At 34.7% G+C, this 72,089-nt stretch overlaps 4 protein-coding genes, 1 long non-coding RNA gene and 1 pseudogene across 7 annotated transcripts; 2 read left to right on the plus strand and 4 right to left on the minus strand.

Moving 5' to 3' along the window:
• Positions 1-7,000: 7,000 nt before the first annotated feature.
• Positions 7,001-7,550, plus strand: LOC106431355 (50S ribosomal protein L17-like). The gene is made up of 2 exons (XM_013872155.1): positions 7,001-7,392; positions 7,505-7,550. The coding sequence occupies exons 1-2, from the start codon at positions 7,001-7,003 to the stop codon at positions 7,548-7,550; spliced, it is 438 nt and encodes a 145-aa protein (XP_013727609.1).
• A 19-nt stretch (positions 7,551-7,569) lies between these two features.
• Positions 7,570-8,373, minus strand: LOC106431368. Its single transcript, XR_001286177.3, has 2 exons — positions 7,973-8,373; positions 7,570-7,900 (listed from the first exon to the last, which is right to left on the minus strand). It is a non-coding gene; the product is annotated as an uncharacterized LOC106431368 (long non-coding RNA).
• Positions 8,374-29,233: 20,860 nt separating this feature from the next.
• Positions 29,234-31,288, minus strand: LOC111204788. Its single transcript, XM_022700237.2, has 4 exons — positions 30,923-31,288; positions 30,300-30,822; positions 30,114-30,213; positions 29,234-30,032 (listed from the first exon to the last, which is right to left on the minus strand). Exons 1-4 carry the CDS (start codon positions 30,978-30,980, stop codon positions 29,349-29,351), a joined length of 1,365 nt encoding a protein of 454 aa, XP_022555958.1. The 5' UTR covers positions 30,981-31,288; the 3' UTR covers positions 29,234-29,348.
• A 5,036-nt stretch (positions 31,289-36,324) lies between these two features.
• On the minus strand, positions 36,325-38,595 carry LOC111203894 (annotated as a pseudogene).
• A 2,317-nt stretch (positions 38,596-40,912) lies between these two features.
• On the plus strand, positions 40,913-53,415 carry LOC125586044 (glutathione S-transferase T3-like). Its single transcript, XM_048755831.1, has 3 exons — positions 40,913-40,938; positions 41,368-42,164; positions 53,201-53,415. Exons 1-3 carry the CDS (start codon positions 40,913-40,915, stop codon positions 53,413-53,415), a joined length of 1,038 nt encoding a protein of 345 aa, XP_048611788.1.
• A 5,747-nt stretch (positions 53,416-59,162) lies between these two features.
• Positions 59,163-62,488, minus strand: LOC111213212. Of its 3 annotated transcripts, XM_022714899.2 has the most exons (4): positions 62,213-62,488; positions 61,896-62,013; positions 61,705-61,820; positions 59,163-61,462 (listed from the first exon to the last, which is right to left on the minus strand). In XM_022714899.2, the coding sequence occupies exon 4, from the start codon at positions 60,843-60,845 to the stop codon at positions 59,814-59,816; it is 1,032 nt and encodes a 343-aa protein (XP_022570620.1). In that variant the 5' UTR covers positions 60,846-61,462; positions 61,705-61,820; positions 61,896-62,013; positions 62,213-62,488; the 3' UTR covers positions 59,163-59,813. The 3 variants fall into 3 exon arrangements, with proteins under 3 accessions (XP_022570620.1, XP_048610853.1, XP_048610852.1); XM_048754896.1 differs by having other exon boundaries at positions 61,705-62,013; positions 62,229-62,488; XM_048754895.1 differs by having other exon boundaries at positions 61,705-62,013.
• Positions 62,489-72,089: the final 9,601 nt, after the last annotated feature.

Below are 72,089 nucleotides of genomic sequence, written 5' to 3' on the forward strand. Positions count from 1 at the left end.
GTCTGATCATCATGAGACCTGTAAATTAAAAAAATATATTTAATAAATACAGAAATATATAAATTAATTTTTTTTTTTAAAAATCCCAAATAATTTAATCACAAAAAAGATTTATAGATATTAAAAATATTTAATAAATATATAAAAATAGTTCTAATAAACAAAAAATAGTTTTAATAAATAAAAAATAGTTTAATAATTACAAAAAATAGTTTTAATAATATATATATATTAAAAATATTTTTAAATCCCAAATAATAGTTTTTAATCACAAAAAAAGTTTTATAGATATTAAAAATGTTTTGTTAAATCCAAAAAATCGAATTTATATACAAAAAAGATTTTGTAAAATCCAAAAAATCGAATTTATATAGAAAAATCGTTTTGTAAAATACAAAAATCTATTTTATATACAAAAATCGATCTTATAAATACAAAAAAATAAAAAAATTATAAAAAAATTCTAAATCAATTCAACAAAACAAATTATTCAACCAAATCACAATTCTAAACCTATTATACAGCCAAATCACAATCCTAACCAATCACCCTAACAAAAATCTATCAAAACTACACAAAAACCTAACAAATAGAACCTAAGAGAGTGGGATAGGGTCCTTACATGATTTGTGTAAGAGAAGGGGGAGATCGCCGGAGATATCGTCGGATTTCAGGGGGAAATCGCCGGAGAGAAAAGAGGAGTCGCGCAGAGGAAGAAGAGAGAAATGGGGAAGAAGAAGGGGCTCGTGGTTATAAAACCTAGGGTCCGACGGACATTATCCGTCGGAATTCCGTCGGAATTCTAATTTCAATTTTCGCGAAATATTTGCCCGGTAAAATGAAAATATTCCGAGGAAATTCCGACGGATAGTAAAATAGGAAATACCGAGGAACTAGTGTTTGGGGTTACAAAACATCAATTTTTTTGCCGTATTTCATTTCTTATACAATTGTAATGCATACCATTGAGGATTATTTGTATAGATGAGCATAAACTATGAAATAACAAATTTCAAAACTAATTGAAAGTATTCCCTTTTCCGTTCATTAAAAGGTATAAGTGTTTCTCTTATGTTGTGGGATTTCGTTCATACAATCGGAAAAGTGTTAATTATACGGTAAGGAACAAATTTATGACTTCATAATGAATGTAAGACACTTAATAAGGGTTATATAGGTGTTATTCAAACCGCAAAACGTTGTTTTCGGTTTAAAAACCCTATTTCCTCGGAATTTCCTCGGATTATTCCGAGGGAATTCCGAGAAAACCCCCTTCTTCCTCGGAATTCCGTCGGAATATTCCGAGGAAATTCCGAGAAACTAGTGTTTGGGGTTTCAATACCTCAATTTTTTTATAAACGGATCGATCGATGTATATATATCCAAAAACGCATCAATCGATCACTAAGATGGACCAAAGCGTAACAATGTGATCGATCGATTAGATTATCCCATCGATCGATCGAGAATCTCAAGCGTTCCTCGGAATGTCCTCAGAAAATCTCGTACGTTTTTTATAAACGGATCGATCGATGTATATATATCCAAAAATGCATCGATCGATCACTAAGATGGACCAAAGCGTAACAATGTGATCGATCGATTAGATTATCCCATCGATCGATCGAGAATCTCAAGCGTTCCTCGGAATGTCCTCGGAAAACCTCGTACGTTTTTTTATAAACGGATCGATCGATGTATATATATCCAAAAACGCATCGATCGATCACTAAGATGGAATGAAATGATCATAATATTGCAGCTTTCGCCTCGAATTTACTGATGTAACACCAAATGCATATGTTCTCACACCTCGATCTGAAGTGTTGTCGTGCCAATCACAATAGAAAACAGTACAGCGCAATCCAGCCATGCCCAAATACTTGATTTCCAAAATCTCATGTATGTGTCCGTAGTATACATCATCTCCTGATGCAGAACAAACGCCAGCATCATAAGTCGTACTCGAACGTCTCCTCTTCTGAGTTGTGAATGTATATCCTCGAGTACAAAATCTCGGATATGACTTCACAACAAAGTTTGGTCCAACGACCATCTCACGTATCCAATCGTCAAATGTTTCGCCTCTGGCCAAACCAGCAGACATCTATTAATAGCACATATATATATATGTTATATCAATAAATGTGAATTAGTATAAATATGTGATAAAATATATTTTAATTTGTTTAAAGCACTCACATAAGTAAACATCCATCTAGTAAATTCTCTCTGCTTCATTTCTTTTAGTTCGTCCTCTGTGGCGTATCTATACTCGAACCGCTTTTCTGCCATGAAAATCCTGTATATGATGACAATAATGTAATTAATTAAGATTTAAATTCAACTTGTTAAAATAAAAATTTGTAAGCTCATTTATTTACCTCTCATATTGAAGAACGTCTTCGCAGTTGGTGAGCAAATATGTTTGCAAATGACTGCGCTCCTGCTCAGTATGTCGACGGTCCTTTGGTTTTCCGCTAAGTCATCCAACGTCTATGAAAATGTCTGGAACCGTAACATGATATGTTGCCCGTTCGCCTCTATCATCATGCCGAGCAGGTCTTCTGTTTTTGGTCTGAACTTCTGCTAGAAAGTAGTATTCGGCAAAGTTTGAAGTTTCTTCATTGATCATCTGTGCGACTATAGAACCTTCCACCCTACTTAAAATTTTCACAATCTTCTTCAAATGGAACATATACCGCTCATACAGATACATCCATCTATACTGCACAGGACCACCAAGTTCCAATTCTCTTGCCAGGTGAATAAAAGATGCTCCATAACATCAAAAAATGAGGGAGGAAGTATCTTCTCAAGGTTGCACTGAATCACGGCTATGTTAGTCTTCAAATTTTCAATACTTCCAAGAGTCACTGATCTCGTGCATAAATCGCGGAAGAAACCACTTATCCCTGCAATTGCTTCATGAACATTTCGTGCTAATAGTTCCTTGAAGGCGAATGGAAGGAGGCGCTGCATCATTACATGGCAATCGTGGCTTTTCAAGCCAGTAAACTTTCCTTCCTTTCTGTCGATACAGTTACGCAAATTTGATGCGTAACCGTCTGGAAATTCCACATCGTTTGAAATCCAATCAAAGAACGCATCTTTTCCCTCTGCATCAAGTCGGTATATGGGAAAAGGAGCCCTACCATTCTCATCAACATGAAGTTCTGAACGAGCACATATATCGACTAAATCCAGTCTTGACTTCAAATTATCCTTTGTTTTACCTTGAACATTAAGGATCGTGTTCATGAGATTGTCAAAAAAGTTCTTCTCAATATGCATGACATCTAAATTATGCCTTAGCAGATGATCCTCCCAGTATGGCAGATCCCAGAAAATACTTTTCTTTGTGCCAGTTATGTAGTTCTCCAACAACATCTACCAGAAAACACTCATGTCCACCGACGTCTGACGTCCTTTCTGCACCAAAATCTCTTAGTTGTATCTTAAAATCTTTCCCACAAATTTTCGGAGGTGGACTGTCAAACACCCTCTTGTTCTTCGTAAACAAATTCCTACTCCTACGATATGGATGATCAGGTGGTAGGAATCTTCTGTGACAGTCAAACCAACACGTTTTCCTTCCGTGTTTTAGTTGGAAAGCATCAGTGTTATCTTGACAATATGGACATGATAGCCTTCCATGCGTTGTCCATCCAGACAACATACCATATGCTGGAAAATCACTTATTGTCCACATTAGTACTGCCCGCATTTGAAAGTTTTCTTTACACGAAACATCGTATGTTTCAGCACCTTGAGCCCATAGTTGTTGCAACTCATATATTAGCGGCTGAAGAAACACATCAAGTGATCTTTTAGGATGCTCTGGTCGTGGAATGAGAATCGAGAGAAACAAAAACTCTCGTCGCAAGCACAAGTTTGGGGGTAGGTTGTATTGTGTAAGAATGACGGGCCATAGAGAATACTGTCTTCCACTCTTGCCAAACGGACTGAAACCATCAGTACATAATCCAAGGTAGACATTTCTTCTCTCATACGCAAACTCGAGATACTTTGATTGGAAATGCTTCCACGCTTATGCATCTGAAGGATGTCTGATCTCACCATCTGTTGGGTGCTCCGCATGCCATCTCATTGGTTGCGCTGTGCGTTCAGACAGATACAACCTCTGCAACCTTTCCGTCAAAGGTAAATACCACATCCTTTTATATGGCACTGGAACTCTTCCACTCGTATCTTTATAACGAGGCTTTCCACAAAATTTGCATGTAACCCGCTGTTCATCCGCCCTCCAATAAATCATGCAGTTGTCGCTGCATACATCTATTACCTGATACGATAAACCAAGACCAGCTACGAGTTTCTGAACCTCGTAGTATGAACCAGGAGCTACATTATCCTCGGGTAGAATACCTTTTACAAAATCAGCAATCGCATCCACACAGTCTTCAGCCAAATTATAATCTGTTTTAATTTCCATCAATCTTGTAGCAGATGATAAAGCTGAATGACCATCTCTGCAACCTTCGTACAATGGTTGCTTTCCAGCATCCAACATATCATAAAATCTCCTAGCTTGTGCATTGGGTAAATCTTCCCCTCTAAAATGATCATTTACCATCTGCTCAATACCTACACCATAATCTACATCCGTTCTAATTGGTTCTTCTAATCTAACCGCTGGCCGAGGTTCGCTAGTACTACCATGTTCATAATCAGTTTCCCCATGATGATACCAAATTTTGTGACTTCGTGTAAACCCACTCAAATATAAATGAGTCCAAACATCCCACTCTTTAATAACCTTTCTATTTTTACAATTAGAGCAAGGACATCTTAACATACCTTTTTTTTTGTTTCCGGTTGTCGGTGAACTAACCCCATGAATTTGGTTATACCTCGTTGGTATTCTTCCGTAAGCAATCTCGTGTTCGGATCCAAATGAGGTCGATCGATCCAAGAATGAAAATAATTTGAAGAAGACATATTTTTTATGAATCAAATTCGTGTGTAAATAGAGTAAGAGGGAGGATGAAGATATGGAGTGAATGAAGAGGAAGAGGAGTGCTTGTATTTATAGTTTAAATCCTGCCGACAGACCGAGGAAATTCCGACGGAATTCCGACGGAAAAGGATAGTTCGTCGGAATTTCCTCGGAATTTTGTAAAATCCCTCAACGGCTCTCCAACGGCTCTCCAACGGCTATAATATTTCCTCGGAATTCATCGGTTTTTTCCGAGGAACACATTTTTCCTCGGAATTTCCTCGGAATATTCCGACGGATTGATATTTCCTCGGAATTCCGTCGGTATATTCCGAGGAAATTCCGAGGAAACGCAAAATTTCCGAGGAAACCCAATTTTGTGTTTCCTCGGAATTTCCTCGGAAATTCCTCGGGATATTTCGAGGATTTCATTTTTCGTCGGAATGTCCGTCAGAATACCGTTGTTTTCTTGTAGTGATTCATTAATTATTTTTATTTTTACTTTTTGGTCTTACCATTAATTATTCTAACTATATACAATTAATTACTACCATTATAACAAGAAACGTGTGTTCCTTTTTCTTCTCTGATATAAAATCATATTCATTAACATATTAAAATATATTAAACAGTTAACATTTTATAAACATTCGTCGACGATAACTAATATATTGATAGGTACTACATTAATATTATTTCGATATAAAATGATGAACCAGAAACGTATAACCAGAAAAGTTGACATAATTTGGACATTCTACTTTTACTCTCGTATAAAATGTTCAACCGGAAATTTACGAGAACTTTGACATTCTACTATTGTCATTTTTTTTTCTTTTTTTTCTGATCAAGTTCTATTGTCATTTTAAACCCATTATAGCAGTTACTTTATTATTTAAACATATTTTGAATTATGCTATATCACTTTTATATTTCATCTGATAGTAAATGTGTAATCCTTATAGTATAAATAATGAAACTGTAACTAAAATCATACTCCCTCGTTTCGAATTAGATGTCGTTTTAGAACAAAATTTTTGATTCAAAATTAGTGTCGTTTATGATTTCAATGCAAAATTTATTGAATTTTTATTCTAATCTATTTTTCTATTAGTTGAAATTTGGTTAGGTGTATTGGTAATGATGTTTTTATCTAGTAAATAGATAAACTTAAATGTTTTATTAATCTATGTGTCGAAATTTAGAACGACAAGTAAAATGAAATAGAGGGAGTATAGTAAATATATATTATTTCTGTAAATATTTAAATATCAGTTTAAATATATTAAATATAGTTATAATAGTATATTACCCATATATGAAATACAAATTTATAAGTTTCATTTTATATAATAAAATAAAAATATAAAATAAAATACTTATAGCGGACATAATAAAATTGAAATATTTTTTTTCTTATAGTATATAATGAGCGAGAAAGTTCATGCGTAACATTTATGATATGAATTTGTGTATAGCCATAATTTCAATCCATTAAAAATGAACCAAAACTACTTGTGGAAAGATCTTTACACAATCAACACCAATATTAGCTTATATTTTCAATAACTAATAACTAACATGCCAAATTTCAAATTAAGACAACCAACTAAATCTTCTGAAACTTTTTGGTTCATGTGTGGGTTGGTTTGAATCTGGGTGGATTAGGTTTATAATTCAAATACCTGTGATTTTTGGATAGCAGGGCCCGGTCAGTTAGATCGGTTAAGATATTTAGGATTTTGAAAAATTTCGAAAATTTCGAAAATCCAAACAAATACCTGAAAATATTCAAATCCAAACAATTTTCAGTTATAGTTTCCTATATATATAATTTATATATACAAAATGTATTAAAAATATTCCACCATAATTTTGTTTACTAGGAAAATATAATATGATGTGCATATACCCTAATTTTATTTGCGTTTCCATTAACCGAAAAACATTTTATATCAGCACACAATGTTATGTAGGTCAAGTTAAACGATCCGTATACAAACGTAAGTTTGATTAATTTAATAATAACCCAAACACACAATGTTAATATACGTTTCGGCCGATAATTCCTACGTTACATTTAGCCCAAAGCAGCTACAACAATCTGGAGTTGCAGCATGGCGAGAGGGTTATCGTTCTTCTACGTGGACTCACGACGCAGCTGTTGAAGCACGGGAGGATCAAGACAATTGTGCTAGAGCGAGTGCGATGAGGAAGTTTGTTGATAAGATGATTACTCTCGGGAAAGACGGTTCGTTGCACAAGAGAAGGCAAGCGTTAGGGATTATCTACGAAAAGCAGATCGTTCATACGTTGTTCGCTGAGGTTCCGGATAGGTATGGAGAGAGGAATGGAGGGTACACGAGGATCATTAGAACTCTTCCTAGGCGTGGTGATAATGCTCCTATATTGAGCTTGTCTAAGATGATATTGTTAGCCTTTTGTTACACAACTGGTAGACTCTTGTTTTGTAATCTCGAACCAATTGTGTGTATATTGAGCTTCAAATTGGTAAATGTGATTTCTTTCTTGTGTGTGATTCAGAATAGAAAGTGAGGATCGAGATGGTTCGTTAAGCTTCTGTGGTTAAGAGTTTGTAGGAGATGCTCTAGAATTCAATTCCTGGTCTGTTCTTTACTACTTTGTTACAAATATTCTAAGCATGAACATAAAGCAGTTCTAAATCTAACATATGTACTTAAAAAAAAAATTAAAACAAGATACAAAAAATTCAAGTGGAGTGGAAAGAATGAAAGCTAAGGAAGACAATGAAGAATACAATCACATTCTTGACTCTGCACTTTCATGGAAGGGAAGTCAACACTGATCTTTCAATAATATAGCAACTAAGTGTGTTTCTTGAAGATGTCCCAACAACTTGATTTTCTCTGGGATCTGTCTTTGTTTCCAACACAATCTTTCCACCTATGCCACTTCAGACTGCAACAAACTTATGGATCTGGAGAGTAAGAGGACAAGGGATAATCGATGAAACTTTTGCCGGGAAATTACCTGAGGGAAGATCAATATTACTCACTTGCTTCTCCTTGTATACAAACTACTGTCTTCCCTGTCTCATGTTGGAAACTCACACAATTCTTCATAAGAATATGGACACTACTATATGCGAGGAGATGCCTTGTACAGCTGTAGTCTGGATCCGAATCATTGGTTTTTGGTTTTGGCTTTGTAAGTGGCAAATGCAAAGATCAAGGCACTGATAAAGACAAGGAAGACAACGAAGACAATACCAGAGACTATGCAGCAAACGCACCGTCTTGGTTTACGCTTAACCTTGGTCATGACCAAACAATAATGTTATTTTCTGTGTGGATGAATTTCTGTATATTTTGCAGAGCTTGAAAACCACATATATAATATATTTTTGTGGATGAGTTTCTATATATTTGCCCAAAAAATGAAAACCACATATATATATATATATATATATATATATAAGCGCATTGAATGTATTTTGTGTCCTAACTACTTTCTTTACAATCTGCCTCTCTCCATTAAATATTATACGAGTAATAATTAAAATCGGTTCTATTTTTTTTTTTTTTTTTTTTTGTTATGAACCAGATTGTGGATGGCTAATAACCAAGATATTATGATTTGCAATCTTTCCATTTATCTATGATGGTGTAATCTCTTATATAAGGAACCTCTATGTTATGAATAAACACTACAAGAAAACAGCGGTATTCTGACGGACATTCCGACGGAAAATGAAATCCTCGGAATATACCGAGGAATTTCCGAGGAAATTCCGAGGAAACAAAATATTGGGGTTCCTCGGAATTTCCTCGAAATATACCGACGGAATTCCGAGGAAACCTCAGTCCGTCGGAATATTCCGAGGAAATTCCGAGGAACAATGTGTTCCTCGGAAAAAACCGATGAATTCCGAGGAAATATTATAGCCGTTGGAGAGCCGTTGGGGGATTTTACAAAATTCCGAGGAAATTCCGACGAACTAGCCTTTTCCGTCGGAATTCCGTCGGAATTTCCTCGGTATGTCGGCAGGATTTAATCTATATAAACAAGCACTCCTCTTCCTCTTCATTCACTCCATATCTTCATCCTCCCTCTTACTCTATTTACACACGAATTTGATTCATAAAAAATATGTCTTCTTCAAATTATTTCCGTTCTTGGATCGATCGACCTCATTTGGATCCGAACACGAGATTGCTTACGGAAGAATACCAACGAGGTATAACCGAATTCATGGGGTTAGTTCACCGACAACCGGAAGCAAAAACAGGTAAGTTAAGATGTCCTTGCTCTAATTGTAAAAATAGAAAGGTTATTAAAGAGTGGGATGTTTGGACTCATCTATATTTGAGTGGGTTTACACGAAGTTACAAAATTTGGTATCATCATGGGGAAACTGATTATGAACATGGTAGTACTAGCGAACCTCAGCCAGCGGTTAGATTAGAAGAACCAATTAGAACGGATGTAGATTATGGTGTAGGTACTGAGCAGATGGTAAATGATCATTTTAGAGGGGAAGATTTACCCAATGCAGAAGCTAGGAGATTTTATGATATGTTGGATGCTGGAAAGCAACCATTGTACGAAGGTTGCAGAGATGGTCATTCAGCTTTATCATCTGCTACAAGATTGATGGGCATTAAAACAGATTATAATTTGGCTGAAGACTGTGTGGATGCGATTGCTGATTTTGTAAAAGGTATTCTACCCGAGGATAATGTAGCTCCTGGTTCATACTACGAGGTTCAGAAACTCGTAGCTGGTCTTGGTTTATCGTATCAGGTAATAGATGTATGCAGCGACAACTGCATGATTTATTGGAGGGCGGATGAACAGCGGGTTACATGCAAATTTTGTGGAAAGCCTCGTTATAAAGATACGAGTGGAAGAGTTCCAGTGCCATATAAAAGGATGTGGTATTTACCTTTGACGGAAAGGTTGCAGAGGTTGTATCTGTCTGAACGCACAGCGCAACCAATGAGATGGCATGCGGAGCACTCAACAGATGGTGAGATCAGACATCCTTCAGATGCAAAAGCGTGGAAGCATTTCCAATCAAAGTATCCCGACTTTGCGTATGAGAGAAGAAATGTCTACCTTGGATTATGTACTGATGGTTTTAGTCCGTTTGGCAAGAGTGGAAGACAATATTCTCTATGGCCCGTCATTCTTACACCATACAACCTCCCCCCAAACTTGTGCTTGCGACGAGAGTTTTTGTTCCTCTCGATTCTCGTTCCCGGACCAGAGCATCCTAAGAGATCACTTGATGTGTTTCTTCAGCCACTAATATATGAGTTGCAACAACTATGGGCTCAAGGTGCTGAAACATACGATGTTTCGTGTAAAGAAAACTTTCAAATGCGGGCAGTACTAATGTGGACAATAAGTGATTTTCCAGCATATGGTATGTTGTCTGGATGGACAACGCATGGAAGGCTATCATGTCCATATTGTCAAGATAACACTGATGCTTTCCAACTAAAACACGGAAGGAAAACGTGTTGGTTTGACTGTCACAGGAGATTCCTACCACCTGATCATCCATATCGTAGGAGTAGGAATTTGTTTACGAAGAACAAGAGGGTGTTTGACAGTCCACCTCCGGAAATTTGTGGGAAAGATTTGAAGATACAACTAAGAGATTTTGGTGCAGAAAGGACGCCAGAAGTCGGTGGACATGAGCGTTTTCCGGTAGATGCTGTTGGAGAACTACATAACTGGCACAAAAAAAGTATTTTCTGGGATCTGCCATACTGGGAGGATCATCTGCTAAGGCATAATTTAGATGTCATGCATATTGAGAAGAACTTTTTTGACAATCTCATGAACACGATCCTTAATGTTCAAGGTAAAACAAAGGATAATTTGAAGTCAAGACTGGATTTAGTCGATATATGTGCTCGTTCAGAACTTCATGTTGATGAAAATGGTAGGGCTCCTTTTCCCATATACCGACTTGATGCAGCGGGAAAAGATGCGTTATTTGATTGGATTTCAAACGATGTGGAATTTCCAGACGGTTACGCATCAAATTTGCGTAACTGTATCGACAGAAAGGAAGGAAAGTTTACTGGCTTGAAAAGCCACGATTGCCATGTAATGATGCAGCGCCTCCTTCCGTTCGCCTTCAAGGAACTATTACCACGAAATGTTCATGAAGCAATTGCAGGGATAAGTGGTTTCTTCCGCGATTTATGCACGAGATCAGTGACTCTTGAAGGTATTGAAAATTTGAAGACTAACATAGCCGTGATTCAGTGCAACCTTGAGAAGATATTTCCTCCCTCATTTTTTGATGTTATGGAGCATCTTGTTATTCACCTGGCAAGAGAATTGGAACTTGGTGGTCCTGTGCAGTATAGATGGATGTATCTGTATGAGCGGTATATGTTCCATTTGAAGAAGATGGTGAAAAATTTAAGTAGGGTGGAAGGTTCTATAGTCGCACAGATGATCAATGAAGAAACTTCAAACTTTGCCGAGTACTACTTTCCAGCAGAAGTTCAGACCAAAAACAGAAGACCTGCTCGGCATGATGATAGAGGCGAACGGGCAGCATATCATGTTACGGTTCCAGACATTTTCACAGATGTTGGACGACTTAGCGGAAAACCAAAGGACCGTCGACTTACTGAGCAGGAGCGCAGTCATTTGCAAACATATTTGCTCACCAACTGCGAAGACGTTCTTCAATATGAGAGGTAAATAAATGAGCTTACAAATTTTTATTTTAACAAGTTGAAATTTAAATCTTAATTAATTACATTATTGTCATCATATACAGGATTTTCATGGCAGAAAAGCGGTTCGAGTATAGATACGCCACAGAGGACGAACTAGAAGAAATGAAGCAGAGAGAATTTAGTGGATGGATGTTTACTTATGTGAGTGCTTTAAACAAATTAAAATATATTTTATCACATATTTATACTAATTCACATTTATTGATATAATATATATATATGTGCTATTAATAGGTGTCTGCTGGTTTGGCCAGAGGTGAAACATTTGACGATTGGATACGTGAGATGGTCGTTGGACCAAACTTTGTTGTGAAGTCATATCCGAGATTTTGTACTCGAGGATATGCATTCACAACTCAGAAGAGGAGACGTTCGAGTACGACTTATGATGCTGGCGTTTGTTCTGCATCAGGAGATGATGTATACTACGGACACATACATGAGATTTTGGAAATTAAGTATTTGGGCATGGTTGGATTGCGCTGTACTGTTTTCTATTGTGATTGGCACGACAACACCCCAGATCGAGGTGTGAGAACAGATGCATTTGGTGTTACATCAGTAAATTCGAGGCGAAAGCTGCAATATTATGATCCTTTCATTCTTGCTTCTCAGGCCGATCAGGTAATTAAATGTTAATTATTCAGAATGATTCATCATCATGTGTATTAATTTATAATTTTTCTAAATGTTACAGGTTTGTTATATCAAGTACCCCCGGGTAAGAAACAGAGATGATCCATGGGTTACTGTTACAAGACTCAACCCGAGAGGCCGAGTTCAGGGAAGTTCTGAGCTGGAAGACCCACTACAACCAAGCACATCCGGCAACTTAAGTGCAGCAGAAGATTTAGCTGGAGTTGGCCTTGTAGTCGATTTAACCGACTTTGGAGAGGAAGCCGTCGTTCACGTAGAGGATGAACCAGTGATTGGAGAGTTTCACGAAGATCCAGATTCAGATTCATCTGGTGATGATGACTCGGAAACAGACTACCATTGAACTTATTTGTTTTTATTTTAAAAGAAATACCGAGGAAATTCCGAGGAACACTTGATATAACCTCTTTCCTCGAATAATAGTTATTTGGTTTATCTAGCAAGGCAAAGCTGAATACGAATTAAAAACTACTCAGAACACAACCAAATAAAACGAAGAAACCATGTAAAAGAAATACGAACTCATAATTAAGAAACCCAAAAAAAACTCAGTTCAAAATTAACAGAAAATAAGACCATAAAACGTTAGAATAGAAAAGAAAATAAAATAGATGGTGATAGCTCCTACTCCTCGTCTCCTGCTCCAGATGTTCCTGCATCGTTGGGTCTCTTGGACCTCTTTCTTACCCTGTGTGTACCACTCGAACCCGAACCAGAGGTGGATGGAGAGTTGTCCCGATGAACTACATCATCCTTTTGGCAACGACACGGCCTGATACGTGAAATGGCAGCCCAGATCTTGTGTAGCATGTCGTTGTTTGTCTTTATGCTCTGATCTCTCCAATGTTGTTGCTGGCGCGAAGTGGCGTTCGGTGGAAGCTCTTGCAGCTTGTACTGGCTGGAGTCTGATGGGAGTAGCTGATGGGGTTGTGAATCATCTGGAATGGCTTGTGCAGCCTCATCTTCTCCTTCTTCATCAACCACGCCCTTGCCTTTGGTCTGATATTTTGGCGTGAAGAAGGATGGCTTGTCTACTAGTGCGGTAGCAGGGGGTAGGAACTCAACTGCAGCCTCTGAAAGTAGAGAAGTGAGACCGATCTGAGGTAGGTGGCAGTAGAGTGTTTTCTTCGCTCGGTCCTGGAATACGTAGACGTAAGGACCATCCCGATGGATCCTCGAGTGGGGACCAGCTATGAACTCCTTACTTACTAGAGAAATGACATCCAGGTAGTTCCAAGCAATGTTGTTCGATCTGTCCAGTGCTACCTCCTGGTTCTTGCAGTCTACACCCACATGTCTAAGGATCCGAGTAATCACTGCACCAAATCCACATGCATTGCTCTTTTTTTTGGTTACTTTCCCCTTGTATCCTGCTAAGTTTGCGGCCAGCACCGCTCCCATGTTGAAGGCAGTAGCAGGTGGGAATGTAGAGTTTCCAAATGCCGGTAGCAAATGCCTCACACCTTGGTACAGGAGGCACAACTCCCATTGCGTGACTGATGCGGCTGTGGTTGTCCCGTATAGCAATGAGCCAATGAGGCGTGTGGCATATCTCAGTACTGGGCTCCGGATAAGTGACTCCTTTGCCTGAGAAGATCTATAAACCCCTGTGCCAATCGTTTCCCAGAAGTTCAACAGCTCTGAAGTCCAATAAAGACCAGATGTCCTCTCCCCTGCACTCAATCCAAATAGTCCGCAGAGGTCTGTGAAAGTTACCTCATAGTATACTTTCTGCACTACGAATGCCAGAAAACCTTCCTGATGCCTATCATCGGGACGGGTGACGTATGCGGATGCTATGAACTGGCGTACCAACTCCGGATAAGTGGGTTCGTTGAGGTTGCATAGTTGGCCTAGACCCATGTTCTGGAACAGTCCTTCAATGTCTGCTTGGATTCCCAATATTGTCATCGTCTCAGGACATGCTAGTTGTGTAGCCGGAACGGCTACCTTCTTCATGTTGTTGTAGTGGGTGGTATCAGACTTATCCCACTTCTTTGGCCTTTGCTTCTCCAGATGAGACGAACCCTCTTCTTGTGGGTTCTTCTTTGCTGACATTTTTGTGCGCTTCATTCTCTACAAAATAGAATCATTGCTCTCAACATGGTTATAATCAATTAAGAACTCAAAGCAACATGAAAATGAAAAGCGAAATCGAGTTGTGATAAAAAAAAAACCAAATTCAAAAAAATTGTCAATCCGTAAATCATCTCAAATCCTGTTACAAACTCGTTGATCACAGACAATTGTGTTCTATTCCATGTTTAAACATCTGTTTCATGCATATTTGATCAAGGAATCAACACGGAAATAAGAAATACACAAAACCCAAAAAATTGCTCAAGAACACGATTTCAGAATGTGGAGATTCGCGGAGTATACCTGTCTTAGGGTGAAAACGAGTGTAGGAATCAGGTAGAGCTCAAAAAATCAAGGGGAATAGAGCCCAAAATTGTTCAAATCGGATGATTATAGAGAGAGAAAAAGGGGGGGGGGGGGCGAATTATAGGGGAAATCGGAGGGGATGAGAGTTCTGAGGTTTAGATCCAAAAAGATCGGGTTTTGCCTTATAATTCTGTTCGCACACCCATCGATCGATGCGTTTTTTAACATAAACGCATCGATCGATGCGTTTATAAAAAAACATACAAGATTTTCCGAGGATATTCCGAGGAAGGCTTCAGATATTGTTCCATCGATCGATTGTTCATTCCAATCGATCGATCACATTCTTATGGCTTTCGTCCATCTGGTGATCGATCGATGCGTTTTTTAACATAAACGCATCGATCGATGCGTTTATAAAAAAACATACAAGATTTTCCGAGGATATTCCGAGGAAGGCTTCAGATTTGTTCCATCGATCGATTGTTCAATCCAATCGATCGATCACATTCTTACGGCTTTCGTCCATCTGGTGATCGATCGATGGGTTTTTCTAACAAAACGCATCGATCGATGCGTTTATAAAAAAACATACAAGATTTTCCGAGGATATTCCGAGGAAGGCTTCAGATTTGTTCCATCGATCGATTGTTCAATCCAATCGATCGATCACATTCTTACGGCTTTCGTCCATCTGGTGATCGATCGATGGGTTTTTCTAAACAAACGCATCGATCGATGCGTTTATAAAAAAACATACAAGATTGAAACCCCAAACACTAGTTCCTCGGAATTTCCTCGGAATATTCCGACGGAATTACGAGGAAGACAAGGGTTTCCTCGGAATATTCTGAGGAAATTCCGAGGAAATAGGGGTTGTAAACCGAAAAAAACGTTTTGCGGTTTGAATAACACCTAGATAACCCTTATAAAGTGTCTTACGTTACTTATGAAGTCTAAAATTTGTTCCTTACCCCTTAATTAACACTTTTCCGATTGTATGAACGAAATCCCACAACATAAGAGAAACACTTATACGTTTTAATGAATGGTATAGGGAATACTTTCAATTAGTTTTGAAATTTGTTATTTCATGGTTTATGCTAATCTATACAAAGAATCCTCAATGGTATACATTACAATTGTATAACAAATGAAAAACCCCAAAAAATTGATGTTTTGAAACCCCAAACAATTGTTCCTCGGTATTTCCTCGGAATATTCCGAGGAAATTCCGACGGATACTTTACTATCCGTCGGAATTTCCTCGGCATATATTTTCATTTTACCGGGCAAATATTTCGCGAAAATTGAAATTAAAATTCCGACGGAATTCCGACGGAAAATGTCCGTCGGACCCTAGGTTTTATAACCACGAGCCACTTCTTCTTCCCCATTTCTCTCTTCTTCCTCTGCGCGATTCCTCTCTTTTTTTCCGGCGATTTCCCCCTGAAATCCGACGATATCTCCGGCGATCTCCCCCTTTTCTTACACAAATCATGTAAGGACCCTATCCCACTCTCTTAGATTCTATTTGTTAGGTTTTTGTGGAGTTTTGATAGATTTTTGTTAAGGTGATTGGTTAGGATTGTGATTTTTGGTTGTATAATAGGTTTAGAATTGTGATTTAGTTGAATAATTTGTTTTGTTGAATTGATTTATAATTTTTTTATTATTTTTTTATTTTTTTGTATTTAGAAAATCGATTTTAGTATATAAAATCGATTTTTGTATTTTACAAAACGATTTTTCTATATAAATTCGATTTTTTGGATTTTACAAAAAAAAATTTGTATATAAATTCGATTTTTTGGATTTTACAAAACATTTTTTAATATCTATACAACTTTTTTTTTGATTAAAAACTATTATTTGGGATTTAAAAATATTTTTAATATATATATATATATTATTAAAACTATTTTTTGTAATTATTGAACTATTTTTTATTTATTAAAACTATTTTTTTTATTAGAACTATTTTTATATATTTATTAAATATTTTTAATATCTATAAATATTTTTTTGTGATTAAATTATTTGAGACTTTTAAAAAAAAAAATAATTTATATATTTCTGTATTTATTAAATATATTTTTTTTAATTTACAGGTCTCATGATGATCAGATCCGGCCTCGACAGCGTCGTGGTCGTGGTGGTACGGGGAGCCAGTCTCGGGATTCCACCCATTTTCAGGATTCCCCTTCGCCCCACAGCTCCTACCATACATCTCCCTCTGCTGCACCCGCTCCTGCTCCTCTCGCTCCCGCTGCTGCACCCGCTCCTCCTCCTCCGGGTCCTCCAGGAGTGATGAGTGTTGCGGATTTGGTTCAACAGCCCGGTCGTGACCATCTTCCGTATCTCACTCCGTATCCACATGGACATGGTCAAACATGGTAATTAAACATTTTTTTTTCTTTAAATTTTGATTCATTATTAACCGTTTGTTCTTTTTATTAGGTTCAACCGATCCGGGAACGGGATCAGCGCATGGATCAACCGTATGATGTACTCGGCCCTCGACAAGGGACATCCGACTTTCACTCACTTCCCTACCGAAAAGCAGGTTCTGTGGTTTCGTCAGTTTGCGGTAAGTATTCTAATTTTTTACTTATATTTTTAATCTTTAATATTAATTTTTTACTAATTGTGTTTTTTTTTCAGCAAGAGTTCAACTGGAATTCCGATGAGACGCTCTTTATCTATCACCACTTCGTCCATAAAGTTATGGACAACTATGGGAAGCAGATCCACGAGTGGAAGAAAAAGTGGGAAATCAATAAGGTTCGATTTAATTTATTAAACAATTTTTTAATTTATTAAACTATTTTTAAATTTAATAAACTATTTTTTTTTATATTAAAAGGTACCAAAGTCGATGAACGACACGGTCTGGAAGGAGTTGTGTGCGCATTGGGATAAGGAAGAGACGAAAGAAACTTCTTCCACCAACTCCACCAACCGCAGGAGCGACCGTAAAGGGAAGGGCATCTACAAGCATAACTTGGGTGCTCAATCTATTGCCACTCTGGGAGATCGCATGGTAAGTTCAAATGTTTTTTCTTCAATTATTTGAGTTTCAGAATTTTAATTTATTGTGCATTTCTTCTAATTTCTAATGTTTCTTTAATTTATGTTTTTTTTCAAGGCGGAAGAAAATGATGGCGAGCCGGTTGATGATCTCGCCCTAATGAGGAGGGCGTATACCAACAAGAAGACCGGCCAGATTGATGACGGTCTTGTGAGGGACGTGGTCGACCTGGTCCAAACTCAGGTGGTAGACGAAGTGTCTCAGCTTCAAACCGAGGATGACGCTTCGACGGCTTCGACCAACTTGTCTCGGTGTCGAATCAACGAAATCGTTGAATCCGTAAGTTCTTTTTTTTTAAAGTTCAATTCATTTATTTTTTTGTTTAAATTTGTAAATTTGGCTATTTTCTATTCAGTCGGTTCCAAAGAAAAAGGGACGTTTGGTCGGTTTGGGTCGTCGCACCCGGTCGGTTCCTCCTTCTTCTGCACCACCGCCCTTTGTTGATCCAGAAGTACTTACGGCTCAGTTGAAGGACAAAGATGATCGTATATCTTTGTTGGAGACCCAGATGGCGGCTCAACAGGCGGGCTATGAGGCACAGAGGAGGCTGAACCAGCAAATGATGGAGATGATGCAGAGGATGTACCCGAACGAGGTGTTCCCAGACGTGCCAGACCCGTAGATTATTTTTTTTTTCCCAAAAACTCGGAATGTTTTATTTTTATTTGTGAAACTTTGAATATTAATTAATATGATTTTAATTTTAATTTTAATTTCATATTTTCGAATTTAAATTTCAGAAATTTTATTTTTTTAAAAAAATTAATATTTTTTACATTCCGAGGAAATTAATTATATTTTTCACGCGATCGATCGATGCGTTTTTGGACATAAATCCATCGATCGATCTGTTTACAAAAAAAAGTTCGAAATATACCGAGGGAACATGTCCCTCGGTATAATCCGAGGGAACAGTTCCGTCGGTATATTCCTATCGATCGATGTATATATGACTAAAACGCATCGATCGATGAACGTCCGAGGAAATATCCCGACGAAGTTCTCCCTCGGTATATTCCGAGGACATTTCCGACAAAATAATGGTCCTCGGAATATCCTCGGAAATTTGTTTCCTCGGAATTCCGTCGGAAAATTCCGAGGGATTTCCGACGAAAGAAGAAATTCCGAGGAATTATTTCCGACGACTTGTTTCGTCGGTATGTCGTCGGAATAACGGTATTCCGACGAAATTCCGACGATTTTTTCCCTCAGAATCTTTGATGTTTTCTTGTAGTGAAAGATAGACATTTCCATTACTTTTATAACACGTTATCAGCACGAAACTCTAAATCCCTAAGGTAATACCCAAATCGAAAAACCCTAAAACCCTAACCCTAGCCGGCGATCCGACGAACCCTAAACCCCGACCGCGTCTCTTGTTCCCGCATCTGTTCCAGCTCGCGTCCCCGATCAGCTTCAGCCCAAGGCGTTCCTGATCCTAGCTCAGACGTTCGCGACCCGAGAGCAGCTCCAGCACGCGACCTCTTTCTCGTTCGCGACAACATCAGACGGCTCGCGTCCGACGATCAAGGCGTTCCCGATCAAGAAACAAAGGACGCCCGCGACCCGATAGAAGCGAATCGATCCATTCCAGCTCGCGTCCCGTTCGTGTCCAGCTCGCGGCGCAACTCCATTGGTGGTCCGATTCAACAATCATCTAAGGTTAAAAGGTAATTCAAAACATAAGAACCCATAATCGAACATGGATTGATTGATAAAGAATGAAACCCTAAAATCCTAATCTTTATGAATCAAAACCATAGGGTAATAGATCAAAAATCCTAATTGAGTAAATCAAAACTCTAAAAGTTTGATACCCCAAACCCTAAATCATGTTCCTACATGATTAAAACCCCAAATCGGTTTTTACAAGTTAAAATCCGATAAACTCTAACCCTATATCTATAAACCCTAAATAATATAAGTATCAGATTTAATTATACTATAATTATCAAATCACATATTAAAACCCTAATCGAATATTTTGAAATCAAAACTGTTTTCGGTTTTCATCATTGAGGTTTTAAATCTGATTGAATCTGATGCTATGCTGCTAGAATTGTTTGACCGTTAAATTGATATATTTATTTTCTCATCCTGCTTGATAATTGTTCATCTGATTTAAAATTGTTTAAACCGACCAGCCTGTTAAAACATTGATTGAATCCGATAGGTTGCTAGCTTGCGTTGCTTATATAATCCGATAGGTTGATAGATTGATTGAGGTTTACTTGTTTAAAATCCGAATGATCTGATTGCATGATTCTTGAGGTTTAATATCATCTGCCAGGATTGATAGTTTTGTAATCTGATCTGTTTTAAATAGAAACCCTAAATAATCCGTATGATAGGTTATATTGATCTGATTTGGATGTCTTTGAGAATTGAGAATCCGTATGCTAGGTTGATAGATTCATGATAAAACCATAGGGTAATAGACCAAAAATCATAATTGAGTAAATCGAAACTCTAAAAGTTCGATACCCCAAACCCTAAATCATGTTCCTACATGATTAAAACCCCAAATCGGTGTTTACAAGTTAAAATCCGATAAACCCTAACCCTATATCTATAAACTCTAAATAATATAAGTATCAGAATTAATTATACAATAATTATCAAATCACATATTAAAACCCTAATCGAATATTTTAAAATCAAAACTGTTTTCGGTTTTCATCATTGAGGTTTTAAATCTGATTGAATCTGATGCTATGTTGCTAGAATTGTTTGACCGTTAAATTGATAGATTTATTTTCTCATCCTGCTTGATAATTGTTCATCTGATTTAAAATTGTTTAAACCGACCAGCCTGTTAAAACATTGATTGAATCCGATAGGTTGCTAGGTTGCTAGCTTGCTTTGCTTATATAATCCGATAGGTTGATAGATTGATTGAGGTTTACTTGTTTAAAATCCGAATGATCTGATTGCATGATTCTTGAGGTTTAATATCATCTGGTAGGATTGATAGTTTTGTAATCTGATCTGTTTTAAATATAAACCCTAAATAATCCGTATGATAGGTTATATTGATCTGATTTGGATGTATTTGAGAATTGAGAATCCGTATGCTAGGTTGATTGATTCATGATAAAATCTAATGTCTTGAGGTGTAAGATTGTATGCTAAGTTCGATTAAATTGATTGATTTGATTATATGTTTTTGAGGTTTGATAAATTCGGATACTAGATAAATTATTTACACATGGTTTATGCTAAATACCAATCAGCCTTGAAACTGATTCATTGAAATTCATGCTTGAACTCTATATTCTAGTATTGCTAAAATCAGCCTTGAAACTGATTCATTGAAATTCATGCTTGAAATCTATATTCTAGTATTGCTAAAATCAGCCTTGAAACTGATTGAGTGATTAATAAATCTTTTTACTAGTCTTGCCAAAATCCATTGATTGTTAAATCCTAATTGCATGATTAATTGAATCCGTTTTTGCTAGTTATGATTTGAGATGTCGAAAATCAACCTGGATTTTGCTGCGCTAAATCTCTCTGGAGATAATTATTTACGGTGGACATTGGATACCAAGATTATCCTAAAGGCAAAAAGACTTGGTGAATGTATCATAGAAGGCAATAATGCCAATGAGAAAGATTGATACAGGGCAATATTAATTATTAGCCATCATCTTATTAAGAGTCTCAAAGACCAGTATCTGACTATAGAGAATCCTCTAGACCTTTGAACAGAGTTAAAAATCGAGATGTGATCACCAAGGAACAGTGTTATTACCAAAGACCCTATTTGATTGGAGGAATCCCGGAATTCAGGACTATAAGTCTGTGGATGAGTCTATTGCTAGCTGGGCAAAATAATGGATTACTTATGAGAAACAGTGAATTGAGACCTCCTAGATCAACCCTATTACCTGATACCAATAAGGCCGTAGAAAAAAAAATGTAACCATGTCCAGAATGATAGACCACACGGTCATGGCCGTGGAGGGTGGAAAGGACGTGGCCATGGCCACTATAACACATTTGGCCGTGGGAATCACTATGGCAGAGGCCGTGGGTATCAACCCAATTTGAGCCATGGTCAAGGCAGTGGCCGTGGTATATCATTTAAACCACAAAGCTCGACCAAATCAGTGTGCAATAGATGTGGAATGGAGAACCATTGGGCTAAGATATGAAGGACTCCCAAACATTTTTGTGACCTCTATCAAAGAGAGTCTGAAAGGGAAGAATCCTGAAACTCACTTGGTCTATAAAGATAGTGAAAATAATTTCAAACATGATCAAGATGATCTTATGGAATATGAGACTTATGATTACCTAAAAGAATCAAGTTGATAATCTGATTTTGACATCAAACTTGTGTGATTGCTTTGCTTGTATGCTTTCTCTGATTTTTATCTCCTTGAATTTATTTCTATTAAATTGTCTTCTTAGATTAAATGAATGAATGATTTTTCTATATGAGTACACTGAAAAACGCCAATATAAGTACTAAAGCATGTATCGTCAGTCTGAAAGAAGACTATGGCTAGGCTAATATATTATTGCCTAAAGGTATGCATCTAGAAATCAGTGATGCCTTATATTCACCCATCTCTAAGAGCAAGAGCAGCCTATTGAGTTTTAAAGATATAAGAATGAATGGTTTCCATATTGAAACAATGGGCGAAGGAAACAAAGAGTTCCTTCAGATATATGTATAAAATCGCCCAAGACCATAATAAGTCCTAAAGACTATACCTGCATTCTCTACTGACCTAGACTATGCATAGATCAGTATGATAAAGGCTAAAAGCCTGCGAAAATATACACTTATGGCACGACCGGATTGGCCATCCTGGTCCAAACATGATGCGAAAATTGATATTCAAAAGGCACACATTAAAAGATAAGAAGAGTTATCCCAAAGAATCTCACGTGTGTAGCATGTACACAAGGGAAACTCATTCGGCCATCACCAGTAAAACGGCTACGAGCCCCTTTTTCATAAATAAAGACTATATGTCTAGATAATACTGGTGAATACATGTCCCAAGCGTTTAAATTATTATGGTATGTCCATGGGGGTAAGTGTGGACAATTCTGTGATACATGTCCATACCAAGAACGGCTTGGCCAAAATCTTTTAAAACGCAAATAGCTGATTGATAGACCATAACTTATGAGGTCAAAACTCCCAATCACAGCTTGGGCCACACGAAATTTACATGCACCTAAGTTAATACGCATCAGGCCATTTAGTGAGCATAGTTATCCCCTATCACAATTATTAACGGGTCAAGAGCCAGACATACCCCATCATAAGACATTTGGATGTGCTGTCTATGTACTAATTGCTCCACCACAGAGAACTAAGATGAGACCTCAAAAAGAGGATGGAGATATATGTTGGATATGATTCTCCCACAATAATAAAGTACTTTGAGCCAACTATGGGTGATTATATTTGAGGCCAGGTACACAAATTATTTTAAGCCCATGAGGAGAAAAAAATAATAAAGCTGGTAAAAGAATGGTAAAAGAAATAGAATGGAATCAACCATCAATGTCCTGACAAGATTCTCGGACTAAAGAATGTGAAATAGATGTCCAAAGATTATACATTTACAAATCTAGCTAATCAAATGCCAGACACATTTGCTGACCCGAAAAAGAATGACTAAGTCATATATAAACCAGCTTGTAAAGCACCAACAAATTTGATGTCCAGGAAGAGGCACAGTCAAGTTGCTACAGAGTCTAGACAACGTATGAAACGTGATAGACGAATAGGTTCCAAAAGATAAGAATCCTCGAAAACAAAAGAAAGGTGCAGAGAATGATAATCAAAATCCAAATCCGAGGTTACTAAGGAAACCATCCCAGACATGGAGATAAGGCCGGCAGGCTCTAAGGTACATGTACCAAACAATGTAGCTTGGGACGTCACGCTGTAAAATATTAAAGGTCCTGATAATAATGAATCTCAATCGATTATATCATGTCTGGAACATAATGGAACCAATAAGGAATGTCGACATAAGATGATTTATTTGCATACCAGGTAGTACTTGAATTTATGAATATAAGCGAGGATCATGAACCCACGTCAATATAAGAGTGCGCACTCGTAGAACAAATTGGATTTAATGGAAACGTGGGGTTAAATAGTTTAAGGAAGAAAGGCGTATTTGGCCATATGATTAAGACGTCATATGATGTTAAAACCAGTGGATATAAATGGGTCTTGTGAGGAATAGAAATCGTGAGATATAAAGCTGATGTTGCACAAGGATTCTCACAAAGACCAGTAATAGATTATGAGGAGACATACTCCCATTTTGTCCCAATTGGGTTTTCCTGGTAAGGTTTTAATGATGCAACATTAAAGCACATTACAAGCTCTAAATGGTTATGGCATTCAAGGGGGAGTGTTATGAACCAGATTGTGGATGGCTCATAAGCAAGAGATTATGATTTGTAATCTTTCCATTTATCTATGACGGTGTAATCTCCTATATAAGGAACCTCTATGTTATGAATAAAGATAGACTTTTCCATTACTTTTATAACACTTTTGACTTTTTCGTATATGAAAAAAATTAAATCTATAATAGAATCCTGAGCCGCCACGTCAGCAGGTAAGTGGATCCCACTTTTAAAAAGTGTGAAAAAGTGTCAAGCATGTGGTTCGAACCCGGGTTATTGAGATATAAAAACTAACATTTATACCACTAAACCAAAGGATACTTTATACATTGATGGCCGAAACTAATATATATTTATGAAGGTTGGAAACCTTTGCTTCTTCGGCTTTCTCTGTGGGACGGGCCTACAAGTGTATTATGAGTTTCATTTTTAAATGAGGTTCATCACATTATATGAAAAAACAACAATTATAGTTTTTTCATATTGTAAACTGTCTTCGTTTAACATGGGTTAGGGTTCTTTTCATCACTGTCTTAGACAAGTCTGAGTTACAGAGTTGCGCTGTGTGTCTGTTCGTAATCTATTTTTTCACCGGTGAACTCTTCATCTCCCCATCATAAATCGTTTGATCTTAAATGTTTCTGATTTGTAGCATTTCTGTAAACCCTATATATATGATTTTCATCTTTAATGAACTCAATCTTCATCTTCACAAAACTCATTGATTCCTCTTAGCTTTAACGATCTTCTAGAAAATGTCTCTCTGCCTCTCCAGTTCCTCAAACCGGCGTTCCCGACATCTGTCACTCAACCTTCGAGTCTCTCCGTGTTGGTCGTAGTGGTTAGAGCATAGCCTCTAACCTCCTTGCTTATGGGATTCCCTGAACTTCAAGAAAGACAGTGAGTTTATGAGAATCACGGTTCTCTTTCTTGATGAAAATGTAAGTTAATCTTCGATTTATCACACTTATTTAATATAATTGTTTTTAATTGATTTCCTGATTTTTTGTTAAATAATATTATTTACAGATTCCGTGATTCATGAGTTTATTCCCGCCGGACGTGCTAATCGTTACATGCCATCTTTGAAAGCCGGTTCCATTGTGAAAGACGATCGTTTTGAGGTTGCTAGGTGCTCAAGCATGTACAAGATAATTGATCATCCATTCCTCATTCGTTTCATCTCACCAAGTATTATTTATTAAGTCATCACGGGTGCTCCTGAGATCAATCTCCAATCATAATTAGACTGTTTGACAATTTCCAAGTGATTGCGAGCACAAACCTAGAACTCTCAGGTATATTATCATATTGCATTTGGGTTTATAATATGTTTCGTTATCATAACTGATATTTAAACTCGCAGATGTGGTTGGGCCAATCCAATATGTCCAAGGCTCTGACCTTAGCAAAGAAACAACTCGAGTCATTATCCGTCTCCTCATTGATCAGTAAGAAACAATCAACACACAATTTCCTTTATATTATTATTTATATTGTGCTAACATCAATAATCAAAAATATTTCATACCCAAATTTTGTGGTCGTCTATTTATCTCCCTTACTTATCAAATTAATTTTACATAAACCTTTATTTTACAGATTAAAATAAACCGCAACAACCCAAACAATTAAAACACCAAAAACTTGAATTCCAAAAAAGACGAATCATTAATGATCACCTCTCTTTTTTGTCTAATCTTAGAAATAAACTTCAAAACAAATATATCAAACCAATCACCTCAACTAAAACTCAACGACACATACATCGAGTCAGCTAACACTACAAGAAATTCTGTAATTAGCCATGAAAAATGTTGTGGCTATCGCTTAATATTTGTGGCTATTTAACGCTTAGCCACAAATCGCTACAAAAAAGTTTCGTTGACTACGGGCTTGTGGCAATCGAATAAGCGTTGTTATTTGTTGCTGTGCTTCTACGACTTAGCCACAAACGGTTTTTTGTGGACAATAGCCACAAATAGCGCTAACTTGGATTCGTTGCAATTTTTGTTACAAAAAGCCACATTTTAAACCGTAGAGAATATTCTACAAACAGCCACAAAACTAATCGTGGATGTAAGACGCAAATAGCCACAATTTTTTGTGGTTTTATTAGCCACAACTCGTGCCACTTAAAATCGTGGCTTTATTTCTACTGATAACAACAAAACGTTTTGTGGAAATTTAGACACAAAATAACTACAATTATTTGTATTTGTGGCTTGTATAACTACAACTTATTATGTGGAAATCTGTGGTTTTATTTTAAAAATTGCCACAAATTTATATGTGCTTTTCTGTGGCTTTATTATTTATTTTGATTTATTTTTTAAAATGTACTGATTAATAATTTGAAATCAAATTTAAAGCATTAAACAACATAATAATTAATTTAAACATTCAAATACCATTAAAATTATAAAATTTTTTTACAAAAGACATCTAATGATGTTCTTCAGAAGTTACAAAAGACATCTAGTGATGTTTTTACAAAAGACATCTAGTGATGTTAGAGCTTAACTTAGTATAAACACAAAAAACACCAAGATCAGAGTTAATGTACGGGAGAATTTTGGTCAAGTTCTTGGCTTGATTGGGGAGTTCGAACAGATGCATCGCTCTCACGCTGAATAGGTTCAAAGGTAACAGGGTCCACTCCATTCATCTTCATCAGAACCTCAATGCCTCGCTTAATACCAATTACATCCTCCTTCAAGCCAAAAACATCATCCTTCAAGCAAGTTACAACACCCTCCATGGTGGTCAAGCGTCCATCAACTGCCACATGTGTAAATAAAGATGCTGGTGCAGTCTCACTTGGTTCATCATCAATATCCTGAATTGAAACAAGCCCATAAACTCGCCCTTTGCCATTGGTTGCCACCTACAAGAAAAAAAATTGAAAAGACTCATGGATATAGACAAACAAAACAGTGTCGATCAATTCATTATGCAAAACTAAATTCATTCTGCTATTAAAATAGATTATGTAATTAGATTAGGAGATTCTTACTTCAATGTAAGCAGCGTTGAGCTGCTGGGTAGAGGGTGCTGATGGGGTTTCATCAGTCAGACAGGAACCTTGTGATCACTCCAATGCAAGAGTCTCGGCAGCCTTCACAAAACCTTCTGCTCTTTTGTCAATGAAAGTGCCATCCTTGCGAGTATAGGTCATACGCACTACTTCAGTGACTGGAGGTGCTACTCCACCAGCCTTAACATTCTGCAAATGGTGTTAAAAAATTTATGTAAGTTACAGAAGATAAAGCTGATGGAATATAAAAATTGACTAACCAAGTCATAAGCATAACGCTTGTGGTTTTTTTATCCTGAAGTATGACGGTGAGTGCCTAAACCATCTGGGTTTGAGGAAGCATTCTCAGAATTCGTTTTGCTCCTCTTTTGGTGTGGTTCCTCCTGCCAAGTCTCTAGCATCAAGTTCCAATCTGCTAGGCCAATAAAATCTGGCTTCTTTTTTTCTTCTGATCTCCTCCTAAGCAAGGTCTCTGATTGAGCTTTTCAGAATTTGTTCCCACTGAAAACGAACTTGACTGTGATGCTTATCCCAATAGTATTGTTGCTACAACAAAAACAGAGTTAATTAGAATAAGGTGAGAGCTTATACAACTATATCAACCAATAAACAAAGTAAATCTAGAGAAGCTACCAGAAAACTAGTCCACCAAGCGACCTTCTTCTCATCTGGCACCATTCTGTAGGTCCACCATGGTCCCCAAAAGTTTGACTGATATGTTGACACTACATTTTTCCGGATGCAATCGTCTATCCCAAACCTATGAAAAAAAAGCACCAAAACATTTTGTTAGATGAGACAAAGACCAATGTAAACTCAAAGCATTACAATAGCCCTTAGACCTAGTACAAGACCACTGTCTGAACCATAGCTCAAATACAAAACTTAACAAATAAATTAAACACTCAAACACATAATTAAAAATACAGTCGTTTTAAACAGACGTTATCAAGTCAACAAATCATCTTTATCCTTTAGTTCCTGTCTGAACTAATAACTCAAAAGACAGAACTTTAAAAATAACTCAAACACTAAATCGACAAACAAATAACTGAAACACTGAACTCACCATAAAGTTCCATTGGGCCTTTGTGGATGGAGAAGAGGCATGTTACGTCTCTCTGGTGCACTCATCACAGCAGCTAAGCTTGGAAGTGGATGTCGAGACGCAGACGAAGCCGGCCTGGTCGCTCCAGGAGGAAGAGAAGCGGACGTAGCAGGCCTGTTCAATCCAGGAGGAAGACAAGTTTGACGGCTCCTCTTAGCTGGCCCTGAAGAAGAACCACGTAGGATATTCATCTGCAAAAGAACAAAAAAAACATTACAAATACTTGAACATTACAAATATGGGTTGTACATTGACCCCAACCCTAAAACGAAACAGAACATGAAAATTAAAAACCCAGAAGATTGACCCCTCAGATTTCAATATACGAATCTAAAAGGGAAACAAATAAGAGATTTCTGACCTTAAACAGAGGAACGTAAGGAATAGAGCAAGGATACTGAGGGTTAGCTTTTTTTTTTTTTTAAATTGACTGTGAGAAAGGATAGAGATTGACTGTGAGAAGAGGACAAGATAGATACGTAATATTTGTAGGCGGAGCAAACAAGTAGATTAGCTTCCTTTTTTTCAATTAATAAATCAAGTGGCTGATATTGGTTTAGCAGGGAAAACAACCCGGGAAGTGAAAAATTTCGTGATTACTTTCTAATTTTTAGATTGTTACCAATCTACTTGTCGCTATTTGTTTCTACGGGAGTTATATACCCGGGAAATTACTCCCGCCACTTAAGAATTTTGTGGTTAGTATTTTACAACAATACTATTAATAATTAAATAGGAATTTTGATGAAGTTTAGCATTCAAAGATAAATTAAAAACAATATTAAAACAAAGGAATTAAGTTAAATACATGACAAATTATTATTTGTTTTTTTATTTGTTTTAGAACACATACATTATTTTCTTAACCATTTATTCATACAATATTAAATACATTACAAATTATTATTTATCTTCTTATTTGTTTTATAACACATACATTATTTTTTTAACCATTTATTCATACAATATTATTAGTCCGAATGCGAATCTGAATAAGAATATTCGTCATACTGATCGATAAAATCATTTTCAGATAAATATTCATCTTCTGGATTAATCATTGGCATCAGTTCGTAATTTGAATCATCTTGGACTGCATGTGCTTCGACTCGCACAATATTAGTGGATGATATCACATGATCAACAATATTGTTTTGTATTGCATTTTGAGAAACTTCTTTAGTTTCAAAAAATCCTCTCGGCATAACTTTTATTGTTGTCCACCATTCTTCTCTTCTTGATCGTAGACGAGTATAAGGAACATAACATACTTGATCACATTGTTCTGGTAATATAAAAGGATCGTACTTGTCATAATGCATTTGTGGGCAAACATCAACATTGCCAGATGGATGTCTTCGTATTCCTTGATCGATGTTGAACCAATGACATTTAAAAATCATGGCTTTTAACCCAACGGCACCATGATACTCTATCATGAATATTTCTTCGATAAGTCCAAAATACTCGGTCTCGGTAGTTCCAGGAACACAAACACCAAAATTCATTGTCTTTTTATTTTGTCCATGACTTTGTGTGTGGTAATGATATCCTCTCGAATAATACATAGGCCATGACGTGATTTGGTGCTTTGGACCTTGTACAAATTCCAACATCCACAATGGAAATTCAAATGATTTGCTAGCATTGTTAATCTGCATATATTTCTTATTTAATAGCTGAGATAAAAACATGTATATAATATGTTATAACATGTATATAACTTTCGCACTTACGTAATCTTTACACCACATTGCAAATTTTTCATCTTTTGCTCTTGTCATATCGTTAGAAGTTATGTTTGGGTGGTTATCCATCATATAATCTTCAAACATCCTGCATATATATTATTGGTTTTCTAGATATCCATTATATATTCATAACCATCTACGTCATTATTAATTATAAATAACATAACATACCTCTCATATGGTTCAAATACTTCACAGTTGAGCAATAAAAATGTCTGAAGAATATTATAGTCTTCGTTATTTAACCATGCACTACTTGATTTTCCACTGATTCTTCCTTCTTGCTGGAACATTATTGGAACATCAAGATATTTGTAAGTGAATCTGATTTCGTTGACATCTTTTTCAGGGACTTGAACTGTTGAAGGTGCAATATAATTATTTGTCACGTAAGAAATTTCGTCATTCACACACTGAGCCACTATTGATCCTCCGATCCTGGCTTTGTTTTTAACCTTTTTTTTCAGATGATACATGTATCGTTCAAACGGATACATCCACCTATATTGGACCGGACCACCTAGTAAAGCTTCATCTGGGAGATGGACAGGTAGATGTTCCATCACATCAAAGAATGCCGGTGGAAATATTTTTTCAAGATTGCAAAGCATAATTGCAATATTTTCTTTCAGTCTAGCAACATCTTCAATCTTCAAGATTTTGGCAGATATATCTCGAAAGAAGAGTGCGATATCTACACAAATTGAACAAATAAGAATATTAATTAAAAATATTCAGCAAGAGTATTATATCTTTTTGGCAAAAAAATAATAATTATTTCAAATATTGAATACCTGAAATTGCCGTATGAACAGGTTTTGAAATTGCCGTATGAACAGGCTTCACCATCATTGTATTGCCAATTTTCTCCGTGATGCGTCCACAAGTAATAATTTTCTTTAAATCCTTTCAACATAAGATGTTTCGTCACTGTATCAACATCGCGATATTTTTGATTCTTGCATTTTTTACAAGGACAAAACAACTTCCCACACTCAAGAAAAAATGCTTGATTACAAGCAAAAGAAATAAAAGTGTTTACACCCTCAATAAATTTCCCGCACAAACTATGATCATAACGTTTTAATCTTTTATACATCCATTCTCTTGATTGAAAGAAATCTCCCATTTTTTAGAAAGTTTGTTTCTTGTGTTATGAAACGATGTCGAGCTTGTTTACAATTTATAATCATCTTAGGCTTCAAATACAAATATTCCTTGCCCCATCAATTATTTATGGCTAAAGAGAATATATTCTTTGCTCCGTCTAATGTATATATATACAAGGTGATTCTCCCGTGATCATGCACGGATATAAATATTTATAAAGATAATATATTATAATTAATTGATATTTACTTTTGGCTTTAACTAAATTTATAATTTATTTGTATAATTTGTTTTGATAATATTATATTATTTTAACTAGACATATGATTTTGGATATGTTTTATTTAGTCGGTTTGGTTGTTTCTGGGTAAACAATCGATTTGTTTATCACCTAGATATGTTGGATTGCATCTATTTCTCCGAACTGGACTATAATATTTTATTCTAAATATAGTAAATTTTGATTAAATTCTTATTTGCATTTAGAATGGTTGTTTTTCCAGATATGTAAATATATTTTAGTAAGATGATGTATAACGTAATATATATTTTTCTTAAAATTAAGTAAAAAATAAATGAAGTTTTTATTGAAAATTACATAAATGAATATAATGATAATATTCTGAAGATTCATACATATATATATTTAATTATATTGTAACAATTAGTTAATATTTTATTTTTATTTATTAATATATTTTGAGTCATCCTACAATAAATATGTATAAAAATAAATATATTATTATTATAAATTATATATTTTAATTGTGGTTAGATCTTTGATTTAGGATATAAATTGGATTAGTCGAGTTAAATAAATTCTGTCAAATTCAAACTCAAGTAAAATTATTTTTTATTCTAATTAATTCAAATCAAATTAGTTTTATTTCTCGGTTATAAGTATATTTTTGTTCGGTAAAAATATGTTTTAAACGGAATATTACTATTTTGGGAACTTTCCTTTTTAATAAAATCATATTTTATATACATATATTTTCGTTTTTAAATTCGTTTTTAAACTTTATAATTTTTTTCTTTTTACAAGAAAACTAAACAAAAAAAATTAATAATAATATATTAATTCAATATTTTAATTCATTAAGGGTATCTCTGTAAATAACCGTTGTAAATATTAACGTGAACATGACACGTAGAAAACTGACTTCTCAAATAATATTATAGAGATATATTCTTTTCCCCATCAAATATACATATTCTTTACGTAGTTATATTTGAGGCTAAAGAAAATATATTCTTTGCTCCATCAAATATAGATATTCTTTAGATAGCTATATTTGTGGTTAAAGAGTATATTCTTTGCCCCATCAACTATTTGTCTGAACCAATAAATATGCATCTTACAACCTTATGAGAGATTGATTATATGACTTATATTTAATGTACAACATGTGACTTGTTAATATATGATTCTTCTTTTTTTGTCAATAATATATGATTCTTCATTACTCATTTTTTGTGTTTACTCTTTAATAGTGTTGCGATGAATCATTTATTTTTCGGTCCCAAAATCTAGTTAATATCTTTTGTAGTTATGATGCTAGTCTATGGCTACTTCTTAAATATTTAAAATAATTATTTTCCGAGCTTTTTTATAATTGATGCAACTAGTCTTTCACACATTTATCTGGAACCAAAGAACCAAATTAAACTAAATCGGAAAATAAGTTCGGTTCGAGTTTGAATCCCAACAGTTATATTAGTGGACCATATATATCTATTGAACCAAAAAAAAAACTGAATTCGAACCAAACCGAGAGCCAAATAAGTACCCAAATTTCTATAATATAATATATCTATATATATATACTAATTATATTTATTTTAAAAATAAAAATAACTTAAAATTATTTATAAGTTAAATAACCAAAAAGTTAAATGACTAATATAATTTTGATCCAAAATAATTAAAATTATCTGAATTATTCGAGTTTTTATCTGCAACCCCAAAATATCTGATATTAATCTCAAAAAATTGTTTTTTTCACTTTTAACCCAAATTAACAAAAAAATCAAAACCGGATAGAATCTTAAATTACTTTGGAAATAAGACGGATTTCAACTTGGTTACCCAAACCAAACAAAAAAAACGAAATAAACAAAACAAAACCAAACTCAATATTTTAATAGATCCTAAACCTTTAGAACCAAAGAACCAAACCATGAAGCAAACCGAGAATTGAAATGCCTAGTAATATGTGAAATTGTTTTACTTTGTATCTTCATTTTTTTTAAAAAAAAATTCTTATCTTTTTTTTTGGTAATATAAAGATATGTTCTCCCTGCAACCTAAAAAAAAGTAAAAAATGTATAACATATTTAATGTATCGTACAAATCCTAGTACAAGCGTAGATAGTTAATGTAATTAATTATGGAACCAGATTTGAACATGCTGATATGTTTTCTTAACATTATAATCTTTTAAATATTATAACCACAACCACATTTGTGACCACATGCCATTTTAAAAATTATATTTCTACGGATAGCTACAATTTAAGTCTGTGGTTAAAATGTTAACGAAAAATTCAGTGGATATTTACGGATAATATATGTCCACAATTTATTCTGAAGCGTATTGTGGCTTTTTATCCTCGAGATAGCCACAAAGTACATTTTGTAGCTATATAACAACAATTATCCGCGAGTAAAGTTGTGGATACGGAAGCCATGAATCTTGTGGTGGATTTTTGTGGAAATGTATATCCACAATTTAATTTTGTGGTTAATTGTGGCTGTGTTTCTTCGAATAGCCACAAAAGTTATTTTGCTGCTATGGAGCGACAAAAAAACAACAAATGGCCACAAATTTTAGATTTTGTAAGTAGTGGCTAATTTTGCGGAGGTTTTGTAGCTGTTTTATACTGTCCACAAAAGTTTTGTTGCTAAGTTGTGGCTAAAAGCAAGTTTTCTTGTAGTGTAAACAAATACAAACTACACGGCCAGCTATTTAACAATTTACAAACTTACTTTCGCAACCACACATACATCGAGTCAGCTAAACAAATACAAACTACATGGCCAGCTATTTAACAATTTACAAACTTACTTTCGCAATGAAGAAGACGAAGACGACAACCAAGATCAGTGAAATTACCTAAACAAAAAAAACAGAGTAAGTTATGAACTCTGATAAATACAACTAACAATGATTTTTGTTTACATATTATCTATCAAATAAAAGATAAACAAACACAGCCACAACAGGAGATACAAGAGACAATCCCGACAGACACAAAAGCGGCAACAACAGCTCCACCTGCTCACTCCTCTTTTCTTATAAAAATAGCTTACAAGCTCAATGTCAACAGGCCAATGCTATTGTCTTCTTATGAGAAATATATTAATTCGTTTGAAACTCATTAAAGCCTAAATACTCAGAATTGTCACTCATTTTATAGTTATTTCTACAAGTCTTCATGTATTTGTTTTAAAGGTCCGGTAAGAGCAACAAGTTTAAAAGTAAAATAAAAAAATATAACATACATAATAAGAATAATAAAAATTATTACTTAATACACACAGCTTACACAACTAAACTGGAGAAAAAATATCCAGAAACAAAAGGTATTCTCAACAAATTTAATATTATTTATGTACTCTCAACAGTACAAGAAACAAATTAAAAAGACAAACAATAAGTCTCAGGAAACAGCAAACAACAACATGAACTATATCAATCACATTATTAACACAGTTTAGTCCTTCATAAGTGGAAAACAATGCATACACAGTTCATCATCACAACTCTAACCCTATAACAATAAAAAAACTTTAAAAAGAACTCAAAACGCAAAATTCACAACTACAATAACCCTAGCAAATATTCAGATGAAACAAGAACTCTATCCACAATCTCGCGCTTGCGCGGGTGCAATACCCCTAGTAAAGACTAATTCTTGGGTTCGCCTCCTAGTAGGGATGGACGTTCGGATATCCGTTCAGGTTCGGATCGGATATTTCAGAAATCTGCCACGTCACATCTTATTTATGACAAAAAATAAAAATAAAAAATAATACTAATTGTTTAAAAATTTGACATTATAAAACTTTAATCCCTAACTTAAATTCTAAACACTAGACCCAAAATTCTAAGATTAACATTAAACTCTATAGTTCAAACTCTAAACCTAAAACTCTAAATTTTAATTCCTAAGGTTAGCGTTAAATCCTAAGATTCATCTTAAATCTTAGGGTTGATCCTAAACCATAAGGTTTAGAATTTAAGATCTAATTTTTAAGGTTTAGAGTTTTGTTGAGAACGTTTAGGGTTTAAGATAACCCTAAGGTTTAGAGTTAACCCTGGATTTTAGAGTTAACTCTAGGATCTAAAGTTTAGAGTTTAGTGTTTAGAGTTTGAGGTATAAGGTTTTGTGTTAATCCCTAAAGTTTAGGATTTGGTGTTTAGAATTTGAATGATATTTTAGAATTTAGAGTTCATGTCAACTTTTTTTGATAATTAGTATTATTATTAATTTTTATTTTTTGTCATAAATAAGATATGATATACAAGAGGTGAACGTGTAGGTTCACCTGGACCCAATAATAACTTTTAAATCTATATTATTAAAGGAGAAGTACAAAATAGATTTGCGCCTTAGTTTTACAATTTATTTACACTAGAATGTCTCTGTAATTACTGAATCTATATTTAAGTATGATTTGTCTTTTCCTAATTTAAGAAATTATTTCCTAAATTGATCATAAATTGAAACAACTATTTAATTACAATTTAATGCCATTAAGAAACTACATAATTATAACATTTAGCATTTATTATCTTTCTATCAAATTAAATAATAATAAAACATACCTAAATTTTATAGAATCACTTAAATAATATATAAATAAAATGTAAATTAATATTTAATGTATTATTTTACATATATTTTCATATAAATAATAGCTCAATGCAAATTGATAAATGTTGAAAAGTATAGAATATATAGCACACCATTATAAATAGTATATAAAACAATTTTATTATATATTATCATACAATTTTGATCCATAAAAAATAAAAATACATTTTTGTAAATGTAGAGCACGGATCATATTCTAAAAATATAGATAATACAATTGATGGTGCACAAGACACAATAAAATTATTTAATATAAACTATAAATTATTGTGTTTAGAAATGTCATATTAAACGATAATTTAATACAGATAAATCATAAAATATATATTATTACTTACACAAATAACTATTTATTTATAACAAATTAAAAATATACATTTGCCCGATTGCGAGTAAATATCTTAAATAAATAGCTATCTGTTACGTTGATAGTTGATACGTTGCTAAATTAATTTTATTTTATTTGTTCAAAGCAAATAATAACAAATTAATAATAATACATAACACAAGACTAAAGATTTTCAAAAACAGGAAGACAAAACTGTAGTACATCAACTAAAGCTTCATGTTCCTTCCAGTGAAAGAAGAAGGTGATGATCTCACAGCCTAGTTGAAGACTTACAGTGTTGACTCGTAACATTACGATTCGAAATAGAGATGGTGATATCACACGAAGAAGACGACTCTACTTTAATCTTGAACATGTTCAAAACGCTTACTTTCCCGACCACTTTAACGAAAGTTTTGACCTGGGTCCTGGATTTACCCAGACATAACGACACTAACAAGCTTCGTGTCGGTAAGTGACGGAGCGGAAGCAACGATAAACAGCTCAACCATGGGGTTATGAAACCACGCTTGGGACCTGCCAGCTCAACCAAGGGATTATGAAACCACGCTTGGGACCTGCCAGCTCAACCAAGGGATTCTAGGGAATCCTCGCTTGGGATCTGCTTCTTGATTGATGAATCTAATCAAATCAATACAAGGGATAGATAATACAATTCTCTCAAAAGCCAAAGCTCTTTTATTAATCAAATCAAACTTCATAAAACTTTAGGCTTGAATGCCTATTTATAATAAAACCTTAAATCCAGAAAACCCTAATCTTAATTAAAATATGAAAACTATTAAAATATGAAAAATACAAATAAAAAGTAATTATCAATTGAAATAATGAATAATAAAAATATTTGGATAATTTCCAAATATCTTGCTGCATCATGTCTCGCCGGCCAAGAAAGATTCGTCCTCGAATCTTCAATCGTCTTCTTGGCACCACAATTATGCAAATTTGCACGAATTTTGCACAGTGCTGATTTTGTATAAAATTTTCAGAAACTTGATTCTGCATGAATTTCGCACGGATCTTCTTATATCCGGATTCTTCAATAATCCGTTTTTGCACAAAGTTTGCACGCCTCGGATTTTCAAAGGAATTCTCTTTGCAGACAAAGTCGATAACATAAACATCGTCTTCATAAGTGTGTCATAGACCGGATCACCATAGATCTTTCGATAGACCTCATGGTATTCTCTCTCGACAAAAGGACTTTCGTCCACGAAAGGATAGAGATTGCAACTGCTAATCAACATGACATCCAGAATCGTTCTTCGATTAAGAAACCAAAGAAATGCAGCTCTGATACCACCTGATGGAGCGGAAGCAACAATAAACAGCTCAACTAAGAGGTTATGGAACCACGCTTGGGACCTGCCAGCTCAACCAAGGGATTCTAGGGAATCCTCGCTTGGGACATGCTTCTTGATTGATGAATCTAATCAAATCAATACAAGGGATAGAGAATACAATTCTCCCAAAAACCAAAGCTCTTTTATTAATCAAATCAAACTTCATACAACTTTAGGCTTTAATGCCTATTTATAATAAAACCTTAAATCTAGAAAACCCTAATTTTAATTAAAATAGGAAAACTATTAAAATATAAAAAATACAAATAAAAAGTGATTATCAATTGAAACTAATGAATAATAAAGATATTTGGATAATTTCCAAATATCTTGCTGCATCAGTAAGCAACCGATCCGCCATCAACGTCAGCGTTACGTTCATAGGAAACGTCAGCGTTACGTTCATAGGAAACGTTTTATCCTGCCTGATTTGACTCGCCCGGAACGGCGCTTCTCCGATCAATTTCCCACCGTAGTTAAGCAATCCCGACGAAGAACCGAAGCTGAAAGACCTGGTGAGGGTTTTTCAACGAGAGGTTGACCTGGAGCGTTAGGTTTAGGATGACTTTGAGGTTGAGAGCGTCAATGGTTGTGATTGGGCATTTGGGTTTGAAGAAAGTGAGGGCTAAGACGTGGAGGATGATAAAGAAGAGGAAGATGATGAGGAGAGTGACACAGATACAGATTTTGCCGTTGCGTTTTCTTCGTTTTTTCCACCGCTGACGCCGTTAGAAGAATGCGTTTCTGTGGCAGCGTTTGTCTTGGGGACTTCTGATGCTAACATGGGGGGGGGGGGGGGGGGGGGAAACGGCTTATTCATACCTGAACTAGGGGCCACTGAGAAAATACATACCACAACTTCTACTGCATGCCAAAACATACCTTGATTAATCAAAAATTTGAAATTCATGCCTTAATTAGGGATCGTTGAAATACATACCCCAACTCCTATTGCATGCTAAAACATACCTTAACTAATAATTTTTTTGAAATTTATGTTCAATCTTTAGAAGTCAACGCTAATCCCAATTTTGACTTAAACTCTATTAATTAATTGTTAACGACTAACTAAGATACTTAGTTGGCTAATGAGTTAGGGCCTAATCGAAAATCAAATTGGAATGGGTCACATTTGATAATAGTTGAGTCGGAACCTTAAAACAATGGACCACTATCTCTACGACGTCGTTTGTTCTGTATTTTGTCTCTTCACTCTGCCTTGTTGGGATCCTTCACTTTGTCACAGAAGAAGAAAGAAAGAAGAGAAGATAAAATCACAGAACAATGGGTGATTTGTTTTATACTATTAAATTTTACTCTTTGTCTGTTGTTTTTTTTCTTGTGCCATTGTCAATGGCGTTTATAAACACATCCAATTTATTTATTTATATTTGAGTAAAAATGGGTGGTTTGTTTTATACTATTAAATTTACATATATCAACATTTGTCAGAAAAGTTATATATTTTCATCTGTTTTACTTATGGAAATAAATAAAATGATGTGTTTTTTAGTTAAATAAAACTATGAGGATGGACGAGTTCTGTAAAAGACGAAATAAATGTGGTCAATGCCAGAATACAGTATTGGTTGTAGGTCTAGCAGCGTTAATATTCATTGATTACTTTTAACCTATGTTCGAAACTACGCTAGGCGTGAGTCGGGCGGCTGATCCAAGCCTAGCGAGTTACCAAAAAATCGGAGATTAAACGGAGAGTACGCGGAGCCTAGTTTTTAAGCTTTTTACATGTACATTTCAATATATATGTATAAGGGTATATGTAAGTATGTAACTATATAAGAAATGTGGCGTATTATATATTAAATTTATGTAAGATAACTGAGTTGTAAACGTGGTGTAGTGGACAGTAACGTGGTTTGATTCAATTTATCTTAGACCATCAATATCGCAGACTTTAGTGGGGTTTATAATCAAAAAGAGTGATTTAATTTAATTAAATCAAAATTAATTAGAAAGGTTATTACCGATCCTTACCTTAGGTTTTTTGTGATCGATTATTTGGTGGGTTTCAAACCACGTGTCACCAAATCAGAGGACCGAATTTTATTTTTCTTTTTCTTTTCTTTCTTTCTTTTGTTCTCTTTCTCATTCTTTCTCGTGTTCTTTGTTTTCTCCGTCAAGAGGAGAGACCCAAATCGAAGACGTCTCCTCCGCCTTCTCGGCCGAAACCGAAGACCGACGACGTCTCTCTGACTCCGTCGTTGAGTCTCGTCCCACTTGTCTCGTCTTCTCCATCAAATCAAGGATCGAAACCGAAGACCAACGACGTCTCTCTGGCTCCTCACGGAGATTCCTCCGCCTTCTCTGCCGAAACCGACGATCGAAACCGAGGACGGCTCTGTTGGTCCTCATGGAGTCCCGTCGCACTTCTCTCGTCTTTTCCGTCAGATCAAGGATCGAAACCGAAGACTGAAGACGTCTCTCTGGCTCCTCACGGAGATTCCTCCTACTTCATGTGAGGGTCGACGACTCTGTCCGTGTTGACGGCGTCTCCTCCGTCGGTCTTTCAGCTCTCGCTAACGATCTCTTCAATGTGGAGATAAGTTCCCAACTATTTACATCCTTCTCGTTTCAATTCATGAATGCATGTGATAGTAGTTAAGTTAATGAATGGTGATTACGGTTATAAATTTTGTGTATCATTGTAAAGCTTTAGCCTTTGATCGAAATTTGTAGGCTTTTTAAATGTTTAGTTAAAAAGTCATGAGGATACAATGAGATTGTTAGTTAATCTTGAAACTAGTACTGAAGATCAGACTGGAACTTAAGTGTCGTGTAGAGTTGTCTGAAATCTCTTTAGATCATTTTCTGATTTGTCAAACAATTTGATTTCTGACTATAGTATCGTTCTATCAGTTTATTGGTTACTTGGTTTGACTTGGTTTGCATAGATGAATCATGTGAGGAGGCAAAGATCAGAGTGAGGACGCAAAGATCAGAATGATCTGACTACTTGAGACTTTAGGTTAGGTAAGTGTGCTACTTCCTGCTTTTTTCTTAATTGCTTTCCTCTGCATAGTTATTAGGATAATAAATGCTGGTTAGAGTTAGGTTATGGTTGTGATGAATGCTTCCGATTAATGGGTGTGATGAATGCTTCTGTTAGGTAGTTTAACTCTGATGAAAGCGTGTTATGACTGTGTGGTAGATAATAAATTTGTTAGATACATGTCTAATCATCTCTACTCAACTAAAATGAAAGCTCTCAAGTCTTCTTCTATTTTCCTGTATTAAGACGATCTTCTTCTCTTCTCCTGTATTTAAACCGCTTGTTTCTCTCTTTCTTTCATCTTGAAACATATTTCTTCTGCTTCCTCTCCTCTTTTCCTCTCCTTTTTTCATGTATTTAAACCGCTTATTTCTCTCTTTCTTTTCATCTTGAAACCCATTTCTTCTGCTTCCTCTCTTCTCTCACATACTAGGATATGGATTCTAGTAATCCATTTAGTCAGACATCCAATTTTGTTGATCTGTTGAACAGTTAACAAAATACTGACTTTCCTGAAACCTATCCGTATGCAAGTTTTTCACATAGATCATCACAACTCCCTAGGCAAACTTCAAGCTTCTGTGAAGTCTCAACGATAGCGCGTAGAGAAAGAAAGAAATGGACAGTCACTGATGATCTTGTGCTCATTAGCGCATGGCTAAACACGAGCAAAGACCCTGTGGTGGGCAATGAGCAGAAAGCATGTGCATTCTGGCAGCGCATTGCAGTGTACTTTGCAGCAAGTCCGAAGGTGAAAAGAGGTGAAACCCAAGAGGCCATTCAGTGCAAGCAAAAGTGGCAGAAGATGAATGATCTTGTGTGCAAGTTTTGTGGAGCTTATGCGGCTGCAACAAGGCAGAAAACAAGTGGCCAGAACGAGGCTGATACTGTTAAACTTGCACACGAAATCTTCTACAATGATCACAAGATTAAATTTAATCTTCACCATGCTTGGGAGGAGCTAAGGAATGACCAGAAATGGTGTGAAATTGCTAGTTCCAAGATTGATGGAAGCGGAAAGAAGAGAAAGTATGACGATGGAGCACAATCTGAAAGCTCTCAAGCAACTTCCAATCTCGGAGATCAACCAACGAACCGTCCTCCTGGTGTCAAGGCTGGGAAAGGAGCATCTGGTAAGAGAAGTATAGCGGATCACCAGGCTGTCACTCACTTTCAGACCATGTGTTCTATTAAGGAGAAAGATTTGGCAGTTAAGGAGAAAGATTTGGCGGTTAAGGAGAGAGTTTCGAAGATGTCTTTGCTTGACAGTCTCATTTCCAAAAAAGATTCACTTTCTGAAGCTGAAAAAGCTCTAAAGCAGAAGTTACTAACGGAGATGCTTAGTAATTAGTGCCACTTGTTCTGTTTTTCTAGGTTTCATGTTCTGTTTGTCATCAAGGTTTCATGTTGTCTTTAAGTTGCCCTAATTATGTATGTTAGTTCAAGCTGAAAAATGTATGAGTCTCTGTTCTTGTATAATTATAAAAAAGTTTCTTCTGTTCTCTGTTTCATGTTATGTGTTGTATGTCTTTATGTTTCACGTTTTAATAATTGTGTGTGATGTGTTTCTGTTTCTTTGTGCAGAGAAATGAAGAGAGTGTCTGTTTGTGTCACAAGTGGACACAAGATGCACGTTCAGTCACAAGAGCATGCAGAGATATGAAGAGAAGTTTGTTTGTTTGTGTCACGAGCTGTGTATGTGGGCTTCTCAAAGTCACGAGTGTGTCTTATTATGTAAATATTATCTTTGCTTTTTCTAGGTTGTTGTTTTCCTATAGTCACGAGTGTAATATGTTATGTCTTTTGTTATATAAAAGGTTCATTCACGAAGCATTTGAATCAGAAATTCCTCTTCTCTTCTTCTCACCAACTACAAAAGAATAAATCGTTGCTTCTTCTCCTTCTCTCCCAAAGTTTCATTCTTTACTAAGTTTTTTTCTCCGAAAGTCTCTCCTTGAAACTATTTTTTTTTAAAAAACTTTCCATCTCTTCATCACAAATATGGCTTCTTCATCACATAACACTTTTGAGGGAGAGGGAGTTGATGATGAAACGTTTGATCAATATTTCGATCAAACGTTTGAAAATTTATCCATTGAGTGTGATCGAGAAGTCGGAAGAAAAAAAAGAAAAAAACGAGTCCATATCGAACGGAATCGTGAAGAAGGCGATGCACGTTTATGGAAAAATTATTTCAGTGAAACTCCGACATATCCTGAAAATCTCTTCCGACGACGATTTAGAATGAACAGGTCATTGTTCATGCGTATTGTTCATGGACTCTCCAATGAAGTTGAATACTTTCGAAAAAAGAAGATGCTCTCGGAAGGCTTAGTCTCTCTGCACTTCAAAAGTGTACAGCCGCCATTCGTGTTTTGGCCTATGGTTCTGCGGCTGATGTTGTTGACGAATACCTCCGCCTTGGTGAAACTACCGCTCGAGCATGTGTGGAACATTTTGTAGAAGGAGTAATAAATTTATTCGACGATGAGTATCTAAGAAGACCAACACCGGCTGATCTTCAACGTCTACTTTATATTGGTGAGCAACGTGGATTTCCCGGGATGATAGGAAGCATCAATTGTATGCATTGGGAGTGAAAGAATTGTCCCACCGCTTGGAAAGGATAATATTCACGTGGTTCGGGGAAACCCACAATCTTTTTAGAGGCGGTCGCTTCGTATGATCTTTGGATATGGCATGCGTTTTTTGGACCTCCAGGTACCTTAAATGATATCAATGTTCTTGATCGCTCACCTGTTTTTGATGACATTATATAAGGTCAAGCTCCGCAAGTTACTTACTCTGTCAATGGAAGAGAGTATCATATGGCTTACTATCTCACCGATAGTATTTATCCGAAATGGACAATTTTTATCCAATCTATTTCAATACCACAAGGTCTGAAAGCGACTTTATTTGCTCAATATCAAGAAGCTGTCCGAAAAGATGTCGAGCGTGCTTTTGGAGTATTGCAAGCTCGTTTGGCCATTGTTAAAAATCCAGCACTTTTTTGGGATAAAGACAAAATTTGGAGGATTATGGGAGCATGTATCATACTCCATAATATGATAGTAGAAGACGAACGAGATGGATACAGTCATTTTAATGTTTCAGAGTTCCAACCAGAACAAGACACCGGAACTTCACAGGTCGATCTCACGTATTCTACAGATATACCTTCAAATATCACTAATATGATGGGTGTTCGAACTAGAATTCGTGATAGACAAATGCATCAACAGCTCAAAGCTGATTTGGTTGAACATTTGTGGAGTAAATTTGGACGTGATGAAGACAAGAACTGAGTTTGAAAAGTTTCTTTCAAAATATTCTCGATTATTGTACTAGCCTTTATTTTTATTTTTTCTTTTTTAAATCTATGTTTTAAATGTTATCTTTTAATATGTTTTTTAATAAATAAATTTTATCTTTAAAAAAAAAAATTAGAAACCTTAATTAAAAAACTCCCATTGGACCGCTAAAAATGATAGTTTCTTAACAACAATCCTTAACCCCACTTAAGTAGAGTTAAAATATTAAATAATCACTAAAAACCCCCTTAAGGATCGAGGGATAATTATGCTCTTAGAGTTTGAACAGTGTTACGTTAATTTTTTTTTTAATATTTCTTTTGTTTTAGTGAATGGTAGACTTGTAAATAAGTCTTCTTCTTCCTCGGTTTCGTGAAACAGAAAAAAATAGACGATGCAGGAACAAGATTCAACTTTATTTTGTTTAGAACGAGATCTCAATCCCCTTTGGATTTTGTCTCCACCTCTCACTTTTTCTCTTGATTTCGTGACAAATGCTTTCGATTAGGATTCAGACCAAAGGATCTTGGGCTTAATTGCGTAAAACGTTTTGGATCTAGGCGCCCGCGTTTCACAAATACACTGGATACGCGGAAACAATTCGCCTTACCGCACAGAGCACCCGATCAGACCCTTTTCGCCACGGCCATGCTCCGCTCACCGTATACGCGTCCTAGTAATCGTCAACTCGCCCGTGTTTTCGAACACGGCTTTTAACTACTCGAGTGACGTGTTTATTTTTTTTAATGTCTTTTTTTTTCCAACGAGGGCTTTAATTGAGTTCTTACAACTGAATTCGGACGAATAGCGATCATCAAATAATGGAAAAATGATTGCTCACTACATGAAGTATTGGCCATCACATAGCTAACCTTGTAAACTAAACTAATATATACTTAGTCACACGAAGTATATCTTATGCATGACAACATAAACTGATGCGGATGTTAGAGATCGTTTAAATATATTTTTTCAACAACTAAAGTATGATCGACCTGACTATAATTTAATCACACTTAGATTTTGACCCACATTTTCAAAACGTAAGAATATTTTTAACAAAATCTAATTTACAAAATCAATATTTTTTATAAGTAGTATTTTAACATTTTTATTTTAGTGTATTTAAAAACTATATAATTGTATTATTTTTAGTTTCATTAATCTGTTTTGTTATGAACTTTTAATAAGTAATGTTTTAACATTTTTATTTTTGTGTTTTAACCTTTTTTATTTTAGTGTATTTTAAAACTATATAATTATATTATTTTTATGTTTATTAATCTGTTTTGTTTTTTAATTATATTAATCTATTTGTTATGAACTTTTAATAAAAAAAAATGTAATTCGTTTGATTAATTGTGTGATATATACTTCTTTGATAATTTTTTAATTATGAAACTTATTTTCTGTCAATTTATTAACTTTAACATTTTATTTGCTTAAAACTTATGTGATGTCAACTTAAACCAAACATAATCTTGCGTATATAATTAGAAATTATATACTTTTAAGAATAAAAATAATCAAAGAATAGGAATCTAATGTGAAAGTTTTACTAAGTTTAAATGAATTGAATTTTTGTTTATGAAAAAATATATAAAATAATTCATTAACTTAATAATTTCATATTAAACAAATATAATATTAAAGTCAATAAATTGACATCAAAGAAGTTTTATAATAATTTGTTTTTATCAAATAAGTATATATCACACAGTTAATCAAACGAATTAAATAAATTTTATTAAAAGTTCATGCCAAAACAGATTAAAAGAATTAAAAACTATTTTAAATAATATCTTATATTTTTTATATTTAATAAAAATAAAAATAATACAATAATATTTTTTTCAAATACACTAAATAAAAAATTTACGCTTTTAGATTTTGTTAAAAAATATTTTTACGCTTTTAAAACACGGATCAAAATCTAATTTAGGTAAATTACCGTCAGGTATGTAACATTTCAATTGATGAAACGAGATATTGAAACGGTCTCCGACACATAATTTTTTGGATGAATGAAATTAAACTCGTGATGTTAACTATATAACATCGTAAAGTTGAGAGATCTTGTCGTGCATAATATATACTTCATGTACCTAAGTATACATTTGTTTAGTTTCTCATTTCCCATTTTTGTATCTTTATAGGTTTGTATTACTTTATCACCAATGTTCTTGGGTATAATTTGATTTTGTATATTCTCGTCTTTTAATCTGGTTGAGATCGTCTCTTTTTCTAACTAACATCTAGAGCTGTAGAAGTTTCTGTAGGAACCTTATTTTACTACCATAAGACAACTGATATTTGTAAATAATAATAAGAAAATAAATTAAAATTACAATATCGAAATACAAGAATAAAGAAGAATTGCAGAATCGAGATGATTAATCTCTTTCCTTAAATCTTTAAATGCCCTGTAGTGTGACGGTTTCATAGCGCTCAGATTCCCACGATACAACTGCAGCATTGTTTATGTTTACCGTCATTGAAAATCAGAATCTATCGAACCTAATTTTGTGTTGCACTCTTTGACACAAAAAAATTAAAAAGAAAAAAAAAATGACTTTTCAATATGGGAGAACATTTTGTGTTGTGTTGATCTTCTCCGTCCCAAATGCTTGGAAGCATTTATATAGGAAGAGGGAAAATGAGGACACCATTCATACGTTTAATACAAAACTTTATGTTATGATTTCATTCTTTCAAAACCACAACAAAACGTAAGATGTGTAATTATGGGGAATTTAAGTTACATATCATAATGAAAATTTATTTCCATTGCGTGCTTGGACGAGAGTAGTACTAGGATGGATGACCTCCCGGAAAGTCCTCGTGTTGCACCCCTTTAAAAAAAAAAAATTATTTCCATTGACTACGACTATGTAACTTTCAAGCAAAAGAACATTATTACTAATTTTGATAAAATCAAAGTTAATAATATATTTTGCAATGGGTTCACATTTTTATATTTAAACAAATATAAAAGATAACCATGAATATGAATTAACCTTATCAGACATAATATCTAATAAATTTAAATCCAAATTCAAACCCAAATATCCAAAGTGATATATTTGCTAATTTTATACTTAGCCAAATTTAAGACTTTACAAGCTTTGTAAGACATTCACTTTGGACCTCCATTTCTCATTCAAAACCAACTCTGATTTTGACATGTGGTTACACTATTTCAAAGTGTCCACGGTTATTCCGACGAACGTCTTCGCCCGAAAACTTTACCGAAAATGGTCTTAAACCATCTCGTTGAAAACGAGTTCCAACAATTTCAACACATGTTTTCTTATCATGATTATTATTACATCTATTGAAAGAACACCTAAACAAGTTCCATAGCGTTATGCTTTTACCCTGATTCAGAAGATCAAAAGTATATCATTTATACAGTGCAATGATCTATTATATTGTTTGATGTGTCTCATTACGGATAGATCTTCCACCTCTATATCCCATAGACATTAAAGCAAGTTCTTTATGCATGTTTGGAATGCTTAACCTACATAGTGTGGACCCGAAAATCTCAGACCAGTTTACTGAAATACCAAGCAGTGAAATATCAAATCATTAATTTGTTCTGAGGGGCCTTCGGACCCGATACGATCCCGGCTTCGATTCCGATTGACCACTGGAGAATTAACATTTTGACATCGCAAACATGAGACTGACACGTGGACCGATAACGTAAGCTGCAAACATGTGGCTACTCCGGACCCACCTTTAAGGTGGAGGCCCTGATACTTCCGTATAATAGAAAAACGAATATATATATCAAACCGTTAATTTGTTCATGAACACCAACTCAATATCAACCTTTCGACAATGAATTGGGATGCATCGAATTTGTCAGAATAGAGTAAATATATAAACACATACATCCAAAAAATTTATTAATTTCACCAATTCTGAAATTCACATGCTTTGATGCTGATATGAAAGAATTTTTCTCTCTGGCTATTGCAACGATCTACAAAGGTAGGGTGGTCGTTCGGGTACCCGTTCGGGCTCGGGTCGGGTATTTCGGATTTTCGGGTATAGAGGTATAGAACCCGTACGGGTATTTCTGTACTTTGGGTCGGGTTCGAGTATTTTTAGTTCGGGTTCGGTTATTTCGGATCGGGTTCGGATATTTAGATTTTGAAATTTTTTTAAAAAATTTTCATTTCTCAAATTTCTTGTATTAAAAAATATAACTTTCACTTAACTAATTTTTTTATTTTGATAGATTGAATGGTTAATAGATTTGAACATAAAATTTTGAAACTAAAAAAAACATTAATTTGGTTATTGTTTTTAAATTTTGGATGTAACTTTTTGTTAATTATTGAAATAAAAAGTTTGACATGCATTTTAAGTGAGTAGCAAATCATTTTCTTGGTAATTCTATGTATATCATATGAACTTAAAGTATGTATAGTATCAATATAAATATTTTATATAAAATGAGAGATGTAAACTAGAAATATATGGTTAATTATACATATGTTCAGTTATCTTCGGATACCCGTTCGGGTTTGGATATCCAATCTCTCCTAATTCAATACCCCTTCGGATATTTTGCTACTTCGGTTCAGATTTCGGTTCAGGTTTTTCGGATCAGGTTCGGGTGTGGCTTCAGATATCGGGTAAAGTGCTCACCCCTATACGAAGGTATACATGAAACCATGACATTGTATCATATATCAAATATATATTATTTTAATATTAAACAATAATAATAATACTATATCTGGATATAAGTTTCTTATCACTTTTGAAAAACTGTAGTTTTCAAAACTTTAAATATAGGTATACACTAGAATGTGACCCACATTTTTAAAACGCGGATATTTTTCTTTTGCAAGTCTCATATAAATGTGTCAAATATTTGAACTTTCATGTTTCATGTAAATAAAATGAATTTAATTAGCAAGCTATTATGTCATTATATTTATAACAATATCAACCTGAATACTTATCATATATTCTCTATATATGTTTTAAACTTACAGATATTTATCGTATCTATACTATTAAAAGATGATCATTCTAAAAAATCTACTTAAACAAAGTTGTTGCATCCTTTCACTAGCTAATAATATTTTGATCTTACCGTAAATTTCGACTAACAATAAGTTATCTTATACTTTTCTAACAATCATTTGGTCAATACTTTTATTTATTAGGCCACATTTTTTAAACGGTTACTAAAATCCCTTCAAAGTGTCGGAACTTTTATTTCACCCTTTTCATTTGCTAAACGGTTATGTAAAATATTAAATTGATACAAATATTCCATCTACGAGAACAAGGTATCATACACTATATTTAAAAATATTTTGAAAAAAAAACCATACTCATATATATATTAGTACGCTGATATGTTCAAAATTCCAAATCTATACTAGTAAAAAAGAATCATTTTCAAAAATCTATATAAACAAAGTTGTTGCACAATTTCATTAACTAATAAAGCTTTGAACTTACCTTATATTTCTCTAACAATCATTTAGCCAATACTTTTATTTATTAGGCCACATTTTTTAAACGGTTACGTAAAATTCCTTCAAAGGGTCGGAACTTATATTTCACCCTTTTTTATTTGCTTAACGGTTACGTAAATATTAAGATTGCTAAAGATATTCCATATACGAGAACAAGGTGTCGTACACTATCTTTAAAAATATTAAACAAACCCCACACACTCATATATTAGTATGCTGATATGTTCAAAATTCTAAAAACTCAATATTTTGGTCTATGTAAACACTACTCCCTCTGTTTTTAAAATATGCATATTCTAGACTTTTCACTTATCTTAAGAAAACTCATTAAATATGCATTGTTTTTTGTGAATAACAATTTTTCATAACTTTTACCAAATAGAAATTCAATAAACACCATTAATTTTTTTGAAACTTACAATTTTTCATAAAATCATACATTGAAAAAGTAAAAAATGTATCTTTTTGAAACAATTTTTTTCCAGAACATACATCTTTTTGAGAAGAGAGGGAGTATGATACTAGATGATAATCCGCGCACATGCGAAGAGAAAGTTTATACTAATTTGTGTTCATTAAAAGGTTTTAACATTTTGCAACTTTACAATCTTTATCGATTGTAAAATGACGAATACAAATGTTGGTCTCTTAAATGTATTATCGTTGTTGAAGAGTTAATGTATTACATCTCATTTTAATTATTTTTAATACTTCATATGCATAAAAACCAGATAGGCAACATCAATTATAAAATGATAAAAAAGATTAGGTTTTCTGCCCTCGATTTGCTTACTATTGACTCTTCATAAGTGATTTTATTTTCTACCTCTATAAAATTGTGTTTTTTTCTCGTTTCTGTTTCAATGATATGAGTTTTGTTTTTTTTCTTTTTAAACTTTTTTCTGTGAATTCGGTGAATTACATAAGTGTCAATTTAAAAAGATGGACATCCATAAAAATTAGTTTCACTCCAGATACATATCTAAGAATCAAATTTTTGAAGAAAATCACCGGCAAACTCAATTCAAAAATTAGTATTCATATCTAATATATCAAGTTGTTATAGAATATAAGTGCATATTCAAAATATAAATGCATGTCTAGTATATTCACCAGTTCGGTCTAAAAATCATCGAATTTTAGAACGACAAAACAAATTACTTATTTTATTAACCTACGCTATTGAGTTTTAGTTACTTAAAAGTATACTGATAAAAATATATATAATACTTTATCATTCTAGTGTATGTAACATATGTATAAACTAAGAACTGTTTGATTTATTAGATTTATTACAGATAAACTAGAAAACATAATAAATAGTTCAAATCTCTTATTCTTACAATTATAATAGCTTGATAAAGTATTAGGGAGAAACAATTATTAGACGAATGATCAAATCTCTCATTTTTTTGAACAAACTCAAAGGGAGTCTTGTCATAATATTTCATTAAAGCTTTTTAGGAATAAAAATCAAAACTAAAATATTTAGTCTGAATGAAATAATATATATAGTGCTTTCAATATTAAAAATTATTTCGATTTGAAGAAGTGTATTTATGGGATTGTCATGAACAAATAACATATTAGAAACCACCTATTTAAAAAATAATTTGTATAAATAAAATTATATACATTAGAGTAAGCACATAAATCAAAACCAATAACTTTTGTTTATTTAGAATCATGTTTTTGGAAAATAAATAAAAACAATCATTTTATTTACTTTATGGTATACAATTAAACTTTAGTGATAGTGATATATATATATATAGTATATTTTAATATACATATTTATTATTGACACTTTCTGCTCATAAGATTTTATTAACATTTGCATGTTTGATGTAACAAAAATTAAACCGTTAATCACAAAACTTTTAACCTGAGATTTATCGATACAAATTTCAAAATTAAAACATTCATATCTCAATAATTTTACAATGTAAACTTTTAAATTAACATATTTATATATTTTTATATAGTGTATAATTTAATATAAATGATATTAATATATATAATATGAATATCTATTAATGAGACTAATATTCATATGATTTATGATCATTTGTATCTTGTTTGAACAAAAATAGTTAAACCATTGATCACAACATTTTCAGTGTGAAGCTTTTACATTTTTTAATAATTTATAGTCGTTTTAAAAAATTCAAAATATAACATATATGAAAAATCTTTTTTCTAATTATATGCTTAATGTGATTGTTTAATTTTTTTAATAATATAATATTAAACACAAAAGAGAGAGGATAATTTTTTTTTTATCAAATATGTATTATTCATAATCATTAATTGTCATATATATGTTAATTATATTAGGTAATTCCATAGCTTTTATTTAAGGAAATAATTGAGAATATTATTTTGTACACTACTAATCAATTTGATAGTTAGTTTAATAAAAAACATATTTTATATTTATGTGGACCGACTTATTTTTCTAAGGATTCTAAGAATCATCATAGTGATGACACGTGGCTTACGAAAACATGTTGTAATGCTACATGGTTAATATATAGGGAATTTTAACCAATCTTGCAATGAAAAACACTATTATTTATACTACCAATTCAATATAATATAAAAGTACACTATGTTATTAACTCGTGAAGATAAATTATGATAGGTATAGCTTTAATTCGAAAATAACCTTATCAACAATATACTGCAATTGAAAAATTATACTAGAATAAATTTATAAATAATATCATATATATTATCATTCCAAAATTAGTGTGTACGTACAAAAAAATGTGTTACCCAAAATTGTTATACCAAATTTGACCACTTATAGATCCGCTAACTATTTTAATATTTCATAAAATAAGTAACTTAAAATTTTGAGCATTCAAAAATATCTTAAAATTATCATAAAAATCCAAAATAAATAAAAATATAAACTTATAATAGGTGATTAATAAAGAAACTAATAGTGTCATATCAACTGATTTTTTCCTACCACTATTTTCATATTCTCCGAATAACATATTGAAAAAATTCATCGAAGTCGAAGGAATTATAGTTTATTCAATTTATGTAATGTTAAAAAGTATATGAGTAATTTAATCAATTTTTTTATTTTTTTATGTTTTATATCGGATCAACCGGCATCAGTTGCGGATTAATAGCGGGTTTTTGGATTTTTACCGTATTTTTACAATAGTTTGTTTCATTAAATCCAAACCAGACTATATACGGGTCATTGGATCTATCGGTTTGGCCATAAGTCTAGATCGGATATGAAAATACTGTTTAAAACTGAAACATTATAATATAACAACTTTTAAATTATTTATTTCTAATAAAACTTTACAAATTCATTCAAATTTTATCAAACGGTCAACAAAAAAATATCTGCTCTTTCCAAGCGCGGATCAAAATCTAGTTTTACATTACAAAAGATGAATCTTTGTTTAGTCAATTAAGCAATCTTGTCTTTTCTTGTGTCAACATAAGTTTTATTTCCTGTAAATTTTTGATATTAGTTATCTTTCTCTCGATGGATCTTGACTCTTATATGTTTGTTGGTGTTTGTTTCAGTCTCTGGATTTTCTGGAAATGTGGCAACTGCGCGAAGCCAAGTCTCTGTGGGAATGGATTTGCTCACTGGCTCTACCGTTATGATTCCTACTGTTATTTGTGGAACTTGCACGGTTGTTGGCAAGTGTAACATTTGTGAAACTATGGCAAGTGTTCTTGATACTTTTGATGCGCTCATGCGGTGTACTGAGACGGCGTTGGTAGCGTGTTTCTGATATTTGTTCTTTTTCTCTCAATGGGTCTTGAATCTTATATATTTGTTTCAGTCTCACGGTAGCAGAAGATATTAACACTTCCTCCAACATGGCACCCTGAGATTCTATAAAGACAAAAGGTAAATTATGTTCCTTATTGTTTGGGCATGTTCGTTTCTCCATCCAGATGGCTCATCTGGATGGAGATGAGAGTTTTGTTTGTTTAGGCACTAAAAGTGCAACTCTTCCTGATGGATCATCAGGATGACTTTCAAAAATTTAGGTTCATTTTAAAGTTCATTCAGCTGAACCAATTTGAACCATTTGGATGGAGATGGTTCATTCAATATGGTATAATGTCTATTATACCCTTGATGTAATTTACAAATTACAAACCTAAACATAATATTATTTTGTCATACACGAAAAAAGACAAAACCACAAAAACGCATTTTTCCGCGAAAATCTAAAAACGAATTTTTCACGTCAAAACCCTAAAAACGCATTTCCGGACAAAATTACAAAAACGTGTTTTAATGCCAAAATCACAAAAACGCGTTTTCACGCCAAAACCCCAAAAAGACTTTTCAGCCAAACACAAAACAAGTTTTCCGCGAAAACCACAAAACGTGTTTTCCCGCCATAACGTGTTTTCCCGCCAAAACCGCAAAATGTGTTTTCTCATCAAAATGCATTTCCCGTCAAAACTGCAAAACACGTTTTCTCCTGAAAACCGTAAAACATGGAAAACCGTAAAACATGTTTTCACGCCAAAACGCATTTTCCGGCGAAAATCGTGAAAACGTGTCTTCCCGCGAAAACTGCCAAACGTATTTTCCCGCCAAAACACATTTTCCACGAAACCCGAAAAATGTGTTTTCATGCCAAAACCGCAAAAACGTGTTTTCCCGCCAAAACTGCAAAAAAGTGTTTTTCCGCCAAAACCGTAAAACGTGTTTTCTCGCCAAAACCGAAAATTGTCGTTTTCCTGCTAAAACCGAAAAATCTTGCTTTCCCGCCAAAACCCAGCCAAAACCAAAAAAATTCATTTTCCCGCCAAAACCAAAAAAATTTCATTTTCCCACCAAAACCGAAAACCGTGCTTTCCCGCCAAACCAAAAATCTTGCTTCTCCGCCAAAACCGCAAAAAAACGTGTTTACCCACCAAACCACAAAACGTGTTTTCTCGCCAAAACTGAAATTTGTCATTTTTCGCAAAAACCGAAAAATTTCGTTTTCCCCCAAAACCGAAAAATCTCATTTTCCTGCCAAAACCGAAAAACGTGTTTTCCTGCTTAAACCGAAAAATCTCGTTTTCCCGCCAAAACCGCAAAAATGTGTTTTCCCGCCAAAAATGCGTTTTCTCGCCAAAATCAAAAATTGTATTTTCCCGCCAAAATCGAAAAATCTCGTTTTCCTGTCAAAATCGAAAAATCTCGTTTTCCTGTCAAAACCGAAAAATCTCGTTTTCCGCCAAAACCGAAGTTACAGTCGGTTTATTATTAATACTCTTTTTAGTTTGAAACTTTAAGTTTTTTTTTCAAATTTGTTTATCAATTTTTTTGGTTTATTAGAAGTTATTATTGTAGTATAATTTTAACATATGATTAAATCAACACAAGGGTATTTTGGTAATTTATTTACTAAACTCATTTAGATGGAAATAAAAATAAACAAACAAACATAAGATCCATTTAGATGATTCATCTAGATGAGCTATTTGAATGGACAAACAAACAGTCACAAAAATCTGAATGGATCATTTGGATAGATCATACAAATGAATCATCTGGATAGAGATGAAAAATGCTGAAACGAACAGGCCCTTTATCTATACTTTCTTTTCTAGATTGAGTCATTGTAATTGGGGTTTTGCATAGGGCAAACAAGCGATGATCTTACAATATACCTAAGGGAAAAAAGGTTCGACGTTACAAGACAAAGTTCTTGTCGCAGGTAAGATATTGTAGTCTCATATGAGCTTATCACAACAGAGTTTGTATCACAAAAGAGTTGTGTTTCTTCCACTAGGCTGTTGATGAGACACTTTGGGTCAAACATTCTCACTTTTCCGGAAGCAAATACTGACGTCAAAATGAAGGTGAGTACATAAAATGGTTTCAACCTATGATATAATCCAAATACACGAGTTATGTGAAACACAAAACACTTTTCTAAATTCACCTTTTGCTTTATTCGAAGGTTGAAAAGTTTTGACATGATTTAGGAATTTCCACATGGACCCTGAAGTTTACCCGGATCCTAAAAAATTTGAACCTTCTTGATGGGATGTAAGTTAGATTTCTCTTCTTGCGTTATTGGTGCCAAAGAATGTTTGTTTCATTTGAATATTGTAGCAAGTAAAAATATAGTACGCCTGTGATTTTTCAGAAGGGCTTCATCCCAAGCTGGTGCTTTCTTTTCTTTTGGTGCAAGGATATGATCTTCCTAAGCTCGATATTTTAATCTTTCATCACTGATTAATTTCCTTCTTAAATATAAGTAATTCTTGCAAATTTTTAATCTTTGAAATGTCATTCCTTCTGTATTATGCTGAAAACATCCATGGAGATACTCATGTTGGCATGGTGAAACGGAGCAACATCGAATGTCCAGTGGTATACTTGCCACATACCACACCAACTGATAAATGCTTGGTAAGTATCAGATATCAGTAAAACATGAATCTCATCTTTCTCATTAAGCTCAAAAGGAGATAATGTTCCATTGAGTTAAACCTTTCTTCCGTTCAAAACTTATGAGGCTACTTAAGTATGTTCCATGAAACAAGGCTATTTTTCTTTTCATAGGTATTTTATTTTGTAAAACTCTTTTATCGTCTTCCGCGCTACGCGCGGATAATTGGCTTTAATACAATCTTAATTTCCTATCATTTAACATAAATTAAGAGATGGGAGATGACATGTACTAATTTTGGTTGCTTAAATGTTGCATGTAGCTTTAGTTTGTTCCTTTTTAAATTGTACAAAGATTGTATTTTATAAGTTTGCCAAAATACCAAAACTGAGTTCAGAATACAACAGTTTGTTAAACTTTGAAATCTTAATTTCAGTTGGATTTTTTAAAAGATCATCCTCTGGATTATATTGGTGTTTAATGCGTTCTTAAAATAAAATTGCGTCGCCGCTGACAAAGCGAGCATTAATTTCCTTGTAAATAAAAGGCATTACATTTTAAGTTGTTATTTTTACATTTATATTTAACGGATAATGTTTTTCGGCAACTTCATATTTCCAATTGTTTCTGTTTTTCAGTTCCCAAAATAGATATACTTGGTTGTCTCATAGTGAAAAATCTTTACAATCGTTGGTCTATAATATAGTTTCATATAAGATGTAACATAAGTTAGAAATATAAATTTTATGTTTTGCATGCATCTGTTTTAAAGCAACTAACTCTATGTTTTTTTCAGTTTATGGACTGTGGCGATTAATTTATTGCATCATGCTATTTTTTTAACTATATTTGCTTTAGCTTGTGTAATTAATTGACTATTTTAATTTATTTTGTTTGGGAAGATGACGATATTATTACCCCAGAAGATCGGTGTTGTGAACTTAAATGTTAAATATAAATGATATGAATGTGTACATTAATTTGGAAAGATTTGAGGATTTTTAAATAAATAACTTTTATAAACATTAAGTCGTCTTATAAATCGGTAAGTAACTGATAGATTAAATATTATTAGTTTGATATTTCTATGAGAATTAAATCCAAAAAAAGTTCAAAAAGACTAATTGATCATCTTTGTAAAAGTAATTTAAAAAAAATCTTTTAGAATATTTAACATTTACAGTTTTAACTATTGAATAACCACAATGTATCCAGCAATTAAAATCCCAAAATTTAAACTGTATAATGAAAATGCAACAATTTCAAATACTATGGTGAACTTTAGATTTTGTTTTTACATTTATAAGTCAAAAAAATATACACTACATACGGTAAAATAGTGGTGAATATAACTTTACATTTTGGATGTATTTAGTCACAAAAAGAAGAAGATTTGAACTGTACATTTGTAAATCAACATAATCTACACCATATTCTGATCTATAACTTTATAAAGAAGAAATTAAATTGTCGTCATGGACATGTTGAAAAGCCTAAATTTTAATGTTAAATAGTTTTCAAATAATATAATAACATTAAAATAATTAAGTAAAATACTTATATAGAAAGTTTGTGCAAATAATGCAGAATTAGTTACATAAAACAATCATTATTTGATTTGTTTCTATAGAGAAATAGAATCAACTCAAGATACATCACACAATGCCTAGAAATGTTTTCTAAAAGTAAAATATTAACCAATATACTTTATGAGGATTTTATGTTCAAACTCTAGGCAAAAGTTTGTAAACAAAATATTAGTTACATAAGAGAAGACGATGATTGTTCATAAAAGAACTTTCAAAGGTGTATGCTTCCAAGTTCCAATTTTAAACCTTCATAGTTGTCTTTATTGTAGAATTGCGTATAATGCTCTGAATCTTTGTTCAACTGCAAAGTCTCTGAAGCAAATAGAGTATCTCCTCAATGCCAGCTCAGCAAATGAAGACTTCACCAAGCTTATCAATACCCCCACCTTTGAAAAGAAGCTTGACCCCAAGCTTCTATGTATAGCACTGCTTTGTTTTTGAACTTAAACCACCAATTCTTGCTTCTCCATCGGTGCCAAATGTTGTGAACTCTTTGTAGTATAGTCCGAGCTAATGACAGACCCAACAGAACCAAAACTCTGAAGCACACATTGTCCTGCCGCAACACAATGAATCCACTGTGCAGCTTCTGAAGTAGATGTGGTCTCTGTATCTCTGAAAACTTTTGATATGATCCCAAGTAAAAATGGACCACTGTACCCATGTAACACAGCGAGAGTAAGCCCAGTGTGTCCGCTTCACTATTCAGTGTGCCCCTATGAAGCATGAGATCATAAAATTGGTCTTCGGACTCAGTAACTTTAACAGCAAATGGTTGTAACTGCTGAAACCTCCACTTATGTTTCAGTTGGAACGTAACATCACTCGCCATAAGCTCTTTTAGCTCGTGTTGTCGCATCTCCACACTGCCCATGTCATCACTTAGCTCGTCAGCCACAAAGATATGTATCTCAATGTCAAGCCAACTTTGTAGCTGCATACAACCCATCCCCCTGACTTACAGTCTTTTTCTTTCTTTCCAGCAATGCCACATGTGAGAACCGAAATTCGCACTGTCGATTTACGTTTAAATTAGGAAACTAGGAAAACCCTAATTTCCCAGAGGTTCCGGATCTCTGCGAGAGCCAACGGCAAGTGACCAAATATATGCGGAAATCATGAAAAGATAACAAACGAGTTTAGAGAAAACAGTAGATCTTATTTCGAGTCCGCGTGAGAGAGTTGCGATCATTACAAGAGATCATAAAAGCTTTGGCCTCAAAGGCTGTCAGCGAGTTACCTAGTTCTAGCGGCCTAAAAGCTCAAACCTAGTTGACTCGCAGCTCGATAACAAAAGACGAAGAAAATACAGAAAAGGTTTTTGATTGATTTCAGACTGAACCTTATGAAAGGCTGCCTACGTACCCCTTTCGAGGATCAAGCCGAACGTAGTTCAAGAGTGAACCAAGAGATCGAACTGCTTGTGCACGTTTGTCTGGTAATCGGGTGCCAGTCATGGAAACAGAGCATGTCGAGAATAATGCCTCAGAGTTTCTAAGTGCCGAGAGTTCTGAGTCTAAAAAGTTGTCTCTCATGCCTCTCGCCTAGGACTCCTTATATACTCGCTCCTAGGTCGGTTTACGCTTTTCCCCTTCTGCCCATAAGCCGTCATAGCCTAAAGATATTCCATTTTTCCCAATCTTCGTAATTATCTTCAAAATTTCGTATTTATCTGCGGAAACTTGATATTTATCTTTCTTTGTGAACCAAGCTAAACCGTCCCACGGTTTACGGGCTGCTGGTTAAGAAATCGTAAGGTGGGTTTCGAGTCATGCCTTAGGTCCCTTTGGGCTGTCTTTCGACTTGAAGCGTTTATTACGACTTCTTTCGATAAAAACAAACTTTCCGCGGTTTTTATCGTAAAGTTTGATTGATGACTTCGAATGGCGGAAAACATGAAATGGGTTCGCTACGGTCTTCGGGAGACAGCATCGAAGGGTAGACGAGAATGCATGGATTCGTGTCGTATCGACGTTTCGGAAGAGCTCGGTCGCTACGTAGCGACCGAACGGAATGCACGCTCGTTCGCTACGTAGCGACCGAGTGGGACGGACGCTCGGTCGCTACGTAGCGTCCGGCCGGGACAGACGCTCAGTCGATACGTAGCGACCGTGCGACCTTTTTTGAGCTTTTCTCCGATGTCTCGTGTTTCTTCCGCAGGGCTCTTCGTAAGAATAAATCTTTTCCGAAGAATTATTTTTCGTAAAAACGTTCATGCCGATTTTTACGGACTTTCAGACATTGATTCCGTCGTGACCGATTTTGACCCCAACACGACACAGCAAAATAATCTTCCTTAACAACCACAGCAAAGTAACAGCCAAGTTGATTCAATGGCAAATCGTTTAACTTCTCAGGTGCATACGACCTCTGTGTAAACTTGAATGACCCAGCCACATACAATTTTTCCTGGTGGTGTCGTTCCTTCTGAACTGTGTGATCAGTTCTTCTCGCAAGGAACTGACGTCGAGAGCATAAAGTCCCTCGAGAAACCCCCATCTCTTTATTTCTCAGACTAACATCAGATCTCTTAATCAGACCAGCATCACCTTTACCGGAAATACTCACCAAAGCATCCGAAGAATTCTTAAGAACATAACACATTCCCTTGTTTTTCTTCACATGTGTGCAACCCATTTGAACCTTATACTTCAACAACAATGGGCTCGTTATATTCTGTAGCCAATCAACTCTTTCTGAATTCACCATTTCGAAACATAGAAACTGATCGTGTAGTGTGAGTTTTGTCATCTCAGATTTATACTTCCACTGGCAAGACTTCAAGAATTGTTTCTCCTTTCTCCTTTGCAGCCAGCACCCTCGATGTTCTTCCTGAGATGCAGTGTACTGGACATGCTTCTTTTGTCTCTCCTTTCCCATGTTCCTCCTTTTAAACTTGAATTTCCAAGATTTGAAACACTTATTGTGCTTTTTAGTACATCTGATCTCTGGATACCTGTCCTCAGACGGCTCGTGTGCGCAATGAAATTTATTCAAAGCTGTCTCCGGATCAATCTTAGGACATGCTTCCTTCCCTAACACCACTTCTGGTGAAAATGGACTCTTGACCTCTCTTTGGAGCGCTTCAATCTGAACCACAGTATGTGTTGAAATCAATTCTTTCTCTCCACATGATTCTCGCACCTGAAGTCCCTGACGTTGTGCTTGCTCCACTTGCTTAAACATTGGAATACAAACAAAAGGATGTGATCTCTGTTTTTCCATCGTCTCAGTCTTCTTCACAGGTGTGATAGCTTCTGTCTCACACGTCAATACAGTCCCATTGATTCCGATCCAGACGCCACTTGATTCTTCGATCCTCTCACCGTCGGAGTCAACACTTCACCCGAACGTTGGAATCAGCCAAAGCACCAACGCGATGTTCCGACTTCTCGCGTTTGATTCGAGCCACACGATCCAAACTCACCGTCACCGTCGCAGCGGTCGAACCGCTCACCGCACCAATTGATAGAGTTTTACCTATCGATTCTCTTGTAACAACTCAATCACAACACTCCAAACACTTTATTGAATCAATGAGATAAGAACTACACTTTGGATCTCGAACCGTTGAGATGCGTCAGCTTAACCCGAGCACAATCTCCTCAAGAACACTGGCTTAACCCAGCTGCTCTCCACTCAAGTCTCGCGACTCAATTTTAAATCCAAAGCTATCTTTCCGAAAGGACGATCATGTGCTTTTATACTTGATTCTTTGTTCAACTGCAAAGTCTCTGAAGCAAATAGAGTATCTCCTCAATGCCAGCTCAGCAAATGAAGACTTCACCAAGCTTATCAATCGCTTACATGAATCGTCCTCTTCTTCGTGTCCAGAGTTTCACCTGCATATTATGCCAACATATAAGAAAAGACCCACAGATTGTATAACTTTTCTCAGGAAAAATCCTGCTACTTTCTCTTAAAGGCTGTTTGAATTCAACTCTTCGAACAACAATTCTTTGGGAGATTGGGACAGAACACCACAATTAAACATACAACAAAACAACTAAGTCAAAATCATTGTTTAATCAAGGACCCAAAGACAAACTAACAGCAACACTAATGAAATTAACTTTGAATTAACCTGATTGGGAACCACAACCGACGGTTCATTATCATTGTTGGATCCACTGGCTGGAACACCTTTGCTTATATCCTGCTGCGTCGGTGGCCTAACACCACCGCAGAAGCGTCTTTTTCCTTTCATAGAAAAGTATTAAGCCACATAGTATGAGCAAGGTTTAGGAAATATTGAGACAGTGAGCAGCAAAGCACATTCAAATTGAGGTAAGATGTATTTGATATGTCCTATGCGGAGTTTCCTTGCTTGATTCACAGTTTGTTCGCTGCTCCAAAACTGCGTCTCGAACTTTTTCTGATTAAGTCTCTGTTCCTGCAAACGAAGATTAGTGGTTAAATTCTGTCAACAGTATTCTTAGCCAAAACACAAAAGTTTTCTTGCAACATCACTGCAGATAAATAGTGTTTTTTAAATGTAAAAAAAAGGCGAAATTCAATCCACAATAACAAAAAAAAAGATGAAGAAACATATGAGATTCTGATCAAGAAAGAATTAGAAGAGTTAAGAGTACAGGGTGAACAGGAGACTTTCTGGTGGTTCTAACAGGGTTCATGGCCATAATCTTCAATTGTAGATTTTGTTCAACTGTAAGATTCGATGAAAGTATTAAAAATGAGGAGAAACCAAGGGAAGTGGAAAGGAGTGGCGATGATAACGTAGATTTACAGAGAGATGAAACAATAAAAAAACTGAAGAGTTGATGGATTTTTGTCGGCTACCCACAGGATTTTTGGAAGATGGGTTTAAACTGGGCCACTGCAAAATATTAGAAATCCAGACTAATGACCTAGTATCGCCTTTCTCGAATAAAAGCTGGAATGACGTGGCCATTTATAACTCTCTGATTTCCTAATTTTTTTAAACGACGTGGACACCCTATATGTTGAACATATTAGGCTTTTAGTATTATAACGTGCTTTGATAAATGGAAATACTAAAAGCAGTTCCTGATTACAAAGTTACCTCTTGACATTCTCAAAATCTTAGTCTGGAAATTAAACATGCTATTAGCATATCATAAGCTGTAAAGAAGATCATTTTTTTTTAAAGAGAACTGTAAAGAAGACAGAAGTAAAGATGAACATTACTCGAGTATACCACCATTAGACCTGATACAGGTCCAATCTTGAATCTTTAGATCTTGAGACAAGAAACTCACCGAGAAGTCATTGCATTAGGAAACAAACACCTCTTAAGTTTAAAAATTGCCATAGAATTGGTTAGCTATCAAAACTTAACAACCTCTTGGACAAGAAGAATGATAATGAACGTCCAAAGAGCTCTCATGTAATTTTGGTTAATCTAGATCCTAGAAATGATGTTTTTTTTTTGGACAAAACAAATGTTCCATGTGTTTAAAATACAAAAAAAAAGATAAGCAAAATGGTTGTCCAGATACACACCTTTTCAAAATTAATATAATATAAAAATATAAAAATTTCAAAGATAGATAAAGAACATCCAGAAGTTAAAAAACTTGACACATCATCATCATCTTCTTTAAATTAATAAATTATTCTCAAAATTTTTATTTTCTTCTTATTTATATCAAATTTATTAAAACAACTAGCAATCCATTTTTCTAATCAATTTTCATTTTCCTTCCAAAAATTGAAATAATTTTCTTTCAACCAATGATAATTTAGTTAGCTTACATAATATAATCCAAAATATTTGAAAATAATAAATTATTCATTTAGTATATTAATTTTTTACGTTTCATTAAACCAACTTTAACAAAAAAAAGTATTTTCACATAATTTTTTAGTTACCAAATCAAGTTTAGTAAAATTAATAAGAAAACTATAGTCGCAAAACACAACCAAGGATTTAGTCATAAAACTCAAGTTAAGAAAAATTAATAAGAAATTTCTTGAAAATCACAACAAAAAATTAATACATAATTAAAACTAAAATTGAAAAAATAGTTGTAAATTTTTTTAAAAAACATTGTGCAAAAGCGTAGATGTTTTCAAATAATCACAAAAAGTTGTGAGATAAAGCGCAACTATAAATTTATTGAATCCAAACAACTATTTAAAACCTATCCACTTTGAGTTTTCAATGAACTATATGAACCTCTAAATCAAAACTCATATATTACTAATATCTTTAAATAAAAAACACAATAGAAAACTACATAAAGAGAGTATAAATCAAATGTAAAATACTTTAAGAAAATACACTTAATTCTAATTTCAACTTCCCTTCTGCAAAAATGGTCAATCGAATAAAACGATGAGGTTGTGCTTTCGTTAATCAAATGTTGACAAAAAAAATCATAATAACAGAAATTGATATTTTTTTTGAACACCTGTTATAAGGCTAAGACTTCGTCTTCACTTCCTAAATCAATAAGTGACCTAAAAGCAATATGCAAAATATGTAAAAACAAATTATGTAAATTTAATACAAATTATAACCAAGACGTTTGTCATACAAAAAACTTAAGAACACCAAAGATTCGCTTATAAAAATAGGTTTCAGTTGAAATTAAAACTTATGATTTAACAAATTTATATTATATAAAAATAACTATTTTTTAATTCTTAAGCATGTCAAGATTATATAAATTGAATATAGCAAACAAACTTATTATGTCAAACTCATTTTTAAAATTTGTTTCACTATTATAGGCAAACTATTGTTCTGCTAACCCCAAAAACATGTTTCTACTTTGACAGCACCATTGATATTATACAAAATTTCATAAAGAGGAACAAACTAAACTCCCATACATAAAGTCATTGTTTAACTTCATATCCAAAGACAAATAAAAATTTCAACAAAGTTCAAAATTTAAACAATAAAATAGTTCATGTGCCCATGTTGTACTATGACAAACTCTAAAACAGTTTGTACTACCTAAGACTAATGCTTAATTTTTGGTATTCAATTTCATTCTAAGCTTTAACATGCTTAAAGTTTTAGATCTTTCTCATGTCATGTTCATATCTCTGATTTCTTTTGTTTCCAAATATTTTATGCTCTCCTACCAATGGGTTTTGTGACAGAAAGTGAATTGATCAAATGAAATATGAATTTTCTACGAAGGAGGTCATGCACATTACTCAAAGAGACATGATTCTCATGATATAAACAATGAGGGTTCCATTTATTTCTCTGAATATGAACCTCCGTCTTGGTTTGCAAAGAACAAAACTTCATTTAACCGCATTCCAACTCAATTCCTACACCCAAGAAATATACGACCCTCACATATCATGCCCATTACCACCATGAAACAACAACCATAACCGTAGCACCACTACTCAAAACACAACGTAACACATCTCTCACATTTTTATGACAAAGAACACAGCATATCAATAACCAATGACCAATAACCAAAGCAACACCCCGTGCGAAGCGCGGGCTAACCACTAGTTTACAAATAAATGATCGAAAACTGTATCATTTAATTTTGTGATACAATTTAAGTGATACAATTCGCATCTTTTTTTGTAGTGACATGGGATCTTGCATCGGACAAGCTGTCCTTATACTCCACAACAGAATGATGTGGCAGAAAGGAAGAACCGTCACCTGATGGAGGTTGCGAGATTAGTGATGTTCCAAGCTAACGTTCCAAAGAGGTTCTGGAGTGATGCAGTGGCCACGGCTTGCTATCTGATCAATAGGACTCCAACAAGAGTGTTACAAGATCAGGCGCCATTTGAAGTCCTCAACAGATACAAGCTGACAGTAGATTACTTGAGAGTCTTTGGCTGCTTGTGTTATGTACTGGTACCAGGGGAGATGCTCAACAAGCTTGAAGCTAAGAGTACCAAGGCTATGTTTATTGGTTACTCTCCAAATCAAAAAAGCTACAAGTGTTATGATACAAGTACCAGAAGAGTGTTAGTGTCAAGGGATGTGAAGTTTGTTGAAGAAAGAGGATACTATGAGGAAAAGAATCAAGAGGAGCTGAAGGATCTTACATTAGATAAAGCAGCTACACTTCGGTTGATTCTTGAGAATCTTGGCATCAAAACTACCCAGGATCCAAAGAGGCAAGAGAAACCATAAGAAACAGTTCCGGAAGTTCATGAAGAGGGGGAGCAGACTACTCACCTTGATCATGAAGGGGGAAGTGAACCTGATCAACACCAAGCACAAGAACAAGTTAATGACTTGGGAGAGGACTTGGGTGAACAGGAAGTACATGGCTCAGGCTCTCACGATCAAGATGATGTAACCATAGAGGAAAGTCCAAGATCTGAGGTTGAAGAAGAGCCAAGAGATCATCATCAAGAAGAAGTAGAGCGGACGGTGAAATTGAGGAGAAACACAAGGCTGAGAAAGGATCATTCCTCTTGGGTAAACACGAGAGTATACTACAATGCCCAAGCAGTGGAGCATCCATCTCAAGTCGTGTGTTCCTCTGCTCAATACCCTGAAGAACATTGTGCTTTTATGGTGAACTTGGACGAGAGTTATGTTCCAAGAAGCTATGAAGAGGCAATGCTTGATAAGGAATGGAAGGAATCAGTTGGAGCTGAGGCAGGAGCTATGATAAAGAATGATACATGGTATGAGAGTGAGCTACCTAAGGGAAAGAAGGCCGTGTCTAGTAGATGGATCTTTACTATCAAGTACAAGGCTGATGGTCAGATTGATAGAAAGAAGACAAGGCTGGTGGCAAGAGACTTCACTCAAACCTATGGAGAGGATTACATTGAAACCTTTGCTCCAGTTGCCAAGCTACATACAATCCGGATTGTGCTGAGTCTTGCAGTCAATCTCGGATGGGGTCTTTGGCAAATGAATGTGAAGAATGCATTTCTTCAAGGTGAGCTTGAGGATGAAGTCTATATGCATCTTCCACCAGGCCTAGAACATCTAGTGAAGCCGGGGAATGTTCTGAGGTTGAAGAAGGCTATCTATGGACTTAAGCAATCACCAAGAGCATGGTACAATAAGCTGAGTACTACTCTGAATGGCCGAGGCTTTAAGAAGTCAGAGCTTGATCATACTCTCTTCACCCTTACTACTCCCTCAGGTATCATTGCACTTCTTGTGTATGTTGATGATATCATTATCACTGGTAGTAATAAGAAAGGTATCAAGGGAACCAAGGAGTTCTTTAAATCCATGTTTGAGATTAAAGACTTGTGAGAGATGAAACACTTTCTTGGAATTGAGATTTGTAGATCCAAGGAAGGTTTGTTCATGTCCCAAAGGAAGTATACACTTGATCTTTTGAAAGGTGCAGGTGCTTATGGAGGCAAGACAGCAAGAATGCCTATGGAAGATGGATACAAAGTACCAAGAGAGGGGGGGATTGAAGACAGCAATCCATTTCATGATCCTAAACTCTATAGAAAACTTGTTGGCAAATTGATTTATCTAACTATAACAAGACCTGATATATGTTTGCTGTGAATCAGGTGAGTCAACACATGCAAGTTCCCAAAGAGCATCATTGGCGCATGGTGGAGAGGATCTTTATGTATCTGAACGGCTCACCAGATCAAGGAGTATGGATGGGCTGCAATGGAAGCACTGAAGTGGTTGGTTACTGTGATGCGGATTGGGCTGGTGATAGAGCTGACAGAAGATCAACAACAGGCTATTGCACATTCATTGGAGGCAACTTGGTGACTTGGAAGAGAAAGAAGCATGTCTTGTTCAAGTGCGGAAGCTGAGTATAGAGCTATGTTGAAGCTTACCAACGAGCTGGTATGGATCAAGGGTATCTTGAAGCACGTGGAGATTGATCAAGCCACACCAATGACCATGCATTGTGACAACCAAGCCGCGATCTACATCGCCTCCAACTCGGTATTTCATGAGAGGACAAAGCACATTGAAGTTGATTGCCACAAGGTGAGGCAGATGATTGTCCTAGGAGTCATCTTGCCATGCTACACTAGGAGTGAAGATCAGTTGGCTGATGTATTCACCAAAGCCGCGAGACAAAAGACAATGGAGTCCATTGCCATCAGATTAGGCCTCATTGATCTTGGGAAGAGGAGAAGCTGATCCCCTTGGTTATGAGATCTTTACTCTTTTTCCCTTATCAAGGTTTTGTCCAATGGATTTTTCTTGATGAGGTTTTTAATGAGGAAGATCTCATAGCTATCCAAGCTTAGTCTTTCACAAAGATAAGCTTGAGGGGGAGTGTTGATATGAGATGAGTTATGAGAAGAGAAGAGATGAAGGGTTGAGTAGAATGAAGAGAAGGAAGAATGGGAATGTGTGGGAGTGTTGGGATCGACCAGTCCGTACAAGGCCGTACAGGCCGTACCGTCCGTACAGGATGGGATCGACCAACACTCGACCAAACATTCACCATAAGTTACCCGGGTAACTCTTATGTGAAGAAGAAGTTACCAGAGCCAATCCATACATGATCCGACCGTTGGAAAGGATAAGGAGAGTGTCTTGGACAGGCTGGCACAGCTGGAAAGTAAAAGGAAGCTTTGGCCAGCTAAGAGATGCCCAAAACGTGTGGAGCAGCTCATTGGATGCTTTTGAAATGGCCATTGACTTCACATGCTTTCTCTCCTCTCTTCCTTTACAAAAACCCTAGTCCATTCTTGTATAAATATTGTAAACTCTCTCATGAATAAGATTAAGAAAGTCTTGAGTCTTTTATCTAGCCTTAATCTCACAATGATTCTTTATTAGACTCTTAATCTCATTTCTTATTCTAAATTTCTCCTAATCTCTTCTAATTTTTCCTAAATACTCAGATTACTCTAAACATCTCTAAAAGTAATAGGTTTACATAAAATATAAAGTACCAACAAACGCATACCAAACCAGAATCACAATTAAAGATTTTTAAATATTAAAAATTATAAATAAAATATTTCTTTAAATTAAAATGTAGTTTGATATCAAATAATGTAAAATATAAAAAAAAAATAACCAGAAAGGAATTAACTTGACATATATTTTAGCTCTTTGGAAAAATGACGTCAAAATATTGATAAAATAAATTACAAGCAAAAATGTGCCAAAACATACAAATAGCATATATATCAACAATAAAATAGTTAACTAATATCAAAATTGGTAACCCAGTAAAATAACTAAAATAATTTAACATTAAATTTTGATATATTTTATTATTATTTAATTCTAAATTATTAGTACTAACTTAAACAAGAGTTGTTTATTAGTGTAGGTTGCGGCAAGTTTGTTATTGTGAATATGGATCAGCCCAAGTATTAAATTGCTGATTGCATACTTATCGAGAGAGAGAAATATTTGGTGACAATTGTAGTCTTTTGATCCATTAACACTTTGTCTTTTGACCCATATATCTTACATTAACGACCCGCAAAAAAAAAGACCCAAGGACTTGCAGAGGAAACTCGGAAACTTGGCCACACGTGCGAGAAAATGATCCAACGATTTGACGAGTAAAAATTTGGTTTTGGTAAAACAGTTAAAAGATAAAAAAAAATTAACAAACAATAGTTGAGTTTCCCGCCTAAAGTATTAGAGTAGTAGTTTTAAGTGATTATATTAATAAACTAACATGTGGTTTTGCTTAATTGGTAACGGCGAGACATAATAAAGACTAAAGGATAACATAACGAAATCCTAATAGAAACGATGTTGAGGCACATACATCACTAGGGGTGGGCGTTCGGATACCCGTTCGGGTTCGGATCGGGTATTTCAGATTTTCGAGTATTTCAGTTTAGGGACAGAGAACCCGTTCGGGTATTTCTATACTTCGGGTCGGGTTCGGGTATTTTTAGTTCGGGTTTGGTTATTTTGAATCGGGTTCGGATATTTAGATTTTAAAAGAAAAAAAAATTATTTTTTCCATTTTTTAAGTTTCTTATATTTAAAAATATAGATTTCACTTAACTGATTTTTTATTTTTTATAGAATGGATGATTAATAGGTTTGGAAATAATATTTCAATAACAAATAGATATTAATTTGTGTATTGTTTTTAAACTTTGAATGTAACTTTTATTAATACATAAAACAAAAAGTTTGACATGTATTTATATTGAATATCAAATCATTTTCTCCATAATTATATATATATATATATACTTTGATCTTAAAGTATGTGTAACATCAATATAAATATTTTTAAAAAAGAGATGTAAATTAGAAATATAAGGGTAAGTATATATATGTTCGGTTATCTTCGGATATCCATTCGGGTTCAGATATTACCCGTTCGGATTCGGATATCCAATCTCTCCTAACTTAATACCCGTTCGGGTATTTTGCTACTTCGGTTCGGATTTCGGTTCGGGTTTTTCGGGTCGGGTTCGGGTGCGGCTTCGGGTATCGGGTAAAGTGCCCATCCCTATACATTACTATCACAACGGGTCACCCAATCTATGGAGGTGGAGTCGTCAACATTACCTCATATGATAGTGTTTCACGGATGGATCATAAAAAGCTCACGGTAATTTTTCGGGACAAGAATGGTACAATACTTTGGAAGATTCTGATAGGTCGATGGAGGGCAATGGACAGGAGAGCCAACATGTCACCCCTTCATTCTAAACTAGAGGTATTCAAAAGGTTATGCTAGTTTTCAAACGGATATTTTTCATTAGATGAGTAGATATGTTCAGAAGGTTATGCTGGTGTAGAAAATTGGTTTTCAAAAATAATCAGTCGAAAATAATCATGAAAATGTTCGAAATCAGCTAATGTTGCCTTATTAAGGGTCCTTGTGACTTTTTAAGCCCCTATAATTAATTACTGTAATTTTACCATCAACATATAATCAATATATAAAAAAAAACTTATCTAAATTTGTTTGTTTTTGTAAATATAAAAATATTCAGACCATTATTTTTGTCTTTTTAAATATTGTGCAAATATAAAATTGAAAGTGTAAAACAAAAAATTAGACCCTTGTTGTCAGACAAAAAAATGTGGACCTTTTATATTACTAAATGTGTTTGATTTTAGGTCGCCCCGGGCAATTTCACTGCTTTCCCTCCCACCTAAATCGGTAGTGATGGCATCTTAGAGCATGATTAATGGGAAGTTCTTAGGGTGGGGTTTTTAGCGGAATATAAGAAACCGTCTCTTAACTTTTAATTAAAAAAACTAAGAACTTCTCATTAATCATGCTCTTATGGATGTGAATTCTTTCACGTTTGAATTTTTTAAAAAAAACTTGGCTTTTACTATTTGTGTGCGAATATTTCAGCAAGTAACAATGTTATTTTAAAAATGTTAGATGGGCGTGTGTGAATATTACAAATGTTAATATGTGCGAAATCTAATCTAGTACGACAACTTAATTATATGGGGCATGCAATGATACCAACTTTAGTGGCAGAGTATGGAGGGTTAAAAAATCTTCTGCGGTGGTTGCTAGAAACTAGAGGTTATAAAAGGGACACTCTTTATACGAAGGTGAGCATCTCCCTCTCATTTTACTGAATATACCAAGGGCTCCAGGAATTTCGGGTGAAATAGACGGAGAATCTAAGCTCTATGACTATGAGTTTAGTGACGAAATACCGGTGATATCTCTCTCTGGAATCGATGATGTTGGTAGGAAAAAGGAAGAGATCTGCGGTCAGATAGTGGAGGCTTGAGAGAAGTGGGGCATGTTCCAGGCAGTTGATGAGAGCATTACATTATGGGTTACTTTTTGTTGGGTTTTAACATATTTAGGTATTTTCTGATGGAGAAGTACTTTATGATTACCTTTTAAATTTTTTGTTTCCGAAATGCCCCTGCCAGAAATAAAAATAAGAATGAGATACAGAAGAGAGAGAGAGAGAGAGTAATTAAATCCGGTGGTTTCATGGTCGTCTATTTCCATCGCTTTTTTTTCGTCCTCCCTATTCAATTCTCCTTCCCATCTTTCTCCTCTTCTCTAAATCCATAACCATTTTGTGGAGATTTGTATTTACTTCAAATCTCAATCATCTTCACAGTCGATTTCATCCGAATTTTCAAGTTTACCTTCTCTCTTTAGATTTTTCTACAAAAACCTCCGCCATTACGGATCTTGAGCCATCATCACCGGACCCATAGACATTATCTTTAAAGAGAATTGTGTGGGTAGGTTTGTTTTGGTCATTGAATATGTGGTCAGAGTCTTTGTGGCTGCGGGAATTGTGTTCGGTGGAGTTGAGGCTGCAACTGTCGGTGAGAAACTACGACGTATTAGAGCATTTGCCACGGAGCATCTGCGTCATCGTGGACACCAACACTGCCATATTAGTAGTTGTGGTCACTGGGTACTAGTGTAAGCATAGTTGTGGTCGGTGGTCAATTTGAACAAGTAACAACTTGAAGTTGTGGTCATTAGCTACCGGTAAATCCATAGAGCCAGATTGTTGATAGGGGTCTTTCCATCCTTGTAATCACTCCAAAAAACATTGTTGCTCTGGCCAACCCCTAAATACATGGTGAGGAAAATAGTAATTGACTCC

Source organism: Brassica napus, chromosome C4 (assembly GCF_020379485.1).
Source record: "Brassica napus cultivar Da-Ae chromosome C4, Da-Ae, whole genome shotgun sequence".
NCBI classification, from domain to species: domain Eukaryota; kingdom Viridiplantae; phylum Streptophyta; class Magnoliopsida; order Brassicales; family Brassicaceae; genus Brassica; species Brassica napus.

Excerpts from the sequence above, each read along its gene's own strand:
- LOC106431355 (XM_013872155.1), top strand. The coding sequence starts at position 7,001 with ATGTTAATATACGTTTCGGCCGATAATTCCTACGTTACATTTAGCCCA. Across the intron at positions 7,393-7,504 it reads AGCTTGTCTAAGATGATATT|AATAGAAAGTGAGGATCGAG; the intron begins GTTAGCCTTTTG and ends TGTGTGATTCAG.
- LOC125586044 (XM_048755831.1), top strand. The coding sequence starts at position 40,913 with ATGGGTGTGATGAATGCTTCTGTTAG. Across the intron at positions 40,939-41,367 it reads GTGATGAATGCTTCTGTTAG|ATCATCACAACTCCCTAGGC; the intron begins GTAGTTTAACTC and ends TTTTTCACATAG. Across the intron at positions 42,165-53,200 it reads GTTACTAACGGAGATGCTTA|TCTCTGGATTTTCTGGAAAT; the intron begins GTAATTAGTGCC and ends TGTTTGTTTCAG.
- LOC111213212 (XM_048754896.1), bottom strand. The coding sequence starts at position 60,845 with ATGGAAAAACAGAGATCACATCCTTTTGTTTGTATTCCAATGTTTAAG.
- LOC111204788 (XM_022700237.2), bottom strand. The coding sequence starts at position 30,980 with ATGATGGTGAAGCCTGTTCATACGGCAATTTCAAAACCTGTTCATACG. Across the intron at positions 30,823-30,922 it reads TGTTCATACGGCAATTTCAG|ATATCGCACTCTTCTTTCGA; the intron begins GTATTCAATATT and ends CAATTTGTGTAG. Across the intron at positions 30,033-30,113 it reads CAATGTGGTGTAAAGATTAC|ATTAACAATGCTAGCAAATC; the intron begins GTAAGTGCGAAA and ends AAATATATGCAG.